The sequence below is a fragment of the Lactuca serriola genome, chromosome 3 (assembly GCF_051521515.1).
Source record: "Lactuca serriola cultivar US96UC23 chromosome 3, Lser_US96UC23_V15, whole genome shotgun sequence".
In the NCBI taxonomy this organism is placed as follows: Eukaryota; Viridiplantae; Streptophyta; class Magnoliopsida; order Asterales; family Asteraceae; genus Lactuca; species Lactuca serriola.
Window position 1 is genome coordinate 137,820,072 of NC_136410.1, and position 72,089 is coordinate 137,892,160.

General features: G+C 39.1%; 1 protein-coding gene and 1 non-coding gene across 2 annotated transcripts; one reads left to right on the forward strand and one right to left on the reverse strand.

Moving 5' to 3' along the window:
* Positions 1 to 25,127: 25,127 nt before the first annotated feature.
* Positions 25,128 to 25,234, reverse strand: LOC145096457 (small nucleolar RNA R71). Its single transcript, XR_013703865.1, has one exon. It is a non-coding gene; the product is annotated as a small nucleolar RNA R71 (small nucleolar RNA).
* A 29,958-nt stretch (positions 25,235 to 55,192) lies between these two features.
* On the forward strand, positions 55,193 to 55,683 carry LOC145094679 (uncharacterized). The gene has a single exon (XM_079032776.1). It carries the CDS (start codon positions 55,198 to 55,200, stop codon positions 55,489 to 55,491), a length of 294 nt encoding a protein of 97 aa, XP_078888902.1. The 5' UTR covers positions 55,193 to 55,197; the 3' UTR covers positions 55,492 to 55,683.
* Positions 55,684 to 72,089: the final 16,406 nt, after the last annotated feature.

Below are 72,089 nucleotides of genomic sequence, written 5' to 3' on the forward strand. Positions count from 1 at the left end.
CATCTCATCGCAACAATCGGATCCTGCATCCCATCAAACTCAAGCGACTTCGTGTTACCGAACTCTCGATACATCAACGTGTCACCATCCTGAGGTCTAGCAGTAGCCACAGCCGCAGTAGTTGCAGCAGCCGCAACCTCAGTAACTGTAAGTCCCTAATCTGCTTGAGTATCAATCAGATCCGTTTGATGGTGCAGAATCCCAATCAAACAGATGATGTTAGATCAAATAGAAGAGAAGGAGAAGAAGAAGATGATGAATCTTGTATGTATTGATGTGAATGAAGATCCGGATACAAGATTCACACACACACACACACACACTCTTTTCTCTCTCTCTCTAGAACACCTTCAAATGCACACACTTAAGCTCCTCTATCACTCTTTACAATGGTGCACTCCTCACCTTATATATAGTAGACATGGGCCGTGAATGATTTTACGGCTGTAAACACAACCGTAAACACATATACGGCCATAAACACCAAGCTGTTTACGGTCCAAGACACAAAAATACATTTTCCTAGAAAAGTAAAGTATAAACCATATTTTGACCCAACAATCTCCCCCTTGGTTTATAGCTTTCTTTTCTTTATTGACCCAACAAGCTCCGCCTACAAAGTAGCTAGCTTTTCTTGTCAATCTTCATCGAGATCTTGGCTTTAGCATTTATCTTCAATGAATGACTTCATCTTGAGCACTTGGGCTTTTCTTCAAAAATTTGACTTTGAACGCACATTGGGTGAGGAGGCTTGATGTACTGATTCTTGAAAGATAGCGCTTTCAGCTTGAGAATCTTCAGAGAGAACATTACAGAGAACAAATCTTCTAGATCACTTCAGCAGGTGTAAGATAGCAGCAGACTGATTGAGGAGGCTTCAATGCAATCCGTCATATAATCTTCAATTTCAGCTTCACCTTGCTTCTAGGGTCGAAAGATTGAATGTTGAAAGAATAATCTTCATTTCTTGCTCCTTTGAATGTGAATTCTTTGATGATCACGGATGAAACCTTGGCTTAGAAATCTTTGACACAAACTCCATGAGTTTCATCTTCACCTGAATTCACTTTTCAAGACAAAACAAAACTAAAAGAAAATTTAGCACACAATATTTTTGGGTTTTTCATATTTTCTGAAAAAATAAATAAAATAGAAACAAAAATATTTTTGGATTTTTGATTTTCTTCAACAAGAAATAAAACAGAATATAACACTACTTTTTTTTTTTGAATTTTCTGATTTTTGTTTGTTTTTTGAATTTTTCTGATTTTCGAATTTTTTAATTCTCCCCCTAAATTTGTGCATTGAGGAAACTATGAACAAATTTAACAAAAACAAAAATATTTGGGATCAAAGTTGCGAGACAGCCTTAATCCACTTGTCGGTACCTCTACCTTCATGTCTATGTCTAGTTGATCGCCGGTATTGTGATCCACTTAAACACGGAAAATTTGTGATAAATTTTGGACAAGCTAAGAAAGACAAGACATTTTTGATCCTATATTCTTAGATAAATTTCCTAGGGACCATTTAGCTGACGACGACCAGGGATATTATTGTCCACCTAAATTGAGCAGCGAGATCTACAAAGAATCTGTAAGTGTTCAATTTAAATTGTACTAGAACATGTTTCCCGCTTCCTGATATGCTCCAGTAATCAAGGACTTCTAGAATACTCCTTACATCGGGTGAGCAGACAATTATTAAGAGAGAAGATAGATTTAGAATGCATATGCTATACACCCAGTTCGGATCTCTTCCAATCACACAGAGGGTGAAACATATGACTAACTAAAGTTTTAGAGGGATTGAGAAAAAGAATAATGCATATACTATGTACCAGGTCGGATTGTAAGTTACGCAAAGGAGACAGTATATGGCTAACAGATAGAAAGAATTGCATAGATAGAAGATGCAGAGAGATAGAGTTGCATATGTTACAGTCCAGGTTGGATGTCACGATCACACAGAGGAGGAAACATATGACTAACGGACAGAAAGAAAGAAAATAACCTTCTATAGACCTAATTTATTGGAATTCCCCAGTCACCCCATCAATACCGGAATTAAGGACAAACTCCGCACATTGAAGAAAAGTTAATCCACAGTTCCAGATACAGGTTCTTTTTAATGTGACCAGTAGATTCCCATGTATATCTTGTTGCTCAACCTATCTAAGCGTCGTATTGTCAGGCTAAACGTAGTTAACTAGTTCAAGATTTGTCAAGTCCTTGAATTCCTTAAGTTCAAATCTTCCTAGTTAAGTCCATTTAGGATATTTCATGCCTACCAGCGCATCGAACACAGAGCGTAGACAATTTAATTTTGGTACGTTACGTAGATTCTGATTGCCTGTTATCAATTGATAATATCACTTCCCAAACAATACTAACAAAAAACTATAAGAAAATAAAAAAATTATCTTCAAAATGAATCAGATTAAGATAAACTCCATAGAAAAGAAAACTCAAACCGTAAGTCACCGATCCAAAAATTCTTCATGTCGTTAAGCATAAACCCCATGAGTGACCCCTTCTTTTCTTCTTTTCCCGCAAAGGACACATACTCTCAAACAATGTTATGAGTGTTGTACAGTTGAGAGATGTCCCCTATCATGTGCCTGGAACAGCTACTACCAACAAACTGAAGTCTGATGATATGCCTCCATAGCTGCTGCAACACAGAGCGGGATTAGTTGGTCTTTGGAACCCAGTCCATTTTGAAACTGCGTCGACCTTTGTCATTAACGTACGATACTTTCTCCCATGACATGTCCTATTTATCACAAACAGAAGATGTAGAAATATTAGAATCATTAGGAGATTTAGGAGAGCGAGCCTTTGGTACCCATTGGTAGTTGGGTTTAACCCATTTCTTTTTCGATCCGATGGGTGCCTCGACACTTGATTTGGAACTTGAAGTCGGCTTTCGAGATGATTTTGACCTAACCGGTCTTGGCTTCACATGAGCATCTCTTGGATTGGACTTCTTGGCTAGAATTCCCTTCTTGCCTTTGGGCTTTGGATTCTTGACCTTGGAAGTTTGATTCTTGGCCTTGTGAAATTGATTCTTGGCCTTTTAGGCGTTCTATTCGCCATTGTCTGAACGTGACCTTGAGGGAATTCTGTTGGAGTATCTCCCTCTTTGCGCGTTCTGCCACTCGTGTGCATAGTATGGAACATATGCACGATTAGGACAATTTCTGGCAATGTGTCCAGGTGTTCCACAGTGAAAACATGTCTTTTTCTTCACCGTGAAGTTGTTTCTTCCTGCCCCTGGTGGCGTATCCATGCCTTGTCTCTTGTTTTTCCCACAAGCACAATTACAACAGGCACTCTGTTTCACTGTAATTGGTGGCCTGTATTTCTAAACAACAGGTTGATCAGAAGCAGCTGAATTCGAAGCAATAGATTCAGAGCTCAAGGAGATGTTGGTTTGTTCAATGGTTTTCTCCTTGTTCTCATCCTCTGCTATTTTACCTCCTGACAAAAGTCCAGCTGGTTTGCCATATTGAAGATGTGCCTCCCTGTCAATTTCTTCCTGTGTCATAGGGATGGATGTGTAGTTATGATTGAAAGGTGGAGGAACACTATCATACCCTAGACCTTTTTGTTGGTTATTTTTAAATTGCAGACAATGGTCTATCATGTTTGCAACTACTTCGCTTGACACATCAAATTTTCTTAAATCAAAATCTGCAGTTTCAAATTTGCCTTTTAATGTGTCAAGCTCAGCAGTTAATTCAGCAAGTTGTTTTTTTAACATAGTCATAATTTTCATATTTATTACTATAATCTTCTTGAAGCCTCCTAAAGTCTTTGGTTTTTGCTTCTAATTCAACCTTTAGGGGTTTCTGTCCTTTCCTAAGTTGATATCCTTTGTATCTTAAGTCCTCAACTTCCCTTTTTAGCAAATCATTATGTTCACGAAGAAGTTTAATCGTAGCTTCACATGATTGAGAGCATGCAACTTCATTGACCGGAATGTTTTGTGGAACTCATTGTTTTTCCACACTTCAAAGCATCAAGTTCTTCAATTACAGGAGCAAGACTAAGACGATTGAGATCTTTTGTCTTCTTGATGACGGCCACGTTCATATCCCTCAATTTCGGAAGTGAATTTAGCAACTTTTTGTTTATCTCACATTTAGTCAAGAAGATCCCAACTTTATTCATCTCAATAGTGAGAGTGGTGAATCGCTGCAGCTGAGCCTCCAGGGTTTCTTCGGGAATGTAGTTGAACATGTTGAAATTTTGTCTTAACATATCTTGACGATTCTCTTTCATGTCTTCATTTCCCTTGTTGACCTCAAAAGCCATTAAAAACACAACTAGAAGCCAAAGTCAAACTTAAATAAAAAAAATGCTCTTTGACTATAAACCTCAAAAGTCATCCTTAAAAGTCAAATTTAAAAAGTCAAACTCAAAAGTCAAACCGAAAAGCTAAATTTGAAATTTTAAAAGTTAAACGAGAAAGACAAAGTTTAAAGTCAAAGGTCAAGTTTTAATAGTCAAAGTCAAAATTTTAAATTAAAAGTCAAAAATAAAAGTCAAAAATTAAACACTAAAATTTTTGGTTGAAATTGGAATTTAAAATGAAAAGAAATTGAATTTTGGGGTTAAAAGTGACAAATTTGCGAAAATGGAACTGAGAATGAGTCCTTTAGAATTAAATTTGGAAGGACTGAAACGAGTTCCTTGGTAGCTTAGTTGGTAAGGCGCTGATGTTGAAGATGCAGGAGACCTGGGTTCGATCCCCGACACCCCCCAATTCCATTTCATATTTTTTAGATGTGAAGGCGAGGCTACTGCTTCCGAGGACGAGGCTTCTGCTTGCGAGGACGAGGCCGACGACGCGATGCGAGGACCTGGTGCGATGTGATGCAAGGTGCAAAGGTCGGCCGTAAACTCCGAGGCCTCAAACTCGGACCGTACACGTGCGAGGACCGTAAACCGAAGCGCCGTAATCTCGGAATGCAAGCTCCGAGGACCGCAAACTCAGGGTGTAAACTCCGGAAAACCTAGTTGCTGGCCGTAAACGCCGCCAACCCCTCGCTGGTTACGACAAAAAACAACGATTTTTGCTCGTTTTTGCTCCAAAACTCGATCAAAAACCCGTTTTTATGAAAAACGCGAAGAACAACCCCCCCTAATTTTCAAAGATCTATCCAAAATCGCAAAAATCTTTCGAAAATAAGATCAAATAAGCTCCAGATCTGACAAAATTGACTGATACAATCCAAGCTCTGATACCAATTGTAAGTGCCTAATCTGCTTGAGTATCAATCAGATCCGTTTGATGGTGCGAAATCCCAATAAAACGAATGATGTCATATCAAATAGAAGAGAAGGAGAAGAAGAAGATGATGAATCTTGTATATATGGATATGAATGAAGATCCGGATACAAGATTCACACACACACACACATACTGTCACACCCCCAAACCTGAACGGCGGAAACGTTCGGGGGCGGATGACTTCATGTGGTAGCGTAACAATAGAATACATAGTAAAGAAAGCAATACAACCATCATATATATAATTGAAAGTTTACATTTGTCAAAAAGTTACATGTTTAAAACCAATTACAATATGATGTCAAAATATGAGATTAAACTGGCGTCGCAACATCCCTTCATCAAAAGCATAATGATACCTGAAATTACTGATTTCCTGGGACATACAAGTAATTTTGAAAGAGTAGATCAGCATTTAAGCTGGTGAGTTTCATAAGTATTTAAATGACAATGTTTGTATGAAATGAAATGTTTTGTCCTTGTTTGTTTGTGTTTAGAAAATCCTATATTTTCTACTAGTATAAAAGTAGCCTTCTCTCAAGACAAAATGTTTGTTTCTAAAATGTATGTAAGTGTGAAATAACCAATGTGTTTGAAAACCTTGTAAATCAATGCATTTTTAATACCCCATGTGAGTTTTATAACCATACTATTGACTCGAATGTTATGACGTTTGTTACCCCAAACGGTGGACTGTAGCTAACAGTCAGGGCGCGGGTTGTCAAGCCCGTATAGATCTATACACAAACACCATGCTCCCCCTCCAAGGGATTCTGGTATATAATACAGGACTTGAAATGTGTACTCGAACGTACGTGAAGTTTATGTCTCACAAAACCGTGGTATAAAAACAGATTTACGTGTTAAAATGTTCGTTTGTTCTTGTATATGAAAGTGACTTCTTGAAAATCATGTTTCTAGTATGTAAAAGTTAGCAATATCCTCGTAAAACTCTACCTATTATAGTTTTCTAAAAGTGTGTCTCGTTTGTTTAGAAATACCTAGAAAAGGAATCACTTGTTATGAAAGTATAGATTTTTGTAGAGCCTAAGATAGACAAGTATACATAAAATCTAAGAAAAAGTTTAGTTTATACATGCATTACAACAATTTATATTTCAAAAGATAGAATTCTATTGTAACATATTTTATATACGAAAGTTTCCTATAAAGTTTATAAATCACATGTGATTTGGATATATAAAAGCATATAAAATAATTCTTTATGTAACACACGATAATACTCGTGTGTTTTACTTGTATTCCCCCCCCCCCCTTGAAAGCATATAAAAGCATTTAGAATATCTTAAAAAGGTTAATTAAGGGGTATGAACTCACTTGAAAGTTTGAAGATAGCGAGATGGAAAACCGGGCAGAGTTTCGTCTTGGGAAACGGATTTTTCTCGGGATTCTCGAGAATCTCGGGAGTAAAATCAACCCTCGGGACTTGAGCAAAAAGACCAAAGCTTCAGGTTTGAATGGGCACGAAAATCGAGGCAAGATCGTGAGAGAAAGGAGAGAAATGGGGTGAATTTCCGGGAACCCTCGCATTTCTATTTATAGGGGGTCTGAGAAGGCTCAGTACGCGGGGCGTACGCTCGTACGCAGCGCGTACGCGTACGTCATGCATGAGCGAGTCCTCGAATGGCTCGGCTTCGGATGGGACGGATCGGATGGGACGGGTCGGATGGGGCGGGTCGGATGGGGCGGGTCGGTAGCTTCGCATAGGGGCGACGTGGATGGACCGAGACCAAGGCCCTCAGGTACGCGGGGCATACGGGGTTACGCAGCGCGTACCTCGGATGAGGATGCTGAATCCTTCTTCGGATATTACCGGATTTTTGATTTAAATTTATATATAATTTATTTAATAAAATTCAAAAAATCATATCTTCTTCATACGAACTCCGTTTTCGATGGTCTTTATATCCACGCGTAGGTGAGACTACGCTCTACAACTTTCGTTTAGACTCCGTTGGCAAATTCCGAAATTATTATTATTATTTAATTATAAAATGACGTGATTAAGGAATTTCTTTAAAAATTCATAACTTCTTTATCTGACGTCGGTTTTTGCCAGACTTTTCACCGCTGAAATACCATTGTCGAGACCTTCGATTCTCGTTTAGGTCATTCCGGCCAAAAGTCGCTCGATCTCCGATTCGAGTTTTTAGCTGTCTGCTGCTAAGCCGAACTTGGAAAAATCTTAACTTCAATATACGAAGTCGGATTTGGGCGTTCTTTTTACGTACGATCATGGTTTAATGACATTTAAACATAGAAGGAATTTAAATAGAACTTTTTGGACATTTTATTATCAAAGTTAATTTTATTAACTCAAAAGTGGTTACAATACTTGACTTTTTAGGTCATTACAAAGATTTGAAATATCGGGTTGTCACATCATCCCCCCATTAGAGGGAATTTCGTCCCGAAATTTAAAGTAGTAAAGATACTAATGAACATGAAAGAGATGAGGGTACTTTTGTTTCATCTGATCTTCGCGTTCCCATGTGAATTTAGGTCCCCGTTGGCGTTCCAGCGAACCTTCACGATGGGTATGCGACTTTGTTTTGTTTGTTTGACCTCTCGGTCCATGATTTCTACTGGTTCTTCCACAAAGTTGAGGCTCTCGTTGATCTCGATCTCATCGAGTGGAATAACAAGAGTCTCATCGGACATACACTTTTTCAAGTTTGAGACGTGGAAGGTTGGATGTATGTTACTAAGTTCACGCGGTAGGTTAAGCTTGTAAGCCACAGGGCCGATTCTGGAAAGAATCTCGAAAGGCCCTATGTATCTTGGATATAGTTTCCCACGCTTTCCAAAGCGTATTAAACCCTTCCACGGTGAGACCTTTAATAAAACGTGGTCTCCTACCTGGAATTCCAAAGGTTTCCTCCTTTGGTCAGCGTAGCTTTTCTGTCGGTCTCTAGAGGCTTTCAATCGCTCACGAATCTGAACGGTCTTCTCTGTCGTTTCTCGTATGATTTCCGGACCGGTGAGAGTGCTTTCAGGAACTCTTCCTTTAGCTAACTGGGTATCGCCAACTTCAGTCCAGCACAGAGGGGATCTGCACTTTCGACCATAGAGGGCTTCAAACGGAGCAGCCTTTATGCTTGTATGATAACTATTGTTGTATGAAAATTCGACAAGGGGTAAATGGATATCCCATGGCTTTCCAAAGTCAATCACACAGGCTCTTAGCATATCTTCTAAAGTTTGTATCGTTCTCTCACTTTGCCCGTCTGTTTGTGGGTGGTAGGCTGTACTCATGTCTAGCCTAGTCCCCAGGGAACTTTGTAGTGACTGCCAAAATCTTGAAGTGAATCTACTATCTCTATCGGAGATAATGGATATCGGAACACCATGCAGTCGCACTACTTCCCTTAAGTAATTTCTTGTAAGCTTTTCCATTTTGTCAGTCTCCTTGATGGGCAGGAAATGTGCGGATTTGGTTAATCTGTCGACGATGACCCATATGGTATCGAGTCCACTCGTCGTCTTGGGTAACTTGGTTATGAAGTCCATAGTAATCCGCTCCCATTTCCATTCTGGTATCTCCAGTTGTTGTAGTAATCCTGACGGTTTCTGATACTCGACCTACTTCAATATACGAAGTCGGATTTGGGCGTTCTTTTTACGTACGATCATGGTTTAATGACATTTAAACATAGAAGGAATTTAAATAGAACTTTTTGGACATTTTATTATCAAAGTTAATTTTATTAACTCAAAAGTGGTTACAATACTTGACTTTTTAGGTCATTACAAAGATTTGAAATATCGAGTTGTCACACATACACACACACACACACACTCTTTTCTCTCTCTCTCTCTCTCTCTCTCTCTCTAACACCTTCAAATGCACACAGTTAAGCTCCTTTATCACTCTATACAATTATGCACTCCTCACCCTATATATAGTAGACATGGGCCGTGAATGGGTTTACGTCCATAAACCTGTTCATGGTCGTAAACACAACCATAAACATGTATACGGTCGTAAACACCAAGCTATTTACGGTCCAAGACACAAAAATACATTTTCCTAGAAAAGTAAAGTATAAACCATATTTTGACCCAACAGTAACCGCTGCGTATCTCTCGTCAAACATCTCAATCAAGGTGGTCTTGATAGACCCAAACATCTTCAGTATTTCTACGCGAATAGCCGCAACCACCTCATCGTGGATCATCTGACAAAGCTCCTCGTCACTCATGCCGCTCGTCTCCGGTCTGTGGCGTGTCCCAACCATGATGTCTATGAAATACAACATAAAAATATCAGAGACTCGCTCGAGTATACTTGCACCCGATAACTCAACCTTACTTGTTCCTTAGTACCCTAAGGATTCTTACTTGGACTGTGCACTGATCTAGTGTCTTCAGTAGTACGGGCCCTATACTACCGTCCACACCGCATCAATATTCACCCCATGTCCTCCTCCTAGGATTCCAGATCACAAGTACTCTAATCTCGCTATGCATAGGCTACTCTCCACCAGACCTCTTGTAAGCTCCTCGCTACAACCTACTCACTCTCAAGCATCTCATAGCAGCAGTAATTTCCTAGGCTAAGGCATCACAAATCAGGCCACTCTAGTCCTAATATGAATACCTAGCCTACTCTAGCATGCATAACATATCATATCATATCTCATAACACATAATGTAAGGGTATTTTGGGAAATCACTGTTCGGGCGCTGGCTGATCGTACACACCGCTCTGTTTTACTCATTTCAAAACCTTTTACTCTTTTTAGAAATATTGTTTTATTGTGAAAAAATTCTCAAATCCTCAGTTTGAGTCCAAGTACGCCCGAACGTGCATCTGAATCCCTCAAACCAAGGCTCTAATACCAACTTGTAACAACGTACATTTTTCAAAATGATTTTTCACTTTTAAAAATATAATTTCATTAACAAATCATCAAAATCCATTGTATCACATGTCAATAGAACAAATCCCAGGATCACAATACATAAAACTCCATAAGTGTGTATAGATCATGCCAACGCCTTCCCATGATCCTCACTGGTACCTGAAACACATCACACACAACACGGTAAGCATAAATGCTTAGTGAGTTCCCCAAAATACCACATACAATACATACGCCACTCGAGGCTACAGTAAGACCCTCCGGTTGATGTGTCTCAGCGTGACCCTCTAGTCCCATAGCTCGTTAGACCCTCTGGTCCGGTCATAGCTCGTTCGACCCTTCGGTCCGGTCTGTATCGTTAGACCCTCCGATCCGGCCTAGACAATACATAGCGTACATATATCATAATGCACATAATATCATACATACACATAGCACACAAGACCCTCCGGTCTACACATAGATACCACTCTAGGTAATGTATAGTGAGAAGACTCACCTCAGGTAACTCGGATAATCTCCCACACGAATATACTGATCTAGCCCCTGCCTAATCACATACACAATATCCTCAAATAAACAATGGCTATCAAAGGCTAGATTAAATCCCTTTCTACAATCCTATAGAAGGGTAAAAGACCATTTTACCCCTCCTTGACCCAAAAGTCCAAATGTTGACTAAAACCCTAAAAGTCAATGAAAGTCAACAGCGGCAGTACGCGGCGCGTACCAACTCTTATACACGGGGCGTACTCCGGCGATCCAGAATCGGGGTCTCAGACCCTTACGCTGCGCATACTGAGATTTACGCCCAATGTAAGTCTCAGTTTCATGCATTCATGGATTTTTGGTCTTAAACAGTTAAGACGTAAACTCAAACCCTAGATCTGACTTTTCTATGGTCACTTAATCCATAAAGTTGAAACCTTTAAGCCTTTGCATGGCTATAAAGGTCACCAAACACTACAGACACCTTTCCTCTTTCCTCATTAAGCCAAATCTCATGCATGACTTAATATTCACGTCGAAGATTGGATTTTTTGAACCTACAACTCATATTACTCTGAAATTTGGCAGATCTAGGCTTATGTAGACCATTTGCTCATAAAGTCTCCACCTTGGGACCAAAAACCCTAAAAATTGGTCCAAGAAGCACAAATCAAAAATGACAAGGAAAGCTTTGAGCTTTTTACCTCAGAAAGAAGCTCCAACCTCTGTAGAACTCGGATCTACTCTTGTCCACCAACTTCTAGCTCCTATAATGGCATCCTCTTCTCCTTCACCACCTTGAAATGACACTTTCAAGCTTAAGAACACACACACAAGCTAAGAACGAAGGCTAGCTCTTTCTTAGGGTTTCACTCTCTAAAATGGTTGCTGAGGATAAGGCCATAACATTCCTTTTATAGTGCACAAGCCACAATTAGGGTTTGCATCTGGGCCCGCTACACCCAGCGTAACCATGGGTACGCCCAATGTAACTGGGCGATTCCGCGTCCAAACTAAGCACATGAGTACGCGCAGCGTACTCCTTAGTACGCCCATCGTACTCAATGGCCATAGTTTTTCCTTTAGGGACTAAACTTGACAACTTGGAAAGGAAGAAGGGTTAAATAGATATACCTAAATTTCGGGATGTTACAGTGTGTGGGTAAGGAGGGGTCCATTAGCGATGTGAGGGAGAAAGGATGTTTTTACCGATGGTATACAATGTAAAACCCCAAATTTATCATACTTTCAAATGATATGGTTTTGAAATCTTTTCGGGTAATAACCCACATTTAACAAAAAACGGCCCCACAAAATTTTTTACAAGCATTGAGTGTTACCATTAAACATCATACAAACCATAACAAACAAATGAGAGTTACATCAATATAATAAATAAGGAACTTAACAAGTTCTGCTCCATTCTCTATCTCCGGACTTCTAATTTTCATCTATCATCCTCTCTCCTTAACTATAACATGAGATACATGGCATTAAAAGAGATAAATAAGACAATAATGTCTCTTAAGCTACGTGGGTTTGATACCCAAAACATTTATCATATTTTCATAAAAAACATTTCATCTTTGCAAAACACAGTTTTAGACAATAAAGCATTTTCATGCATTTTCAAGGAAAACTCTTTTCATTCACATCATAAATATCATTTTATATCTTATCATTTTATTTCAAAATACATCTTTATATATTTTTTTCTCTTTTATCAAGGGCTAATTCCGGTATTATACCGTTGCCAATTTTTATACTTAGGGTACCCCCAAGTCTAGACCAAGGTGGAAAGAACAAATCAATCCACCAAGACATCATGCTAACCAGGACAACTACTTCGCGAAGGGGATGCGCCACCCCAGTATATTCCTCTACACCTTTTATGAGGCATCATGGCCCGGGTAACTTTCATTCTTTCTTTACTTTCTTTACTTTGAAAATACACATTTCACATATCAAACATTTGTTCTTCCAAAATATCCTTTGCCTTCAGAAAATTCTTACTTTCAAAGCATTCTTTCAAAACATTCCTTTAAAAAACATTTAACACTTTCATATATCAAAGCTTTGCATTTCATTATCATAAAAATCATTTTGCCATATATCCCAAAGTGGGAAGATGCCAACACGTACTCACCTCAATCATACGTAGTTTAGCTAGTCCTCTTCTAGTTCATTTCCTTAGATCATCACTCTCAAACATCACATATATAACATAGACATAAGTCATTAAAATGACCAAAATACCCTTCATAGTTTCCATTACTAAATTTTTGTAAAGTCTCAAAAATTTCAAAGTAAATTTTCATTTTTAAAACAATAATCCCTACAACGTGTTGTTCCCAAAACCGATAAAAGTGAATATATTATTTAAACATTAGAGTAGATATCATAAATTGTCAATGCGGAAAACTTTGGGGGATGCTATGTAGTCACCTTAGACCCTTCCCTATCGTGCTGGAAGTACCTGAAACCATAAACATAAAACTGTAAGCACAAAGCTTAGTGAGTTACCCAAAATACCACATACCATACATACAATAGAGATTGCTATGTGCCATATATAGTCTTATAATTTCCATTATTCCATGATTCATATCAAGGTCTTTAGTTGCCAGGCCGGGAGCCAAAACCATGGGTCTCACAAGCAAGTGCCAAGAGCCACCTCCTGGTATTCCTTGCAAGTATCACAAAGAAAAATATCATACTACATGTAACTACTAGGGTCAAAACCCTGGTCTTGCATATAATTTGTCGGGGGCCATATCCAGGTCTTTCATGTAGTTGCTAGTGCTCTTTTTTGGGAAGGCCGATGAACTAATCAAGATGTGGTTAGATCGCTCGTATAGAGCATCGTTTGTTGAAGGATTTTTTAGCTCGATGTTTAAATTGCTATCTATAGTCTGAGATAAGCAGTGGTTAATCTGTCAATCAACGTTATGGTTGGGTATATGTAGTTACGGAAGGGTTTAGTTTAGTGGACAAACATTGGATTATTGGGTAGTTTTCAGTGCATTACCAATCGTTACTTTTTCTCGTTTATTGTCAATAGTTGGGATGCTTTGAAGGAGTCGAGCCACATAAGTTGGAGGTCAGTGAACGTGACAACCTATCGACAAGTTTTGTTTTTGGTATATCATGGCTTCTGGGTACATTTTCCCTAAATTGATGGATCCTGGAATTATTGTCTATAACAGACTGGGGTTTGAATCAGTAGTAAGTAGAGTAATGAAGTGAGTATCCATCTGTTTCAAATTGTGGGTCTTTTGGGTTCCTTGTCATTAGCTGGGATTGCAAAAGGATGTGGAATTGTATCAAGGGTAGGTTCTTTGTATACGACAATCTTTCTCGAGAGTAGTAAAGTGATTCATCTGGTTTGGGGTGTGGGCACCAAATATCGTTTGTTTATGGGATCTTAGTGTGGTAAGCTCATTGTGGTGGTGGTTGGGTAAGGAGATTTTGGGATGGCTCGGTAATCCAATGATTATGAGTTTATCAGAATGTAGATGAACTCAAGTGAGGGATGGTCACTTAGGACCTTCGGGGATAGTTCCAAGTGCGATCCATTTTAGAATTTATACCCATATCAGGGAATTTAGATCAATATATCTACAGGGAGCGCCAGGGTTCCTTGAGGTTGGGAAGAATCCAAAATGGTTCAGGATTATGAGTGTGGAGAAGATTACCGTTTGGTCGGCGAGGCCTTGAGCGGCTAATCGGGTGGTGCAGATAAGATATTGTTTGATTAAGGACTAACTGGGAAGGCTAGTCAACATGGTATCGTCCTAAGACAAATAGAGTCAATTTTGTTTCTGATGGGGTACAGGGTTAAGCGAGAAATAGTGTTCTTTGGTCAGTGGTGAGCATCAGAGCAAATGATATGGATTCATGGCTAGGATCAGGTTGAGGGTTGTGTTAGGACCTCTCTGCCTGTTCTTGTACGATAAAGGCTTTGGCATCTGAATCACGACCCAAACACCTGATAGTGTCTGGTAGGACAGGGTTTTGACTTGCAGTGTTTTCGGTTAGTATGCGGTTGTGGGAGTGATGTAAGGCTGCAGAGCAGCCATAGCATTCCACAAGTTAGTGTATAGTTATGGGAGTGATGTAATACTGTAGAGCAGCCGTAACATTCACTAGGTTAGTATGCAGTTGTGGAGGTGATGTAAGACTGCGAAGCAGTCACAACATTCATCAGGTTAGTGTGCAGTTATAGGAGTGATGTAAGACTGCTAAGCAGCCATAACATTCACTAGGTTAGTATTGATTTGTGGAAGTATTGTAAGACTACAGAGCAGTCGTAGAATTCATTAGGTGGGTAGGCGGTAGTAACAGTGATGGAAGTCTATGACTTGGTTTGTGGCATTCTTTAGGATGATCTAGATCATCATAGGTTTGGGTGAAGGGTTGTGAGTGGGCCTCATCATTTGTAATGTTTAGCAATATCATAGGCTGGGTTGGGGCTGAATGTGATGTGAGAACTCAGTTTGGTTTGTATCCATCACTTGGGTAAAGCGGGGCTTGGTGATCGTTCCTGTGTTGGTTGGTCGATTTGTCCTTCATTGGGAGTGAATGAATGATGGAGTTGTGTTTGCGGATAGACCAGGAGTGCCCGTACTTATTCGGTTTTTGAGTTCGGAGCTGATAATGTTTTTAATTAGGATCTTTTGGGATCAGTAAGTGGTCGGGGTGTATATGTTTTCGGGCATCCATAAATTTTTTCTGGACCGATAGGATTGTTCGATTCGGGTTGTCAAGTTGAGTCTTTGTGGGAACGGTTTGGATTGGTTCTATCTGTTTGGCAGTTAGAACTCGTTCAGTTTTTCAGTTACAGGCATAGCGATTTGACACTCATTGGCTTACGGCAAAAGTTAAGGTTCATTCTTTGTTAGGGGTTGTGATTTCTTCTCATTTGGTTTCGAAAAAAGTAAGGGTGGGAGGTCATCGGAGTGAGGTGACTTGCCCAATCATTTTTTATATTCAGGGAGTTCAGTCATGATCGTTTGGTTCGACAGAGGAGATAGTAAGGAATGATTTCGAGGACAAAATCTAATTTAAGTGAGGGAGAGTTGTAACACCCTGTTTGGATCATTCTTAGATTCAGGGCTTGTGGGCTGTAAAATTGATTATGTGAAAACTTTGGGCTTTGATAAAGTAAAGTTTAGGCCTTATTGAAGGTTTGACAAGTTTGGTTGTGAGATCTAAGCCTTTGAATCATGAGTGGAAACCAAGGGTGAACTGGGGAAAGATAGGTGCCAGACTGCTTACAAGGATTATAGTTTTGATTTCTATTCATCTTAAGCTAAATTTAATTATATAAGGTTGTAGATCTTTTCAAGACCTTTCCGTGGGTATAAAGAACACTGGAATCGGAGTTGGAATGAAGAAGTTATGGTCGTTTAAAGTTTAAATGAAAAACAGGACTTTATCTAGTACGTTAAGCGTACCTAATTACACGAGGTGTAATTACATAGGGTGAAAAACCTAATTTTTTGGGTTTGAGCCCTATTTAAGCAACTTAGCTTATGGAAATGCTCTCCATATTCAGCCTCCAACCTCTCCAAAGCTTCCTCTCGAAACCCTAGCCCCATTTATGAAGATTTTGAGCCTCTTGAGTGTTTATGAGTGTTTTTGTGTACATTTTGAAGAAGAAAAAGCTACCATTGAAGCTTTGTGAAGCTCAAGCTCTTGGATCTTGAACTCATTTTTCATTCCTCAACCTCAGTAGGTGTCAAGGTTGAATCTTTATCACTCATTTCATTAGATCTAGAATTGTCTCATGTTTTGGCTATGTCTTGGTTCCTTGGCTTGGATCTTGTGAGTAGAAGTTACTCCAGAACCTTTGAGCATTACTACTGGTCATTTTGAAGCTATTAAGTCATTAAAATCAGATCGTGGGGGTTGTAGTTCACCTGTGCATGAGTTGTTAACCTTTTCATGTAGTTATTGGACGAGTTATCTTAAAGGATTAAGGACTCAAAGTGGAGATTTAGACATCAACAAGTTATGATGAGCATACCATCTTGGTACACTACGAGTAACGTGTTTTGACCAAATTCCATTTCTTCAATCGAGCAGTACATCGGGCATACTGACTCGGTACACGGGCGTACTCAGCAGAAAGCCATTCGGGCCATTTTTGGGCCTTGGGTCATTTTGGGTTTGGGCTATGGTTAGATGGGTCAATTAAGGGAAGGGTAAGATGTTCTTTTACCCTTGGCATGATAGAATATAATATGACCCTTGTTTATGGATAATTACGTTAATTGTATTTGCATCGGTAGTTCGTGTGTGTGTGTGATTGATTAGCATCAGATTGAGGTGAGTCTTTTACTATACTCGTGGGTCGAAGGCACCAATTTCTTACCACTAGATTGTGCTTGCTTGTGTGGTAGTATATATGTGCTGACTAGCTGGGTCTTATTTGTTGTTACTATGATATGTGTTACTGTGTGTACTGAGACTTCGGGTAGTCTCCAAGGCTGCTGATAACCCACTGGGCGTGCTGTTTGTCTACTGAGACTTTGGGTATTCTCCAGGGTTGCTGATAACCCACAGGACATGATGTTCGCCCACTGAGACTTCCGGTAGTCTCCAGGGTCGCTGATAACCCATAACTATTATTTGTGTTGTGATTGTATGTGGTACTTTGGGGGAACTCACTAAGTTTGTGCTTACGATTTCTGGTTTAAATTGTTTTAGGTTTTCTTATATTAAAGGAGGAGTACAGCTCGATTGCATTCATTAGTGGGAGATTTGTGCACGTGATAACTTTTGATGATGCTCTGATAAATGTTTTGACATTAAATGGTCCTATCTAAATTTTTTTTGTAGTTGTGATTTGAATAAACACTTAAATTTTTAAAATTTTGTGTTGAAATTTGGGGCGTTACACTAAAACCTCCAGATTGGCTTACCCTGGCCCACAACCTCCTGATTAGATTACCCTGGCCAACAACCTCTTGGTTAGATCGCCCTACATATAACATATAGGGTCCATAACCACCCGGTTGGATTACCCTGGCCCACAACCTCCTGGTTGGATTACCTTGGCCCACAACCTCCTAGTTATATTTTCCCAGGTTTGTTGGCTTATAGCACAAAGGAGTACAACCTCAACCCAACCATCCCATGTCGACATATACAACAGATAAACACATAACCAAAAAATAGAGAAACATAAAATTCTACTGATCATTATCACATAGTAACATCCTATATACCAAGACCCACATGTATAGTAAGGAAACTCACCTCGCAATCTAAAAAAATAGCTGAACAATATGTTGCTCTGATTACCAATTGTACCGGTCATCATTATAACAAACAATGACCAAATATTAGATTATAGCTCAAAATACCCGAAATACCCCTAGGTCAAACTTTGTCAAAATCCTGGTTAAATTCAAAGGTCAAAAAGTCAACTAAGTCAACTTTGGCTGAGTACGCCCGACATACTCAACTGTTCTGCTGGCCAAAAATGCTATCCATCCAATACCACGGGCCTCTAAGGCAGTATGCATGACGTACCCTTTAATACGTCCGACATACAACGTATGAATCGATTTTTCATAATAAGAGCTCATTTCTTGATCCCTTTCAATCCAAACTCAGATCTAGACTCACAACATCGACTTAAGTCATAAAGTTTCCACCTTTATGACTTTCCATGGCTAGACAAAGCCTAAAATCTTAACCCTAACTCAAAGACCCATTAAGACCTCACAACTCTTGCATGGAAGGAATAAAAGGGCTAATATCACATTTTTATGGTTCTTAAGACCTAAAAATGTTTGAAAAGATAAATCTTCTGGTTAGAGTAATCCTTACTCATGAACACCAAGCTTATGGGAGGAAACTGAACATAAAATCATGGCTAACAAGATCTAGACAAACAGCATATCAAGATCCAAACTTTATACCTTCAAATGATGCTTGATGGCAAGAAACTTTTGGATCTAAGAGGTCTTGAGATTCCAAGGTGTTTTCCTTTCTTTTTCCTTCGTTCAAGATAACCACAAATACACTCTTAGGTTCACAAAGGGTCACACGAGGAATTATGGTTTGCTAAGGATGAAATGAGAGGTCGAGGCTGATGAGGGAAGAAATCTTTGGGAGTTAATGATGCTTAAATAGGGTCCAAACCCTAAAAATTAGGGTTGAGCACCAACCACATACGTCCGGGGTATACAAGTGTACGCCCAGCGAACACAAGTGTACGCCCAACATACACAAGTGTACACCAAGCATACACAAGTGTACGTCCAACATACGCAACAAAAGGCGCGTCCTTCATTAATCAACCATGGGAAAAAATTTGCAACAAAAACTCATATTAAGGTTAAAAATTATAAATTACCTATATGAAAAATGTTACAATTCTCCCCCACTTGAATCAGATTTCGTCCTCGAAGTCCGTTTCCACAAATAACTCAGGGTAGTGCACTTGTATATCTGCCTCGGGTTCCCGACTCCACTAGGAACCCTTCCGATGCTGCCAGTGAAACTTGACCAAAGATACCATCGTGTTGCGTAATGCCTTCGCCTCCCTATCCAAAATCGCCATTGGTCTCTCAACATATGTTTAGGAGATTTATTGACCTAAAGTTGAGAAACATGGAAGGTTTTGTGAATCTGATCGAGCTCGCCAGGCAGATCTAGTCGATAGGCAACCCTACCAATCCTGTCAAACACTTGAAACGGTTCTATATATCGGGGGTCCCAACATGCCCCTCTTACTGAAGTGTATTACACCTTTCCAGGGTGATACATTCAGTAAACCATATCCCCGACCTAGAATTCAACTTAGATCGACGTCTGTCGGCGTAACTCTTCTGTTGACTCTGGGTTGTCTGTAACCTCTGTTTGATCTGCTGAAGCTTTATCGTCTGAAGGACCACCTCAGTCCTTCCCATAACCCTATGAAAGAACTCTCCCCAGCAGACTGATATTGGAGTTATAGTTGTTATTGTAAGAAAACTCAGCCAGAGGAATGTAGGAGTCCCAACTCCCACCGAAATCTATGACACAAGCTCTCAACATATCCTTAAGTTTTTGAATGGTCCACTTGCTCTAGCCATCAGTCTATGGATAATGAGTAATCCTAAATTGCAACCTCATACCTAGTTCCTCGTGGAACTTCTGCCAAAATCGAGAAGTGAACCGAACATCTCAATCGGATACAATGGAAACTGAACACCATGTCGAGCGACAATCTCGCATACATAAACATCAGCCAATTTCTCGGCCAAGGAGCTCTCACGAATAGCTAAAAAGTGGGCACTTTTGGTCAGCCGATCCACTATAACCCAAATCGCACCAAATCCCCTAGTCGTCCGAGGTAGCTTGGTGATGAAATCCATTGTGATCTGTTCCCATTTCCACATGGGAACCACCAAAGGATGAAGCTTGCCATGCAGGCTCAGGTGCTCGGTCTTGACCATCTGGCAGGTCAAATACCTCTCAACATAATAGACTATCTCCCTATTCATGCATGGCCACCAGTAACTAACTCTCAAATCCCGATACATCTTGGTGGCTCCAAGATGTATCGAAAATCTAGACTTATGTGCCTCCTTAAATACAGTCTGCCTGATCCCACAAAAATCTGGTACCCAAACCCGGCCGCACTGGGTCAAGAATCTATGGCTGTCGGTAGAAAACCTATCAATCTTGCTTCTGATCCTCTTGTGTTTCTAATTTTCCTTCTTAACTCCCAGAGTCTGAGCCTCCTTGATCAAGTACAGAAGTGGCGAATCAATCAAAATCTGCATACATAGGCCCCCAATAGAAGAACCAACCCACTTAAGGCTTAAGGCATCAAATACAACATTTTCTTTCCCCCAGTGATACAGAATCTCATAGTCATAATCCTTGACTACGTCAAGCCACCTACGCTGTCTCATGTTTAGATTCAGCTTATCCATGAGATATCTTAAACTCTTGTGATCCGTGTAGATGGTACACCAGAACCTGTATAGATAATGCCACCAAATCTTGAGGGAAAATACCAATACCCCAACTCTAGATCATGCGTCAAATACTGGTGCTAATGATGTTGCAACTGCTTGGAAGAATACAAAATCACTCTCCCTTTCTACATTAGTACGACCTGTAAACTAGTGATGGATGCATCATAATACATGACAAAATCGTCAATACCCTCAAGGAGATTCGACACTGCGGCTTCACATAACTTCTGTCTCTGTATCTCGAATACAAACTGCTACTCAGGCCCCCAGCTTCCTCGTTAAACGAGTGAGGGTACATCAATCTTGGAGAAATCCTGAATGAACCTTCGATAATACCCTTCTGATCCTAGAAAACTCCTGATCTTTGAGGGAAACTTCGGAACCTCCCACTGCAAGACAGCCTCAATCTTGGCCGGGTCTACCGAAATTATATTCAGGTTAACGAGGTGTCCTAAGAACTAGACCTCTCGTAACCTAAACTCACACTTCTAGAAGTTGTCATACAATTGTTCACGCCTCAAAACTCCTAACAACTCTCGAAGGTGCTCCTCATGTTTCTCCCTGGTCATGGAATAAACCAAGATATCATTGATGAAAACAATAACTGATCAATCGATCATCAGCATGTACACTCAATTCATCAAATCGATGAAGTCCATAGACACATTGGTGAGCCCAAATGACATCACCATGAACTCGTAATGACCATCACGAGTCTAAAACACTGTGTTATCTACGTCCTCCTATCTGACTCTCATCTGGTGATACCTTGACCTCAAATCGCTCTTAAAGAACAAAGATGAACCCTCCATTTGATCAAGGAGATCATCAATCCGTGGAAATGGGTAACGGTTCTTCACTGCCAAATTGTTTAACTCCCGATAATCAATACACATGCGATGAGACCCATCTTTCTTATTCACAAACAAGATCGATCCCCAAGGTGAACTGATCAGTCTGATAAAATGCTTGTCCAACAGCTCCTGAAGCTGAGAGGACAACCCCTGCATCTCTGGTGGTGTCAATCAGTACGACGCCTTAGCGATCGGGGCTGCACCAGGGACCAAATAGATCATGAACTCAACTTGCCTCTCAGGAGGTACACCATGAAATTCCTTCAGAAACACATTTGGGAACTCTCTGATCACAGGAACATCCAAAACTAAAAACTCCTTCCCATCCTGGGTGTCAACCACATACGCAAGGTAACCTATACACACATGCTGAAGATACTGCCGAGCCCTAAAAAAAGAACAAAAAGGCTGATCCAATGCCGTTACCCTCTCCATAGATAATCAGTTCTCCCATACATGAGGTTCGAACTATCACTCCCTAAGCCTCATAGTCAATCATCGCACCAAACCTGCTCAGTCCATCCCTACTATCACACATACATCCCTCATGGTAATAGGGATCAGATCAATCGGGTAACACACCATGAAGATCTCCAAAATGCAACCCTAAAAAAACTCGATGTAGAAACCCTGTGCTCGTTGGCTATGGAAACTCACAACAGGTAATCCAACTCTCCAAGAGTCATATCAAAATTCCTACTAAAAGAGTGAGACACAAAATACCGACTTGCACCCGAGTCAAATAGCACATGAGCAGGTAAAGAGTTCAATAAGAAGGTACCTAACAAGAATACATTCAGAAGGATACATATAAATATCTTAATATATCAATAAACAGAAACATACCAGTAACGACGTCTAACGCCGCTCTTGCCACGTCCTCAAGCCCTCGGGGGATCCGCCTTGCCCTGACGTCCATCCGTGATCCTCAAAGTAGTCGGGGCTGGTGCCTGTGCTGGTCTGGCATCAAGCAAAGGACACCAGGCCTTCACATGGCCCACCTTCTCACAATAATAACAAATCTGGGTACTTGGTGGCGGGGCCTGCTGGCGACAGTCGCTCGCAAAGTGTACATCTCTACCACAATTATGGCATGTTGTCGATGATCGACCCATACCCTCATGAGCTCTTTAGTACTTGCCATAATTGTGGGCCCTCTGACCCCAAATCCTACATCGGTGCGCTTGAACTGCTTGGCTATAGGCTATGACTGAACGGGAGCTTGTCGTTGCTTCCTCGTCTGGGTCTCTGATATTGCCATATTTATACACATTTTGGGCAATATTTCAATGCATTTTGATTAGTATTTTGGTTATTTGCAAAGATATATGATACTTATGAGATTAAATTATAATTTTAAGCCGAAAGGAACATTCTTGAAGATAAAGGACCAAAAGCGACAAGAAGTGGAGCTTTGGAGGATGGAAGCTTTAAAGAAGAAAAATACTTGCAAAAAGCCCAAATCACGACGTGGCGAAGACTTACACGATGTGGAGTGAGGGTTCTAGAAGATAAGTGCATGGGAAGTCAGAGTCCTTGCCCGATAAGGATTCATCTCAAATCACGACGTGAAATCCTTGCTCACGTCGTGGAGTGCGAACTTTCCCAAAACTATATAAACTCATTTACTTTCACGATTTTGGGAGTTTTTGGGGAGACTTGGAGGTTTTAGAAAATGATTTCTGGAGGAAATTTAGTTAGAAAAAACCAATTCCAAGCATTGGAGGAAGGAGAATTTATTGAAGGTTTAGAGATTGAAGACTATAATCCTCACTTTAGTTTGGTTCATTCAACTATGTTCTTATTTATTGAATTTATGTGTTTGATTTCAGCCATGAGTAGCTGAATCTAGTTGCTTCTGTTTAGCTAGATGAGGCTTCAACTTCATGGATTAGTTTATTATTTATGGATTTTTACTAGTTGGTTATGTGCTTGTGTTTGATTGTTAATATCTAGCATGTTAATATTTAATATTTTAATTGCTTGAATTCATGTTCCGTGTAGATTAGTGACAATTATATTACATGAACTTGACACCTAGTGATTTAGTGACCATTAAACTGCTAGAGCTAGGATCAACCAAATCTTAGATAAGTAATTGAAGTAATTAAATTTATCTGTGCTAGAGAACATAAATTATGACCATAATTGTGTTTGTTTAATAAATCTTACATTGCTCCATTCATAATTCATAACTGATTATGTGTGATCATGCATAGTTTTACATGAATTAGCGAAATATTAGTACATTTGGACTCAAATTACTAATAATATAATATTTGGTAACCAACGTTAATAATCCATAATTAGTAGCTAACCATAGATGATAAGTTGATTCGAACTAAACAGAAGTGTTATTATTAATTAATTGAATTTGGTAGTAAAGTGTTTAAGTTTGTCTGAACTTGCAAAATCAGATAAAAACCTAATTAACTTTTACTTGTCTTAGATTAATCTTTACTAGTTAGATTAGTTAATTAAAACTGTTCCCTGTGATCGATACCCGACTGTTTGTGCCATGTTATTTGTGAAAAGGTACATTGCCTTTTGTCAAGTAGCTAGCTAGATAGTAGGTAAAATTAGATGTAGTAATATTTCGACATCAAGTTTTTGGCGACGTTGCCGGGGAACGAATATTTTTGTTTTTAATTTAATTGTTTTAGATTCATCGATCCTTTTTGCAGGGATAAACGTGCAAAAAATTAATTTTTAGCTTTAGTTTTTCTTTCTGAATTACTGAACCCATGACGTGAACATTAAGTTCACGACGTGAATTGGGCTGTTTTACGTTTTATTTTTCGTTTTTTATTTTTGTTTGCTTTTGTTGCGAAAACATGAGGTGGTATTACCTACGACGTCTTGGTGAACAGTCAGTAGGCGTTTTATAAAGTTTTTTTTTTCAATTTTACGTTTTTATTTTTTGTTTATGTTGCAGTAGTACATGACCCATGGATCCAACACACCTTTGATAGCACCAGTTGAAGATCCAGAGTCAGCCATTCGTAAAAAGACGGATAAGAACGTAGGAGAAACTTAACCACCAAAGAAATCACCTTTCAAGGATCTAAAATCAGTTTTTGGAAATAAAAAGGCAAGGACATAGGCGAATCGAGCAATTCCTCAAAAGACGAAAGCAAGGTTGAAAGTTTTGAGAAAAATCCTAATCCTCAAGAATCCAATTCCGAATCAGAATGCGAAGAAAGTAGTAGCAAACCCGAAGACGAGCCAAAAGAAGAGATGGTGAACATTGCCAAAATGTCCATGGAGGCATACAAGAAAAGAATCCAAGAGGACACTGGTCCTGGTTTAGTGCAACCTGCAATTTTTGCTACCGTAACATTTGAGCTGAAGATACATATTCTTTCCACGCTTAAGGAAGTCCCATTTTCTGGGAAAGATCATGAGGATGCTTATAAACACTTTGATGAAGTGAATAACATAGCTAATTACTTCAACATCCCGAATATCCCAAGAGAGATGGTGTTATGGAGAATGCTTCCAGTCACTTTTAAAGGAGTTGCTAAGGGTTAGTTAAAGGCGCTTCCACCTGGTGCAATTACTACTTGGGCACAAATGCGTGAACAATTCTTAGAACATTTTGCCCACCTTCTAAAGTTGCTAAACAAAACAAGGCCATAACAAATTTCGAGCAACAACCGGGTGAGTCACTCTACGAGGCATGGGAGAGATACAAGGGATTAATAAGAAATTGTCCCCAAAATGATTTAAATGAGCAAAAAGAAGTATCAATCTTCTATAATGGGGTAAAAGTGATGACAAGTCAAATCCTTGATTCTCAAGGACCTTTAACGAAACAAAATCCTGGTGAGATCAAGGAATTGATTGAAGTGGTTTCTAAGCATTTGCGTGAATACCACAATCTTATACATGATGGTGTGAAAGGCATTGGGAGTGGCACTTCTGAAGATATGGCAGATGTTTTAGCTATGCTGAATATTATGGACCAAGAATGACCAAGATGGACCAATCCATACATGCTTTTCGTATGTGTTCCCCAATTCACGACATACCCTAGCAATCAAGGAATTCCAAAGAACTATTTACTTTAGGTGAGTGTTCAATTATTTGAGAGAGAAGATAGATATAGAAATATGTTGTATCCCAGGTTTGATCTCTTCTAATCGTGCAGAGGGAATGGCATATGACTAACATAGAAAGAGGGATAGAGAGATAGAAGGTGCATATGCTGTGCCCCAGGTCGGATCTTCCGATCATGCAGAGGGGGGAAAAATATGACTAACATAGATAGATAGAGATGTGCATAGAAATAGAGGTGCATATGTTGTGTCCTAGGTCGGATCTTCCGATCACGTAAAGGGGACAACATATGACTAACATAGAGGATAATAAAGAAAAATAATTTCACAAAGACCTACTTTATCAAAACCCCCCAATCACCCTATTAACACAAAATTAAGGACATAAGTCCGTACGCTGAAGAAATGTTGAGCCACAATTCTAGATGATAAGTAACTTTAATGTATCTTGTAGGCTCCCTAGTTTATCTCACTGCTCAATCTATCCAAGTGTCGTATGGCCAGTCCAAATGTAACTATCTAAGTCCAGATGAATTAACATTGTCAAGTCCTTTCATCGTCAACAGTGTCTAGTCCTTTCATTTTGAATCCTTCGTGCCTACCAGCACATTGAACACAGAGACTAGACAATTTAGCTTTAGTGCAATACATGCATTTCATATTTCCCTTTAACACTAGTGTAACATCCCATAGTCTAGGTATATCCTATAAAACCCTGATCTTGAGCTCTTGTTCATTTTTGGCCCTTAATTAAGAAAAGAGTGGTGAGTGAGTACGCAGGGCGTACTTGGGTGTACGCTTAGCGTACTCGAATGCATGTTTGTAACACGGAGGCCACCTAGTATGCTGGGCATACTAGGCACATAATGAAACCCTAATTGTGGGCAAGCACCCTATTTAAAGGACATGATGGCCTCATTTCTGGCCACCATTCCCAGACACCAAATCCTCTAAACCCTAAATCTTTGTCCTTGTAGCTGGAGAGTGCATTTAGGAGCTTGTGAGTAAATCTTTGTGATCTTGAGGTGGAGAAAGAGCTTAGAGGAGAAGGAGTGAGAGCCTAGGAGTTTGGATCTGAGCTTAGTTATGTGAAAGGCTTCTTAATGAGGTATAAAGCTTCAAGCTTTCTTATCCTTTGCTTTGGTTCATTTATTTGGTGTATTTAGGGTTTTAGTCCCAAAAGGTGGAGACTTTACGAGTAAATGAGCTCCACAGACCTTGATCTACCCCGTTTCAGTGTATATTGTGACATAGAGTCATAAAAATCCAATCATGGATGTTAGGAGTGAGCCATACATGAGTTGTGAGCTTCGTAAGGAAAGGGGTTGTGTGTTTTGAGTGTTGGTGACCTTTTTAGGCAAAGGCATAAAGTCACTGACTTTATGGATTAAGAGACATTAGAGTGATCAGATCTGAAATATGAGCCCATTTCTTAACTGATTCAGACCAAAATCATGTAAAGTGTGAAACTGGAGCGTACGTTGTGCGTAACCCCAGTATGCGCAGCGTAGGAGTCGAGCATCCCCGATTTTTGTATAGCAGCCGAGTATGCTAAGCGTAGGGTGGTGGAACGTGCAGCTTACTCCCTGCCGTTGACTTTTGTTGACTTTTAGGGTTTGGTCAAAATTGAGGACTATTAAGCCTCTGGAGGGGTAAAATGGTCTTTTACCCTTCTGTGACTTGTAGAAGGGTTACTCTAGCTTCTTGAGGGCCAATGTTAATTAGGATAATTATTATGTGTTAGGCGGAGGCTAGACCGGTGGGTAGAGTTCGAGATCCCGAGTACGAGATTTTCATTCGCTAGCTTATGAGGTGAGTCTTCTCACTATACTTACCTTGAGTGGTAACTTATGTGTGACCAGAGGGTCTTATGTGCATGTGATATGTATTGAGATATCCTGCTATTTCTTTTGTGATATGTTTACTGTGTACTATATTGAATTGCTTAGTTGAGGGACCAGAGGGTCCACCTAAGTTGTGGGACCGGAGGGTCCCACTGAGACGCATTGACCGGAGGGTCCTACAAAGTTATATCCTCGAGTGGCTAATGTGTGATATGTGGTATTTTGGGTGCCTCACTAAGATTTATGCTTACCGTGTTATGTGTTATGTGTTTCAGGTAGTTCCGAGGATCGCGGCAAGGCACCGACATGATTGTACACACTGGCGAGAGATTATTTTTATGATTATGGGATTTGTGTTTTATTTGTTGAAATTTGAGACATATGTGATTTTGAGAATTATGAAATGAGTTAAATTATGTTTTAAAATGAGAAAAGTTGTTTGAAAATTTACGTCGTTACAAGTTGGTATTAGAGCCTACGTTTGAGGGATTCAGATGCACCCTCGGGTGTGTTCGGACTCAAACTGAGGATTTGAGAAAGATTTTCAAAAAGAGACAAAATATTTCTAAAATGAGATAAAGTCTAAGAGAAAACGAGCCGGAGGAGTGTGTACAATCAGCCAGAGCCCAAGCAGTGATTTCCCAAAATACCCTCATTTTGTGCTGCAAGATATTTTATGAGATATAATGCATGCTAGAGAATAGGGTAGGTAATCCATATATTAGGAATAGGGTGGTCTGATTTATGCCTTAGCCTAGGGATTTCTGCTATCTGTAATTTTCGTTGAGTATGAGTATTTAGCAGGAGCGAGCCAGTGAGAAGGTCTTCTGCGAGAGTAGCTTGTGAGACATAGATTACTTGTGATTGGGATCTGAGGAGGAGGACTTGGGGTGGACACTGATGGGGTGTGGAAAGTAGTATTGGGCCCGTACTACTGGAAGCATCAGATCGGTGAGCAGTCCAAGTAAGAATCCTTAGGATGCTAAGGAAAAATAGGGACAATTGATCGAGTGCGAGTATGCTCAGGCGAGTCTCTGATAATTTTGTGTTGTATTTCAGATACATCATGGTGGGAACTCGCCACAATCTTGGGGGCAGTGGGCATACCGATAAGGAGATACGAAGGATGATCCACGAGGAGGTGGCTGCAGATATCCGAGTAGAGATTCCAGAGATGTTTGGGTCTATCAACACCACCTTGATACAGACGTTTGATGAGCGATATACTGCTATCACTGAGGCTGCTGCTGCCGCGGCCACTGCAGCTGTCACCGCTGCTAGGCCTCAGGGAGGTGACTTGTTGTTGTTACGGGAGTTTAGCAACACGAAGCCACCAGAGTTTGATGGGACGCATGATCCGATCGCTGCGATGAGGTGGATCTCTGATATCGAGGAATGTTTTTACACGTGTTCATGTCCCGACCACTTGAGAGTTCGGTTTACGTTGAACCAGCTTCGCTTAGGAGCGAAGGACTGCTGGAAAATTGCGACAGCTGGTTTTACCACTGCAGATCATGCTGTAGTGACATGGGAGAGGTTTGTTCAGATGTTCCGAGACGAGTATGTTCCCCCCAGTCGAGAGGTAACGTTTTGCGCAGGAGTTTCTGTCTCTCAAACTGAAGACAAAGTCAGTGACTGAGATTTCGAGGATGTTCCATGAGAGGGCGATGTTTTTCCCTGAACACGTGTCCATGAAGCAGGCACGTGTGAGCTAATATTTGAGCATATCGAGGAGGGATATACGAGAGTTCGTGGCGAACTCTTCATACATGACATTGGCCGAGCTTCAGGCCAACGCCAGGAGGAAGGAGATTGAGCTTGAGTTGCAGACTAGGGAGGAGGAGGAGGAGTCCCGGGGTAGCGACCGGAGGCTAGTTCAGTCAGCCGGCGACGAAGCGGGCCAAGCCCGCTGATACCAGAGTTGGGGGCCATAAGGGCCGCACATGTAGCAAATGCGGCAAGTGTCACGAGGGTTATATCCGTTTGGTGATTTGCTATAAATGTGGCAAGGAGGGGCACATGGCGAAGGATTGCACCAAGGGATTCTCGGTTTGCTTCCATTGCGACCAGACCGGCCACCGGAAGGCCGAGTGCCCCCAGCTCATGCAGGGATCAGCTCAGGGATCTGCACCTACTTCTGTGCATGCTACTGAGAGCCGACCAGTGAAGGCCGAGACTCCGAGGGTTCGTGGGAGAGCTTTTCAGCTGACAGCGGAGGAGGTCCGTGTAGCACCTGACGTTGTTGGTGGTACGTATTCTTATTTTATTCTTTTGAGATATTTGGTATTTATATTGTGATTGTGTATAGGTAATTTTCTTGTGAGTTCTGTTCCTGCCTTGGTGTTATTTGACTCGGGTGCAAGTCAGTCTTTCGTATCATTAGCTTTTAGTTGTCACCTTAGTATCCGTCGAGAGGCGTTGAGTCGACCTATAAGAGTTTCCATAGCCGATGAGTATGCGGTGTTTGCGACTGATGTGATCCGAGGATGTGTGCTTGAGATTTTCGAAGTTGAGTTTTCGATAGATGTAACGCCCGTAGATAAGGGCTAGTCAATTTAGAGATGATAGGCGTCAAAAATGACTTTTTTATAGAAGATTATCTAGAAGGATTAATCTTAACCAAGTTCTAGTATATGTCACAAGGTTTCCGTGCATATACAGAACGCCAAAATCTGACTTCGTATGAGGAAGTTATGATTTTTTTAAGTTTCGACTTAGCGGTATGCAGCCCGAATACTCGATTTGAGATCGAGCGGTTTATAGCCGAAACAATCTAAACGAGGATCGAAGATCTCGTTAATTGTAGTGAAACGATGAAAAGATAGGTGAAAACGGACGTCAGATAAAGAAGTTATGATTTTATCACGAAGTTTTCCTGTCCCGGCCTACTAAAAATAAATAATAAAAATAAATTCAAAATTAGCCGACGGAGTCTAAACAAAAGTTGTAGAGCATAGTCTCACCTTCGCGTGGATATAAAGAACGTCGAAAACGAAGTTCGTATGAAGAAGATATGAATTTCCGAAGTTTATTAAATAATTAAGATTTAAATTTAATCTTTAAATCGGATGTATATCCGAAGGAGTCAGCAATCTGATCCGAGGTACGCCCCGCGTACTGGCGTACGCCCCGCGTACAGCAAAGCATGACACGCCTCGCACTCGAGTTCTTCGGATGACACATGCAGTGACGATTTCGGAGCCTTACGCCCCGCGTAACGTAGTACGCCCCGCGTACTCCGAGGCTCCAGCCTCCTATAAATTGGATGCGAGGGTTCCAGGCTTATTTGCTCATTTCTCCTCGTTTTTGTGCCGAAGCTCTGCGTGTAAACCCCCGAAGCCATCCCGACACCCCGGATCTCATATCCAAGTTAAGAAGAAGGAAGTTTTACGCTCCCGAGATCCTGAGAAGTGCGATTTCCGAGCCGAAGCTCTGCCCGCGAGGAGTCCAGTTTTTGTGAAGATCTTCCAGATATACCGGAGAATACTACTTCTGCAAGTCGTAGTGCTGTCCAAGCATCTTCTAATCAAGTGAGTGTATACTACCTTTCATAAACACGATAATAATACAAGTATGGTTTGAGTGTATTAAGTATATTGTTGTTTATATGTGTGAGTGTGTGGTTACTTTCTTCTAACACATAAGTATGAAGTATTTGCTACGAAATACGTGCGATGTGTTTGTATATTGTTGTTTATTTGAGGTATTGGTGGAATGGATGAACTATATAGATTTTTAATGAGTTAAACTATATATGTATTTTATATCTACAAATATGTTGGGTAGGACATGGGTAGATGAGATCCGTGAGTATGGATCAGATCAAGAGGTTAGTTTTTAGATCCGTGAGTAGGGATCAGATAAAGAGGTTAGTTTTAGATCCGTGAGTAGGGATCAGATCAAGAGGTTAGTTTTAGATTCGTGAGTATGGATCAGGTAAAGAGATAAACTTGCTATTAGTCCGGGAGTATGGATTAAGACTAAGTTAATTGTCCTTAGTCCGGGAGTATGGATTGGGCACAGTTATAGATCCGGGAGTATGGATCAGATATGGATTAAGATTAAGTTAATTGTCCCTAGTCCGGGAGTATGGATTGGGCACAGTTATAGATCCGGGAGTATGGATCAGATCAGGATTAAGGTATAGTTAATTGTCCCTATTCCGAGAGTATGGATTGGGTACAATTATTGATCCGGGAGTATGGATCAGATCAGGAGGTTAGTTTTAGATCCGTAAGTATGGATCAGGTAGTTTTAGATCCCTGAGTATGGATCAGGTGAAAAGGTTAGTTTTAGATCCGTGAGTATGGATCGGGTGAAGAGGATAGTTTTAGATCGGTGAGTAAGGATCAGGTAAAGAGGTAAATTTTAGATACGAGAGTTTAGATCGTGTCGTTGTGAGGATCGATGGGGTGGGATAAGAGTTGCCTTTATATGGTGAAATTGTACTATATTTATAAATATATGATATAACATTATGGGATGAAAACCCTATATGCTCACCAGGCTCCCAAGCCTGACCCACTCAGTTTTCTTTGTATCACAGGTATCGATATGAAGACATATTTTACAGAGAGATTTAAAGGAGATATAAATCATTAGTGTACTTGAATGTAAGTTCTGTTTATGCTTATATGTCTGTATCGGAACATGACATCCCGAGGTTTTATTATTAAATGAAAATACATTCTCTTTGAGAAATGTTTTGATAAGTTATTATCATATATTGTTTTGGGAACAAATTCCGCAACCGTTTTCTTTAAAAGATTACTCTGATTTTATAAAACAAAGCATAAACAAATCGGTCTTTTCTGGCCGTGAAAATGGGGATGTCACAGTTGGTATCAGAGCATTAGTTTAAGCGAACTAGGAATTTGTAGGAAATTTCTAGACTTAAACATAGAATGCTAAGTAATGATTCTAAGGAGTGTGTCTAAAATATGTTAGGTAGTACACCTAAATTGACACAAGCACTAGTTTATTTTAGGAATGATGCCTAAAATGCTTTTATGTGCAAAATGTTTTGTGTGATAGCTATATTGATTCTATTATTTGTTCGGATCTATGGTCTGTTGCCGACCGGATTTGTAAACCTTATGTGTGTAGGATTCTAAGCGTACGGCTACGATATTAGAACTAGCATGTAAACGTTTCGGAGTAATAAGGATGATTTAACTATCTATCGTGATTGAGGATGTGAATTCACCTTATTTGGTGTGTAGATCGAAAATGGTAAGAACCAGAAGTGGAATTGGAAATGTGAACGAAGACAGGAATCAACCACCTGTGGTTGAGCAAGCACCTGTTGTAGCAGCAGCACCAGAGCCAATGTCAATGGCTGGGGTGCAAGCGATGATACAGATGATGTTGGATCGCAAAATGGAGGAGACAAGGCGATTACTCCAACAGAATCGTGAGGAAGTGTCACTTCAAGTAGAAGAGCCTGAAGTGAATGGAGGGCATTCAGAGGGAGGTAACTACAGTGGTACGGTTGGACGAGCAGAACCCCCAGTGGTAGAAAGGAATGACCCAGAAAGGGAAAGAAACAGGGATGGGCGTATGTATAAAAATTTCTTGGGCGCCAAGCCGCCAAGTCTTTCTGGAAGCCCAAAGCCTGTTGAGATTATGGACTGGATCTCCGAAATGGAGATGGTGTTTGAGAGTTGCGACTGTAGCAACAAACAGAAGACTGTCTTTGCAGTTAGACAACTGAAGGCCGGAGTCTTGAGCTAGTGGAAGTTACTGGCAGATATGATTCCTCGAGGGGAAGCCCTGAAGATGTCTTAGGAATCATTCCTGGAGCAGTTAAAGATGTACTGGTCAAAGATAGATCTGATTGATCTGAACAATGAATTCCAGAACATGAAGAAAGGTAAATTGAGCATTGATGATTATGTTACTACATTTACCGAAAAGATGAAGTTATTTCCATACTTAGTGCCAACTGAACTCTCAAAAATTGAGAGGTTCGCAAATGGACTGCCTGCCAACTTTGGCCCAACGGTCAAGATGGCAACTACTTTGAAGACAACAGTCCGAGCAGCTAAAAATGTGGAGACCCAGTTAAAGGAAAGGGGTCTGGAGAGAAACGAGGCGGGCGAGAAAAGAAAGATGGAAGGATCTTCAAGGTCCGATGAGAAGAGAAAATTTTCGAAGTATGATTCGAAGAAGCTCGAAGAAGGAGCACAATGGTGTGACAAGTGCAAAAGGAAGCACATTGGGGAATGCTCTAAAGAAATGACCTTCTTTAAATGCGGGAAGACTGGTCATTACGCCCGCAAATGCCCAACCAAAAGAGAAGTCTGCTTTAAGTGTGGCGAAGAAGGGCACTTCAAGCAAAACTGCCCAAGAAGAGAAGAGGCTATAAGGCCAAATGCACCACCAAAGCCAAAAGCATTCCGCATGATCCTTGATGAAGCAGATGGCAATGCAAGGAATCAGGAATGAGGATTTTATATCCAAAGATCAAGTTATAAAGTAACGATATGAAAAGTAACATGTGGTGTAGCCTACTAGAGGCGTAGTATAGGGTGAACTTGAACCTTTGTGTAATCGTTTCAAGAAATAATATAAACCCTAGTTTTGCTATCTGATGTGTTAATTGATTATGTGATTTTCTTGTGTGGTGACTTGGTCGACTGCGGGATAATACTTGGGACGAGTATGAGTAGGTGTGAAAGGTAGTAGATGCATATACTACCGGAAGCACAGGACTCGCACTTGGATCAGGGAAAGTCACAAGGTTACCAAGAAGCTAGTGATTGATTCCATTTTATTCTAGTATGTCATTACCATTGTTTCGGTAATGACTAGTAATATGGTTCTTGTTCCGACCCTAGTGGTCATATTTAAATTTCAGTTCGACTACGAGGAGTATGTTACGTGGTCTAGAGGACCAAGTTAGATGTAACATCTGACTTAAGTCAGAAGGTTGGAGTTAATGCGATTGATAGTGTCGCGCTCGTTGTTAAAAGAAGTTTGCAGGTAGAAATGCTACATGCTGAAATGTGATTATATCACATTAGAATATGAAGAAAGGTATATTCCATTCCGGAATTTAACTTCATTAAAGACCGAGTCTAAGCGTCGCATCGTGCGATGAGAGGTCGATAGACCACGACCCATCGGTTTGTTACAATAGATAAATGAAAGTAATTATCCTGAGAAGAAGAAGGAGTCCACAATAAGGACTTATTTGGTAACTCGATGGTTACGATTGAAAGTACAACATAGTACGATAAGCAGATGCAAGATTGTGCATCTTCTGCGATCAAGAAATCCATAGAGTTAAATACTCTTTCGAGGAAACATAGAATTTACGGTTATTACCTAGGATGAAGAGATAGCGTATGGAATCATTATACAAGTTCTATTTATGTTGATGATTCCGGGACGTAATCATCCTAAGGGGGAGATAATTGTAACGCCCGTAGATCAGGGCTAGTCAATTTAGAGATGATAGGCGTCAAAAATGACTTTTTGAAGGAAGATTATCTAGACAGATTAATCTAACCAAGTTGTAGTATATGTCACAAGGTTTCCGTGCATATAAAGAACGCCAAATCTGACTTCGTATGAGGAAGTTATGATTTTTCTAAGTTTCGACTTAGCGGTATGCAGCCCGAATACTCGATTTGAGATCGAGCGGTTTATAGCCGAAACAATCTAAACGAGGATCGAAGAACTCGTTAATTGTAGTGAAACGATGAAAAGATAAGCGAAAACGGACGTCAGATAAAGAAGTTATGATTTTATAACGGAGTTTTCCTGTCCCGGCCTACTAAAAATAAATAATAAAAATAAATTCAAAATTAGCCGACGGAGTCTAAACAAAAGTTGTAGAGCATAGTCTCACCTTCGCGTGGATATAAAGAACGTCGAAAACGAAGTTCGTATGAAGAAGATATGAATTTCCGAAGTTTATTAAATAATTAAGATTTAAATTTAATCTTTAAATCGGATGTATATCCGAAGGAGTCAGCAATCTGATCCGAGGTACGCCCCGCGTACTGGTGTACGCCTCGCGTACAGCAAAGCATGACACGCCTCGCACTCGAGTTCTTCGGATGACACATGCAGTGACGATTTCGGAGCCTTACGCCCCGCGTAACGTAGTACGCCCCGCGTACTCCGAGGCTCCAGCCTCCTATAAATTGGATGTGAGGGTTCCAGGCTTATTTGCTCATTTCTCCTCGTTTTTGTGCCGAAGCTCTGCGTGTAAACCCCCGAAGCCATCCCGACACCCCGGATCTCATATCCAAGTTAAGAAGAAGGAAGTTTTACACTCCCGAGATCCTGAGAAGTGCGATTTCCGAGCCGAAGCTCTGCCCGCGAGGAGTCCAGTTTTTGTGAAGATCTTCCAGATATACCGGAGAATACTACTTCTGCAAGTCGTAGTGTTGTCCAAGCATCTTCTAATCAAGTGAGTGTATACTACCTTTCATAAATAATACAAGTATGGTTTGAGTGTATTAAGTATATTGTTGTTTATATGTGTGAGTGTGTGGTTACTTTCTTCTAACACATAAGTATGAAGTATTTGCTACGAAATACGTGCGATGTGTTTGTATATTGTTGTTTATTTGAGGTATTGGTGGAATGGATGAACTATATAGATTTTTAATGAGTTAAACTATATATGTATTTTATATCTACAAATATGTTGGGTAGGACATGGGTAGATGAGATCCGTGAGTATGGATCAGATCAAGAGGTTAGTTTTTAGATCCGTGAGTAGGGATCAGATCAAGAGGTTAGTTTTAGATCCGTGAGTAGGGATCAGATCAAGAGGTTAGTTTTAGATCCGTGAGTATGGATCAGGTAAAGAGATAAACTTGCTATTAGTCCGGGAGTATGGATTAAGACTAAGTTAATTGTCCCTAGTCCGGGAGTATGGATTGGGCACAGTTATAGATCCGGGAGTATGGATCAGATATGGATTAAGATTAAGTTAATTGTCCCTAGTTCGGGAGTATGGATTGGGCACAGTTATAGATCCGGGAGTATGGATCAGATCAGGATTAAGGTATAGTTAATTGTCCCTATTCCGGGAGTATGGATTGGGTACAATTATTGATCCGGGAGTATGGATCAGATCAGGAGGTTAGTTTTAGATCTGTGAGTATGGATCAGGTAGTTTTAGATCCGTGAGTATGGATCAGGTGAAAAGGTTAGTTTTAGATCCATGAGTATGGATCGGGTGAAGAGGATAGTTTTAGATCGGTGAGTAAGGATCAGGTAAAGAGGTAAATTTTAGATACGAGAGTTTAGATCGTGTCGTTGTGAGGATCGATGGGGTGGGATAAGAGTTGCCTTTATACGGTGAAATTGTACAAGTTTGAATGTTCTATATTTATAAATATATGATATAACATTGTGGGATGAAAACCCTATATGCTCACCAGGCTCCCAAGCCTGACCCACTCAGTTTTCTTTGTATCACAGGTATCGATATGAAGACATATTTTACAGAGAGATTTAAAGGAGATATAAATCATTAGTGTACTTGAATGTAAGTTCTGTTTATGCTTATATGTCTGTATCGGAACATGACATCCCGAGGTTTTATTATTAAATGAAAATACATTCTCTTTGAGAAATGTTTTGATAAGTTATTATCATATCTTGTTTTGGGAACAAATTCCACAACCGTTTTCTTTAAAATATTACTCTGATTTTATAAAACAAAGCATAAACAAATCGGTCTTTTCTGGCCGTGAAAATGGGGATGTCACAATAGATCTGGTGCCGATCGCGATGAGGAATGTCTGTGTCATCGTGGGCATGGATTCGTTGAGTCAATTTGGAGTTGTGATCGACTGTGAGTGTAAGTCCCTAATCTGCCAGTTTATCAGTCAGATCCGTTTGATGGTGCGAAATCCCAATCAAACGGATGATGTCAGATCAAATAGAAGAGAAGGAGAAGAAGAATAATATGAATCTTCATATGAATTGATTAGAATTAAAGTTTCGGATACAAAAGATTCACACAAGATGCTCTCTAGTTTCTCTCTTCTCTCTAGACCGTAAACTCCTTCGTGTTCATTAATTTCTACTCCTCACCCTAACACCTCTATTTATACATGATGGATATGGACCAGAAACAAATGGGCCGTAAATGAGTTTACGGCCGTAAGGTGTTTACGGCCGTAAACTCAGCCGTAAACTAGGCCATAAAATCATAAAATATTACACAAAAATACAATTGCCCAGAAAAGTAAAGTATAAACCATATTTTGACCTAACAATCTCCCCCTTGGTTTATAGCTTTCTTTTCTTAATGACCCAACTAGCTCCCCCTAAAAAGTAGCTGGCTTTCTTGATAATCTTCATTGGGAGCTTGGCTTCAGCATTAATCTTCAAATTCTTCACAACTTCAAGATGAACTTGATGAATCTTCAACGAAAGACTTCATCTTGAGCAGTTGGGCATTTCTTCAAAGTTTGGCTTTGAGCGCACGTCGGGTGAGGAGGCTTGACATACTGATTCTTGAACGATAACGCTTTCAACTTGAGAATCTTCAGAGAGAACATCAGAGAGAACAAATCTTCTGGATCACTTCAGCAGGTACAATGATAGCAGCAGACTGATTGAGGAGGCTTCAATGCAATCCGTCACATAAACTTCAATTGCAGCTTCACCTTGCTTCTGGGGTTGAAAGATTGAATTTGAAAGAATAATCTTCATTTCTTGCTCCTTCGAATGAGAATTCTTTGATGCTCACGGACGAGGCTTTGGCTTAGAAATCTTCAACACAAACTCCATGAGTCTTATCTATACCTGGAATCACTTTTCAAGACAAAAAACAAAACTAAAAGAAAACTTAGCACACAAATTAAAATAGGAACAAAAATATTTTTGGATGTTTGATTTTTCTGAACAAGAAATAAAACATAAATAACACTATTTTGGATTTTTAATTTTTTTTTATTGTTTTTAATTTTTTTAATTCTCCCCTAATATTTAAATTAGAAGAAACTATGACAAATTTAACAAAATTAAAAATGATATCTAACTTTAAGAGAGATTTGGGATCAAAGTTTTTAGACAGCCTTTATCCACTTGTCGGTACCTTCCATATTCACATCTTTGTCTGGTCGATCGTCGGTATTGTGGTCCACATAAACACGAAAAATTTGTGACAGATTTAAGATATACTATTTGTTACAAGACAAGGTGAACTTAAAAACCTAAAATTTATATCTGATCCTAATTTCTTAGATACTATATCTTAAGGTCCATTCATCTGACGACGACCAAGGATATTGTTGTCCACCTAAATTGAGCAGTGAGATCTACAGACAATCTGTATGAGTTCAATTTTAGGTGTACTGGAATGTGTTTCCCGCTTCCTGATATGCCCCAGCCATCAAGAACTTCCAGAGTACTCCTTACACCGGGTGAGCAGACAACCATTTAGAGAGAGAAGAGATTCAGAATTCTATTGCTAACTACTTCAGAGGGGTTGAGAAGAAGAAGGTTGCATATGCTGTGTACCAGGTCGGATTAGAAGTCGCGCAAAGGAGACAGCATATGGCTAACAGATGAGAAGTATTTCACACATATATTTCACACACACACACACACACATATATATATATATATATATATATATATATATATATATATATATATATATATATATATAGCCTGTGTAGAGAAATAGAGTTGCATATGTTGTGTACCAGGTCGGATTGGAAGTCACGCAAAGGAGACAACATATGACTAACAGACGGAAAGAAAGAAAATGATATTCTACAGACCTAATTTATCGGAATTTACCAGTCGCCCCATCCAACCGGAATTAAGGACAGAATCCGCACATCGAGGAAAAGTTAAACCACGGTTCCAAGTACGGGTTCAATTAATGTGAGGAGTAGATTCCCATATATATCTCCCTGCTCAACCTATCCGAGCATCGTATTGTCAGGCTGAACGTATCTAACTAGGTCAAGATTTGTCAAGTCTATAAACTTCCTAAGTTCAACTCTCCCTAGTCAAGTCCATTTAAAATTTTTCGTGCCTACCGACGCATCAAGTCAGAGCATAGACCCTTCAACTTTGGGTACGTTATGCAGACTCAGGTTGCCTGTTATCAGTTGATAATATCACTTCCCAAAACATCTCCCTCAATCACATATCATAACCAACATAATTATTTTGATTTTTTGATTTTCTAATGTTTTTGGTTTTTTTTTAATTTTTTAATTTTCTAATTTTTGTTTTGTTTTTATTTCTCCCCCTAAATTTGTGCATGGGAGAGAAACGAAAGTAAATGCACAAATTTAAACTATCATAAAACAAAAATTTGTCTTTGAAACGAATCAGAGTAAGAAAAACTCAGGAGTATAGAGAAGAAAACGCAAACCGTAATTCACCGATTGAATCCGCATCCAGAAGGTCTGAGAACAGCACGCATAATCTCAGAACAGATCCGAAAATTCTTCATATCATTAAGCACTAACCCCATTTGTGATCTCTACCTTTCTTCCTTTCCTGCAAAAGGACACATACTCTCAACAAAGGTCTGAATGTTGTACAGTTTGAGAGATGTCTCCTATCATGTGCCTGGAACAGCCACTACCAACAAACCGAAGTCTGATGATATGCCTCCATAGCTGCTCCGACATAGAGCGGGATTAGTTGGTCTTTGGAACCCAATCCATTTTGAAACTGGGTCGACCTTTGTCATCCTTTCACAGTACTCTCTCCCATGACATGTCCTGCTTGTCACAAACAGAAGATGTAGAAACATTAGAGTCGTTAGTTGATTTGGGAGATTGAGCCTTTGGAACCCATTTGTAGTTGGGTTTAACCCATTTCTTTTTCGATCCGATGGGTGCCTCGGCACTTGATTTGGAACTTGAAGCCGTCTGCCTAGATGACTTTGACTTAACCGGTTTTGGTTTCATAGGATCATCTCTTGAACTAGACTTCTGGGCCTGCATTCCCTTCTTGCCCTTGGGATTCAGATTGTTTTCCTTGTGGGTTTGATTCTTGGCCTTGTGCGCGTTCCAGTCACCATTGTCTGAACGTGACCTGGAAGGGTTTCTTTTGGAGTATCTCCCTCTTGGCACGTTCTGCCAGCCTTGCGCATAGTAAGGAACGTATGCGCGATTAGGACAATTTCTGGCAATGTGTCCAAGTGTTCCACAGTGAAAACATGTCTTTTTCTTCACTGGGGAGTTGTCTCTTCCTGCCCCTGGTGGCGTATCCTTGCCTCGTTTCTTGTTGTTCCCACACTTTGTTGTGCTGGAATTGGAGGCCTATATTTCTCAACAGCAAGTTTGTTAGGAGCAACAGAATTCGAAGCAATAGATTATGAGTTCAAAGATTCGTTTGTTTGTTCAGAAAAACTCTCCTTGTTCTCATCCTCTGCTACTTTACCTGCACAAGAAGTAGCAACATTAGAATCTTCAATATTAATAACTCCTCCTGACACAAATCCAGCTCGTTTTCCATATTGAAGATGTGCCTCCCTGGCAATTTCTTCCTGTGTCATAGGGATGGATGTGTAGTTATGATTGAAAGGTGGAGGAACACTATCATACCCTAAACCCTTGTTTTGATTATCTTTGAATCTTAACTGGGTTTCATATAATGACTCGACTGTCTGACTTGACGCAGTATGATTTTTGAAACTGACATCAGTTTTTCCACACTTGATTTTTAAAGCGTCAAGTTCTTCAGTTACAGCAACAAGTTGTCTCTTAACATAATCATAATTTTCACACTTGTTGCTATACTCTTCCTGAAGTTTCCTAAAGTCCTTGGTTTTTGCTTCTAACTCAGCCTTCAGGGGTTTCTGTCCTTTCCTGATTTGATATCCTTTATATCTCAGGTCCTTAACTTCCCCTTTTAATAAATCAATTTGTTCCCGAAGAAATTTAATCGTATCTTCACTAGATAGCGTACATGAAACTTCACATGATTGAGAACATGAAACTTCATTGAACGGGAGGTTTGTGGAACTTATTGTTTTTCGACAATTCAAAGCGTTAAGTTCTTCAATTATATCAGCCAGACTAAGACGATTGAGATCTTTTGTCTTCATGATGTCAGCCACGTCCATGTCCCACGATTTTGGAAGTGAATTCAACAGCTTTTTGTTGATCTCGGACTTAGTCAAGAAGATCCCAGCTATATTCATCTCAGTAGTAAGTGTAGTAAATCGCTGCAACTGAGCTTCGAGGGTTTCTCTAGGGATATAATCGAAAATGTTGAAATTTTGTCTTAACATATTCTGACGACTCTCTTTCATGTTTTCAAGTCCCTCGTAGACCTTAAAATAATAAAAAAAACACAACTAAAAGCTAAGATAAAAATTAAACGTCAAACTTAAAATGCCTTTTTTTTTAAGTCAACCTTAAAAGTCAAATTTTAAAAATTAAACTCAAAAGTCAAACTTAAAAGTCAAACCGAAAAGTTAAATTTGAAATTTTAAAGGTTAAACGAAAAAGTCAAGGTTTAAAATCAAAGGTCAAACTTGAAAGACAAAATTAAAATTTTAAATAAAAAAAATCAAAAATCAAAAATAAAAGTTTAAAAAATAATTTTTTTTAATTATATTATTATTATTATTATTATTATTATTATTAATTTTAATTTTGGATGAAAAAAGAGTTTTGAATTAAAAAAATTGAGTTTTGGGGTAAAAGGTGTCAAAATTCGAAATTAGGAAGCGCAGTGAGTGTTTAAGTTCAAATTTTCGAAGGGAAATCATAAGGATTCGGTTGGTTGGGTTGGATAAGGCGCTGAGGATATGAACTTGAGGTTCCGGGTTTGATTCTTGGCACCCTCACTTTCGTCTCTCCTTTTTAAATAAGGCACTGATGCTTGCTGTAGCTTAGCCGGCTTCTCTAGCCGCGAACCGAGCCAAGCCGAAATCCGAGCCAATCTGCCGTGCCGAGCCGCAGCCTCCGGAAACGCTAGCCGTAAACGCAAATGCCGCCGCCGGCCGTGAACAGTTTCCGGCCGTAAACTCCGGCCGTGAACTGATTCCGACAGTAAGCTCCGGCCGAAAACCCTTCAAGATTACGTGAAAAACAGCGATTTTTCGACTTTGAAGCTCCAAAACTCGATCAAAAACCCTTTTTTTATGAAAAACACGAAGAACAAACCCCACTTAATTTTGCGAGATCTATCCAAAAACGCAAAAATATTTCGAAAATAAGATCAAATAATGCTCCAAATAGAGTTTACGGCCAAAGAACTCGGTGTTTACGGCCGTAAGCTTGGACCGTAAACACAGATATTCGATTTTTGGATGAAACAATAAATCCTTTTGACTGATACAACTTGGCTTTGATACCAATTGTAAGTGCTTAATCTGCCCGTGTATCGGTCAGATCCGTTTGATGGTGCGGAATCCCAATCAAACGGATGATGTCAGATCAAATAGAAGAGAAGGAGAAGAAGAATAATATGAATCTTCGTATGAATTGATTAGAATTAAAGTTTCGGATACAAAAGATTCACACAAAATGCTCTCTAGTTTCTCTCTTCTCTCTAGACCGTAAACTCCTTCTTGTTCATTAATTTCTACTCCTCACCCTAACACCTCTATTTATACATGTTGGATATGGGCCGGAAACAAATGGGTCGTAAATGAGTTTACGGTCGTAAGGTGTTTACGGCCGTAAACTCAGCCGTAAACTAGGCCATAAAATCATAAAATATTACACAAAAATACAATTGCCCAAAAAAGTAAAGTATAAACCATATTTTGACCCAACAGTGAGCGTCAGTTGGTGACTATACGAGACCCTACTGGGGGAGTACTTACAGTATATAGCGAGGGTACTAGATCTGGATTAGCGTTCTGCTCTGCTGCCAGGGTGAGGCAGAGTTTGCAGCAGGGATGTATGGGGTTTCTAGCATATGCGATAGATGCATGGGCTACTGCGGAGAGATCGAGCTCCATCTCTGAGGTTTCGATAGTGTGCGAGTTTCCAGATGTTTTTCCCGAGGAGTTGTCGGGTGTGCCTCCCGAGAGGCAAGTAGAGTTTCGGATTGATTTGATGCCGGGTGCGACTCCTATTGCCAAGGTACCCTATCGCCTTGCTCCCCCAGAGATGCAGGAGTTATCCTCACAACTCCAGGAGCTGCTGGGGAAAGGGTGTATCAGGCCGAGTAGCTTGTCGTGAGGAGCTCCGATTCGTTTTGTTAAGAAAAAGGATGGTTCACACCGGATGTGCATTGATTACTGGGAATTGAACAAGCTGACGGTCAAGAACCGTTATCCACTTCCGTGGATCGATGATCTGTTCGATCAGTTGTAGGGTGCATCTTGGTTTTCCAAGATCGATTTGAGGTCTGGGTATCATCAGATGAGAGTTCGCGAGAAGGATGTCCCGAAGATGGACTTCAGGACACGTTATAGGCACTATGAGTTCGTGGTGATGCCCTTCAGGCTCACCAACACACCGACGACGTTCATGGATCTAATGAACCTGGTGTTTAGGCCCATGTTGGATCGTTCGGTGATTGTGTTCATCGATTCATCGACGATATCTTGGTGTATTCGAGGTCCAGAGAGCAGGATGGGGAGAATTTGAGACAAATTCTGGGGGTACTGAGATCGGAGAGGCTCTATGCCAAGTTCTCCAATTGTGATTTCTGGTTACGAGAGGTCCAGTTCCTGGGACACCTCATTAATCAAAATGGTATTCTGGTCGATCCGGCCAAGGTTGAGGCAGTTATGAAATGGGAGGTACCGAGATACCCTTCTGAGATCAGGAGTTTTCTAGGGCTGGCCGGGTACTATTGGAGATTTATCAGAGATTTCTCCAAGATTTTCGTCCCTCTCACTAGTTTGACCCGGAAGGGCGTCGCATTTAATTGGGGTCCCGAGCAGCAGACCTCATTTGAGACCCTTTCGCCAGAGATTGTGCTAGGCTCTCGTATTAGCCCTTCCGGAGGGAATGGAGGATTTTGTAGTTTATTGCAATGCATCTATTTCTGGCATGGGTGCGGCACTGATGCAGAAAGGGCACGTGATAGTGTACGCATCGAGGTAGTTGAAGAATCATGAGACAAGATATCCCACCCACGATCTAGAGCTGGGGGCGGTGGTATTTGCCCTCAAGATCTGGCGACACTATCTGTACGGGGTTCGGTGTACTATATACATGGACCACAAGAGTTTGAAGTATCTTATGGATCAGGCCAACCTTAACATGAGACAGGGGAGATGGTGTGATGTAGTGAAAGATTATGACTACGAGATCCTATATCATCTGGGCAAGGCTAATGTGGTAGCCGACACCCTGAGCCGTAGAGCAGAGAGTACCCTGATCCGAGACGTGTGCATGAGGATGAAAGTGATGAATCCAGTCTTGGATATCATTCGAGAGGCCCAGGAAGAGGATGTGAGACCGGAGAACCACAAGAGGGAGCGGGTGATTGGGAAAGTGTCCGAGTCTGTGACGGACAACCAGGGGCTTATGACCTTTCGAGGGAGGATTTCGTGCCCTTTTCGGGCAGAGCACGATGTGTACTGATGAAGGAGGCGCACAGATCGAGATTCTCGATCCACCCTGGGGCCACTAAGATGTATTTGGACCTGAAAAGAGACTATTGGTGGCCCTGTATGAAGAGGGATGTTGCTTCGGTGGTCGAGAGGTGCTTGACCTATCGTCGGGTTAAAGCCGAGCAACAGCGTCCGCATGGAAAGTTGCGGCCACTAGAGGTTCCCCAGTGGAAATGGGAACAAATTTCCATGGATTTTATCAACAAGTTGCCGAGGACCGTGCGGGGTGTCGATGCGATTTGGGTGATTGTGGATCAGTTAACAAAGAGCGCTCACTTTCTTGCTATTAGTGAGAGCTCTTCTGCTGAGAGGCTGGCAGAGATATATTTGAGAGAGGTGGTATCTAGGCATGGAGTGCCGACATCTATAGTGTTCGATCTGTATGTGCATTTTACTTCCATATTCTGGAAGAAGTTCCATGAGGAGTTGGGAACGTGATTGCATTTTAGTACAGCCTACCACCCACATACAGATGGACAGAGTGAGCAGACGATTCAGAAGCTCGAGGACATGCTTCGAGCATGTGTTTTGGACTTCAATGGAAGTTGGGACACATACTTACCTTGGCTGAGTTTTCTTACAACAACAACCACCATTCCAGTATCGGTATGCCTCCTTTTGAGATTCTGTATGGGTGGAGGTGTCGGACCCCCATTTGTTGGGGAGAAGTGGGGTAACGAGTGATGGGTAGCATTGAGATAGTGATCAAGATGACTGAGCAGATTCAGCAGGTCAAACAGAGTTTACTGACGGCCCAGAGTCGCCAGAAAAGTTATGCAGACAGGTGACGATCCGAGATTGAGTTCCAGGCTGGGGATTTCGTTCTTCTAAAGGTATCCCCGTGGAAGGGGGTGATTCGGTTCAGGAAGAGGGGCAAATTGGGGCCCCGATACATCAGTCCTTTCAGGGTGACCGCTAGAGTGGGTAAGGTAGCATATCATTTAGAGCTACCTGCGGAGTTGAGCCAGATCCATGAAACCTTCCACATGTCCTAGTTGAGGAAGTGTGACCGATGAGACGACAGTGGTACAACTAGAAGATATTCAGGTGGATGTGAGCCTGAATAACATTGAGAGGCCGATCGCGATTTTGGATCGGAAGATTAAGGCTCCGAGTAACAAGGAAGTGCCTCTGGTTCAGGTCGAGTGGCAACATCGGAGAGGGTCCGAACTGACTTGGGAGCCAGAGTCAGAGATGCGAGAGCAGTATCCAGAGTTATTTGCAGAGCACGACTTCGAGGGCGAAGTCTGATTCTAGTGGGGGAGAATTGTAACATCCCAAGTCTAGGTATATCCTATAAAACCCTGATCTTGATCTCTTGTTCATTTTTGGCACTTAATTGTGAAAAAGGGTATTGAATGAGAATGCGGGGCATACTTGGGTGTACGCTTAGCGTACTCGAATGCGTGTTTGTAATGCGGAGGCCACCTAGTACGTTGGGCGTACCAGTGGTTACGCTGGGCATACTAGGCATAGAATGAAACCCTAATTATGGGCAAGTTCCCTAGTTAAAGGACATGATGGCCTCATTTTTGGCGACTATTCCCAGACACCAAATCCTCTAAACCCTAAATCTTCATCCATGTAGCTATAGAGTGGATTTGGGAGCTTGTGAGTATATCTTTTTGATCTTGTGGTAGAGAAAGAGCTTAGAGAAGAAGGAGTGAGAGCCCAGGAGTTTAGATCTGAGCTTAGCTGTGTGAAAGGCTTCCTAAAAAGGTATAAAGCTTCAATCTTTCTTATCCTTTGCTTTGGTTCATTTATTTGGCGTATTTAGGGTTTTAGTCCCAAAAGGTGGAGACTTTATGAGTAAATGAGCTCCAAAGACCTTGATCTACCCCTTTTCAGTGTATATTGTGACATAGAGTCATAAAAATCCAATCTTGGACGTTAGGAGTGAGCCATGCATGAGTTGTGAGCTTCTTAAGGAAAGGGGTTGTGTGTTTTGAGTGTTGGTGACCTTTTCAGCCATGAAAAGGCTTAAAGTCACTGACTTTATGGATTAAGAGACATTAGAGTGACCAGATCCGAAATATGAGCCCATGTCTTAACTGATTAAGACCAAAATCGTGAGGAGTGTGAGCCTGGGGTGTACGTTGGGCGTAACCCCAGTACGCGCAACGTAGTGGTCGAGAATCCCCGATTTTTGTATAGCGGACGAGTACGCCCAGCGTAGGGAGGTGGAATGCGCACCGTATTCCCTACCGTTGACTTTTGTTGACTTTTAGGGTTTGGTTAAAATTAAGGACTATTAGGCCTATGCACGGGTAAAATGGTCTTTTACCCTTCTGTGAGTTGTAGAAGGGTTAGTCTAGCTTCTTGAGGGCCAATGTTAATTAGGGATAATTATTATGTGTTAGGCGGAGGCTAGACCGGTGGGTAGAGTTCGAGATCCCGAGTACGAGAGTTTCATTCGCTAGCTTACGAGGTGAGTCTTCTCACTATACTTACCTTAAGTGGTAACTTATTTGTGACCAGAGGGTCTTATGTGCATGTGATATGTATTGAGATATCCTGCTATTTCTTTTGTGATATGTTTACTGTGTACTATATTGAGTTGCTGAGTTGAGGGACCAAAGGGTCCACCTGAGTTGTGGGACGGGAGGGTCCCACTAAGACACATTGACCGGAGGGTCCTACAGAGTTATAGCCTCGAGTGGCTAATGTGTGATATGTGGTATTTTGGAGAACTCGCTAAGTTTTATGCTTACCGTGTTATGTGTTATCTGTTTCAGGTAGTTCCGAGGATCGCGATAAAGCACTGACATGATTGTACACATTGGCGAGAGATTGTTTTTATGATTATAGAATTTGTGTTTTATTTGTTGACATTTGAGACATATGTGATTTTGAGAATTATGAAATGAGTTAAATTATGTTTTAAAATGAGAACACTTGTTTGAAAATTTACGTCGTTACAACTAAACTTCATATCACTTCCCAAAGGTACTTACGAAAGAAAACATGTCTTTGGGATTTTTCTAATTTTATGATGCTTTTTTTATGCTTGATTTCTCCCCCTTAAATTTATGCATGGGGAAGAAAGAAAATAAATGCGCAAATTTAAACAAAAAAATAAAAACTTGTGTTTGAAACAAATCATTTCTAAGAAAAAGTCAGTAATATCGAAAGAATTCAAACCATAATTTAGCAATTGAAGACGCATTCAGATGAATTGATAAGAGCAAGCAGATGCAACAACGAATTCAACCTTAGATGTGTTTCAATTCTGGAACGACGTTAACAAACTCAAAATTCAACATGCTGTCAAGGACGATCCCCATTTGTGATCCTTTCTTTCTTCTTTTCCTGCAAAGGACACATGCCCTCACTTAAAGTTCTGAATGTTGTGCACTTGAGAGATGTCTCCTATCATGTGCATGTAACAGCCACTATCAACCTACCGAAGTCTGATGATATTCCTCCATAGCTGCTCCTGCACAGAGTGCGGGATTAGTTGGTCTTTGGAACCCAGTCGATATTGAAACTAGGTTGACCTTTATCATCTACACAAGGTACTCTTTCCCATGACATATCCTGTTTATCAGACACAGAAGATGTCGAAACTTTAGAATCAATAGATGATTTGGGAGTGTGAACCTTTGGTACCCATCTGTAGTCTGGTTTAACCCATTTCCGATTTGATCGGATGGATGCCTTATCACTTGCTTTAGAACTTGAAACTGATCGCCGAGATGACTTCGAACTAACTGATCTTCGTTTAACTGAACCATCTCTTGAATTTGGCTTCTTGTCCGACATTCCCTTCTTATCCTCGGGAGTTTGATTCTTGGCTTTTTTCGCAATCCAGTGACCATTATGCGATTGTGACCTTAAAGGATTTATTTTGGAGGATCTCCCTCTTGGCACGTTATGCCAGCCTTGTTTGTAGTAAGGAACATATGCATGATGTGGGCAATTTCTGGCAATGTGACATGGAGTCCCACAGTTAAAGCAAGTCTGTCTTTTCATATAAATCAGATTGTGACTTGGTCCTTGTCCAACTAAAGTTCGTTTCGAAGAACTTCCATAAGCACAAGCACAAGAACATTTGTTAGACTGCTTCACAGACTTTGGTGGCTTGGATTTTTCAACAGCGGGAGTGTCATTATCACAAGCTTTTGAAACTTTGTCAGCAGAACTAGAATTCATTTTGTTCTGCTCACTCCCATCTTGCATTGCTTCTTTCTCTACATGTGATGTAGAAGCATTAGAATCGTTCGCCTCATCACATGTTTTGGAATCCTTTTCAGCAGAACAAGAATTATTTGTGTTCTGCTCATGCCCATCTTGCACTATGACTTGCTTTGCACTTGAGGTAGAAGTATCAGAATCATTCACCTCAACACTTCTAGTGGGATCGGATTATTCACCCTCAACTGAAATTGATATAGAGGGCTGACCATATTGAGCAAGTGTCTCTATCTCATTTGTTTCAAGGGGTGGAGTATATTTATCATTGAAAGAAGGTGGAACACTGTGATACCCTAGACCGTTATTCTGACTATCTTTGAATTTTAACTGTTTTTCTATCATTGTCTCAACCTTTTTACTTGACACATCAAACTTTTAAAATTAAAGCCTACATTTTCAAACTTATTTTTTAATATGTTAAGCTCGGCAGTTAGCATGCCAATCTTTTGTTGAGCATAATCATAATGTTCACACTTTGTGATGTAATATTTTTGAAGTTTTCTAAAGTCCTTGGTTTTGGCCTTTAATTGCTCTTTTAAGGGTTTTTGGGCTTTTATGATAGTGTATCGTTCATATTTGAGGTCCTCTATTTCCCTAATTAATAACTCATGTTGATCACGATAATGTTTAATTTTAACTTCACAGGACTGAGAGCATGAAGTTTTACTTACCTCTTTTGTGGTAGACTTCATTTGAGTAATACCGAATAAAAAAAATTGATCGAGAACACAAAATGTCAACTAAATTTGTTGATCGATAACTCCAAGAATCAACAAAAACTCGTTGACATAAAACTCAAAAGTTTGACCAAAAAGTTGACCGAGATTTGAATTGAAATCAATAAAAATGGGCCGAAAACAACAAAATCAAATTCCGAGCCAAAATCAAAATTTTAAAATGGGCCGAAATCTCAATTGTCGACCCATGTGTTGATTGTTTACGATTAAAACCTAAATCACAAAACAAAAATTGGATAAATTAAAATTGATAAATTAAAAAAATAAAATAAAGAAGAAAAAATAAATAAATAAATAAATCACAAATGAACAAAAATTTGGCCGAAAACAAATCAATAAAATAATACTTATATATTGATTTTCAAAAAGTTAGGACCGAGATCAATAACTTTTTTTATTATTTTTATTTTTTTTTTATTTTGATTGTAACCAAATTTGGCTGAAATCTAAATTGACTGAAATCAAATTTTAAAACAATTTAAGGAAAATTTTGTGATTCAAGAAATCAAATTTAAGTTATAGGATCAAAATCAAAAAATTGGATTTTAAAGAAAATTTGTGATTTCAGAAATCATGACCAAAATTTCTTCGAATTCCTTAAAATCAATTTTTAAGGTTGACCGAAAAAAAAAACATGTGATTTCGTTTATAGGACCAAAATCAATTAAAAAATATGACCGAATTCAAGGATGGATGAATCAAAATTTGGATTAGGTATTTGACTGAAAACAGAAAACAAAAAATTGCATCAAGTGGACCGAAAACAATGGAGATATTTGAAATATAAAGAAATCAAATTCCTTAAAATACGCGATTCACTTGATAAGGTTCCAAATTTAATCCCGACAAATCAGAAGAATATGCCCAAGATTCATGATGAGCGTGAAGAACACCAAAGAACAGTTTCACAAGAACAAAAAAATTTATCAATTTAACCAAAAATTTCAATTAAATCAATAATCCAAAACAGAAAAATAACGAGCCCAAGGTCCTTGAATCGATTGATATCCTTTAAAGTTCTGATACCAATTGTAAGTCCAAAACTATGGATCTTATGCGATATCAATCTTAATTGCTTAAAGAATGCAAAGTGTTAATCAAGCAACGATTCAAGAACACACAAAACAACTTCAAATGCACACGATATATTGATTAATCGTCCGGTACATATGAATGCTCTCTTGACAGCTGAATACAGTATGATCAACAACTGGAAAATATAAACGACCATCACCTATATATATGACCTAAATACAAAGCTTAATAAAAGCCCCAACCCAACCAACAAAACGTACTCAGACCGAAATCAAGAAGGATTTCGGTCCACTTAACCGAAAACACTACAAACCAATTTAAATAATATAAAACTAGCATAAACCACATAAATATGTTCCAACATTTTTAGACTTCACACCTAGGTGCTAATTCTCTAATAGCATTCTTTATTCTATTTTTATAAAATTTATTATTTATTTATATTTATCTTATTCTATTTATAAACATTTTTTCCACTATAAATGGCAAAAACTTATAGGCCCATTTTGAGGATGATACAAATAGCCTTTGATGATCACATAAAAATCATCAAAACTTAGTTTTAACAAGTTCAATCTAAATTATCTATGTAAGAGAGAAATGAGGTCACTTCGAAAAAATTATTAAGGCATAATTCCTATAAGTTCTTAAAGAACCAGACAAGTTTCCATGGATAAAATAAATACACCAATGAGAACTTAATGTGTTAGGAAGAAACCTATGTGATATATGTTGAACATTTAAACAAACAATACAACAGTTCAAAGACAACGAGTCTACTGGTCATGTAGTAAAAGAAACGTATCTCATAAGGAAATGTTCAAAGGATAACACCTACGTATCGTATGCAAGGTTCAACCGTTGAGACTAATCTATGTATATTGTGATGTCTAGATCAATATTCATTCATGTGGGTGATTGTTGGAAAAGTGGGTTGTCTCACTTTAGACCCGGAAATGAAGTTGCGTTATAGCTCTAATTAAAATAAATGGCTTATGAGCAAGGTTGTAAAAAACATTCGACGTTAGCTACTCGGTGGGCTGGGGTTAAATGATTAATCGGTTAGGCTTGGATTAATTGGGGACCATTAATTGCTAATTTGTTTAATTAAAAAATTAAATATGAATAATATCATGACAAAATAGGTTCATATGGTTAATACAACACTAATTTTGTTTGAACAATATCCGAGGTCATTAAATATTGGTAATATTTTTAATAATAACACGGTCATTTTGGGTTGTCCTCAAGATGCAAATTGAATAGAATAAATAAAGGAGAAATTGGTTTATTAATTATTATGGTTAATAATTAATTAGAAACTATTAGAAATATATTTTGAGAATTATTTAACAATTTAACTAATTAAAGGGTTTATGAAATTGACCATTCTACTAGTTATTTTTATTCTACTCTTTGGGGTCATTGGGTGTGATACCATTACATGGATTCTGGTTTGGGTCCTCTCATCCAATAACTTCATGGAGGATCAAGATCTGAAGCATGGATATCAACATAAGAGGTATGTTTTCTTCTTTATGTTTTTGTTTTCTAGGGTTGATGTAATTAGCATGAAGCCATAGATATATAGGTTGCATGTACACTTAGGTATATCATGGTTTCGATTTTTCTGCTACCTAGTTTAGACTGTATTTGATGCGTAGAAAACCAAAAAAATCATTTTTCAAATAGTTTCTACTTGGGTAAAAAATTTCAAAGTGTTAAAATTTCATTGTTTTCTACTGCTTTACTCATTGTGTATGTAGAGATTAATCAGTAGGCGCCCTTTAGTTGGTCGAGTAACACCTAGAGATTAATCGAGACCTAATCGGAATTTTTACAACACTGCTTATGGGTTTGTGTACTCCTACATGATAGCTTCATTTTGATATGTCATACGCTCTACATGAATTTGGTGCTAATGAGATGTTGATCATTAAAATGTTGTGCTTGACATAGATGTTGGAAAAGTTGAAGACTTTGTCCTATATAAGAATATTTTGGATGGTTGACCTATTTTATATGTGGTAGGATTAGTTTAATGTTTGAATGAAATAAATTAGCCTATTAGTACTCATGAGCGGCTCAACCATTTTGGGGCTCTAAGCGAACAAAATTTTTAGGCCCTTTGGCGTTTACTATACTCCTCAATTGTATTGATCACATACTAGTTCACTCTTTATGTTTTCTTTATGGAAAATTTTAGGATGGTATAAAGTACCTTTGGTGTTGTAATAACCTAAATCAACAAGCATTTGAAAAAAAATATACAATTCTTATAATACCTAATATAACAACAGTACATAACAAACTTGTTAATAAACCCTATCATTCACCGTCAAGAATTTATGGTATTTAGGACAAGACAACTCAATCATATAGCTATATTCTAATAGAATAAAGTAATTGAAAGTGATCAGACTAAAGAATCAAAGAACCCCTACATTGTGGTTTCTATAGCATTGAGTATGCTCAAGGGTTCCTGGCTATTCTAGGTGAACAACTTGAAATCCTTAATTGATTCTGAAACTATTTCCCAAATTGTACGTTCTGAAGTTGGTATGCATCAAATTCTAATATAGTTTCATAATTCCATCACTATGGATGCCATAAATAACAAAAAAGCAATGCAGAGACCCGCATTGAGTCATAAGATCTATAAATAAATTGTTATAAGATGTGATTTTAGTCATATCCATTTCAAGAAATGATAATACATGTAGAAGTCTTCTAATAGAGAATCGAGAAAGAATACTAGAATAAATTAAGGAAAGGAAAACAGCCTAATAGTAATATAATATGCAAGTGAAACACATACCAATGAGGATTTGAATTGAGAATCAAGATAGAAGTCAGAATAATAGAAGATGAAAGTGTATTGCGTCGGACTCGTTCACTCGTAGATCAAAACGGATGACATGAATATCTCGCAGAAATTAGAATTGGTAGAAGAATGCAATGTCGTTTCTGTTTCATGAGTGTAGCGGTCATTGATTTATTCTTCCGCTTGATTTATTTTATGGTTACCGGGTTAGATTTTTTAATGGACTAAAGTCTTGAATTTTGGAGAATATGGAGCCCCTTAAAAATTGGAGCCCTAGACCCTAGCTTAAAAAACTTCTACATAGAGCTGTTCATGTTAGTACTATCTAGTAGTGTATAGAAATGTCACACATGAATGGGAAAAAAAGTTTTACTGGTTTTTTTTTATCTACATGCTGACATCTAGAGTTTATATTATTTGAATTTATATCCGGTTTTTGTAACCATTATGATTAGATTTATTGTAGTGTGACGTATTAGAGTTTATACACTAGTTGGAAAAGAAGAAAAAAAGAAAAACAATAGAACACATATACTCTCTAGACAACAAACAATGACATTATGATCATGAGTTGAAAGCTCTTTAATATATTAACAGAGACACGATAAATTTACGGTGTTGGATGACCCAATGTAAGTTTAGTAGGTTTCCTTTAAGTTCGATGGTCTTTAAGAATTTTTGGATTCTAGGATAAATACATTCGGTATTAATTATGAATGAAATATGTTTTATGGAAAACTGTTTACACGTGCCTTGTCAAACTTGTTCTTGACAATACGACTCGAATTCGGGTCATATCTTTCATCCATATTTTAGGTTGTATGATCCGGGTTCGTTTTATATCAACCGATGATATATTTTCTAATATGATATTAATCACAATATTGATTTGTGGACAATGTATCGATTAGTAGTAATCAATAGTAATTTCCGTTCTTCTCTAACCCTCTAAGGAGATTGGTTCAAAACTGTAACATAAAGAAAGAAAAAATTCTCGTTAATCTGAATTTATGAAAAAAATTAGGTCTATATATTTTCAAAACACAAATGTTGGTGTTGTTTTACATAGTTGTGCTTGACATACATGTTCGAAAATTTAAAGAGGTGTCCTATATAGGATATTTCAAAGCCGGGACATAACAAAAAGACCTAAATCATATAGGAATTATTAAGACCTGAACTAAATCAAGAAAATTATATTTTCACTAAAGATTAAAAAAATTTATATTCATGTAGTTATTAATATTATCAGTTACTTATAAAATTAAATTAACTCCTATCGCAATCCAAAATTCCATCCAACTTCAAAACAGCAGCCCACAAACACTCTGCAGCCTACACCTCTTATTGAACTATGCCACGTATACGACTCGTGTCACATCCACATAAACACCCAGACAACGTCTCTCACTTTCTATATATGGAACCCTTCGTAGATTTCGACGTCAAGAAATCTAGATAGAGAAAGATGGACGCCAAAAAGCAGCAGCAGTCCGAAGGGCAGAAAACAGAAGGTTTGCCTTTGCAAGACAGTCCGTACACGCAATACAAAGATTTGGAAGACTACAAAATGCAAGGATACGGTGCTCATGGCCACCAACAACCGGAGCCTGGCCGTGGAGCAGCCGCCTCCACTGACGCCCCCACGTCCGGCAGTGGCAAGCTTCCGTCTCAATCTAACAAGGGTAATGATCCTGCCACCACCACCACCACCACCACCACTACAGCAACTGATACAGTCAACAAATACGGCGTACCTTGAAATGTTTTCTGGGGTGGAAATCTTGTGTTGCCTTGGTAATAACTAATATATAATAATTAAAGCTTTGAGTTTTTTTGTAGGTAGTGTTAGCTTCCATTCCATGTATGTAATATGCAAGGCCCGAGTCATATCATATATTGATTCAAACTTCTTTTGTTTTTGCGACATATTTGATAAGGTTGTTGTTTCTGAGCTTAGCAACGAAATAATTAGTTCTGAAAATCAAATCTGATTATAAGATGAAAAAAAGAACAAAAATTATGGACATCTTTGTTAAAGTGAATAAGGATACAATTAGGTTTTTGAACATGTTGAAGCTAAAGCCAGATAGGGTCCGTTAATATAGATAAGTGAAAGGACAAAAGGAGTGCAAGAGACTTTAGGGATATAACGTACGTTGAGTAAGATTTCATTCGCACTGCTTCTTGTTAGTGTCTATGTATACTAAAAGTCATGTAATTCTATTATAAAACTAAACCTAGGTAATATATAGACATAAGACGTAAACAAATAAAATATGATATATTTATAACATCTACATGTATATCTGTTGATTAAGTGTTTGGAAAAATCGAGTTTACTTATTTACAAAAAATTTATTTTTCTGAATTTTGTACGTAAGTTCATTACATGATACATTACTACAGTAGATGAGCAGTTATCTATAACTAGTACAAGACGTATTTAATAGATAGTACGATGTTTTTTTTTTTTTTGGTTAAATAGCCACATTAAATCACCTAAAGTTATTTTGGTGTTAATAAACCAAAGAACTGCACATTTGTTGGTGCGGTTAACCCAAAAAAGCAATAAAAGTCAATAAAACCTTTTTATTGGTGTCGTTTCCTTATAACCGCACCATTAAATATTAAATATGATTATTTGGTGATGAAGTTAAATATTCTGCTCTTTGACTTTTCTAAGTTTTAGAACTTCTTTTTCAATTTCCCTATGTTGCTTTTCCTTATTTGTGACATTTCCCGTTCTTATATTTCTCCTTCACTCTCTTGTGCCATCACCATTGTCGATTCAAAATTCACCATCGGTCCTCGCCGACATCACGCGACCAGAGCTCGCTCGGCCTTACTGGAACGTTTCACCCCTGTTGTCCCCATTGATTCTGGAAGACGATGCTCACCAAACACTCATCGCTCCGCTTCCTCCTCTCTCTCTCTCTCTTATAATATTATTATGATATTACATGCCTCCACTGCCCCACCACCATTTTTTAGGTTACAACTGTTTATTGTGGTATTTTGGTATCTTAAGAAGAGAAATCTTGGACTAAAAGGTATGACATATTATATTAATGTTAATCTCATATGTGTGTGTTGTTTACAGTCACGCTCCTTTCTAAACCATGTTTCATTGAAGCCTAGGAAAGACAAAGAAGAGACGACAAATATATTCTTAGGTTGATGGCTTCAGATAGCTTCCACGACACAAGTAATCTTGATAGTGTTGGAAAGTATAGGGGAAATATTGTAAGTTGACAAGTTTTCTCTATCTCACATTGGTGGGGGAAGAAACTCTTTGTGAGCTTATAAACCATTTCTCTTAATAGGCCCTCAAAGGTTTTAGTGGATAAAGAGATGGGCTAAGCCTATACGCGCACCTAGCCTAGCCTAGCTGATGTCGCAAGTGCGCGATTTAAGCGCACTTGGCACTGTTGATCGGTGCGATTTAGACACATTGGTCACTAGGAGTTGATGAGCTTTTATTTTTGGTGGGATTTGGTCGAATTTGGCTTGACTGACTTGGTCAAACTGTTAACCGACGTTGACTTTTTCAATGAGAAGGCGACATTGGTCGCCATGAATTGAGGTGATTTTATTTTCGATGAGGTTCGGTCGAATCGGGTTTGTCCAACCCGGTCAAATTGTTAACCGACGTTGACTTTGTCAATGAGAAGATGGAATCTTCCAAAATCCTCTAGAATGATCGGAGAGGTCTCAGTTTTGAATTCGGATAAGAGCAGATAACGATATTTGATTCGAATTCTAACTTCCACATCCGTTTTTAGGGGCTTCTAGGTTTGTCCACTATAAATAGGATCTCCTAGTTACCATTTAAACCACCAAAATTCACATCTCTCTCCTTTCTCTCTCAAGCAGTTGCAACTTTCTTTCGTTTCCGAGTATTCGGTTTCCATTTAATGTTTTCCATTGTTGTTGGAACACTGACAAATCTACATTAAATCCTTATGTTTTACTTTGTTGCCTACAGCCTGTGACATCCCTATTTTCAAGGCCAGAAAAGACCGGTTTTGTTTATGCTTTGTTTGAAAATCAGAGTAACATTTTAAATAAAAGTGTTGCGGAATTTGTCCCAAAACAAATATGATAAAGATTTATCAAAAGCATTTCCAAGGAAATGTATTTCATTAAAAGACTTGGGATGTCATGTTCGATACAGATCAAAAGCATAAACAGTACAATATAAGCCTTACTACATTATTTCGTATCTACAGGCCTATATCCATAATCCCTCATCCAAAACATCACATCTATGCTCATGCGCCACTACCTGTAATACAAGAAACTGAGTGGGTCAGGCTGGGGAGCCTGGTGAGCTCATAGGGTTTTCAACCCACAATAAATAAGTTTATTAATTTCATCAATCAACAATAACCCGATTACCCATTCCCGTTATCCTCATACGTCCCTAAACACCTATCATAAGGGACCTAGCCTAAGGATCATCATCGGGATGGACACTACTGCTAAGGGGATTCCTCAGCAATAAATGTCCAAAAGGCAACCATGTGGGGGATGGAGTACACCGGTGAACACATCGTTCACAAGCACCTACAGGTTGCGAGCCTGCTAATGTTCCACTGAACTGTCTAGAAGAGTCCGTGGTCATCATCCATACTCCGCTAGATGACATAATCAACAACATCAACATCGAGGCCTCTCATCATTTTATCACACATCACCTATTACATCTACCCATGTTTTACCCCAACATTTTCGTAGATATAAAATACATATACAATTTAAATCATTGAAAACATGTATAACAATGTTCATCCAGCATAGATAGCAAGTATTCAGATAATATGCACACATAGCACGTAATTTATATAAAATACTTATATCTATGTGTAAGCTGAAAGTGACTATGCACTCACTTGGTAAAGTGGTGACTCGGCACTCGGACAGTACTTCGTTACTTCTTAAAACAATTTTTCCTTGACCAAAATCTAGTATTAATACCACTAGAGTTTAGTTTTAACGTTAATCGCGGCTAATTAATAGTCTAGCTATTATTACTATTATATAAGCGTTAAATGACACTCAATATAACTCATAATAATAGCCCAAATAATTATTTTAAGGTCCTAATAATGTTACTATAATTAAATAAAAGCTATATTAAATATAGTATAGGCGTAACTCACTTACAGCGGGTTTTTATTAAAAACCGGGCTTCGCTGGAGCAGCGTTTCCGAGCCGAATGCGTTTCTTCTCGGAGCCGTCGGGCGCTCCGGGGCTTTCTTCTCGTGATAGGGAGGTTCCCTAGACTTGGGAGGGGTTTAGGGAGGTTAGAGAGAAGTTAGAGAGAGAAAGAAAGGTTTGAAGGTGTGAGGAAATTATGAAGAGTTCATCTCTTATTTATAGGAAGTGTATAGTAAAGTAGTCTCCAAGCTTCGTCCGTAACTTTTGCATACGAGCTCCGTTTTTGTCTGTCTTTTTACCGTTGAGTTCCTATTAATGAGATCTTCAACTTTCATTTAGACCTCGTTGGTTAATTCTCATTCTATCTCGGATTTACAAAACTGTATCGAATCCACCGCGCTCGAAAAGTAGCGACTAAGCTTCGTCCATAACTTTCGCATATGAGCTTCGTTTTTGTTTGTCTTTTTACCGTTGAGTTCCTATTAATGAAATCTTCAACTCTCATTTAGACCTCGTTGGCTAATTCTCATTCTATCTCGGATTTACAAAACTGTATCGAATTCGCCGCGCTCGAAAAGTAGGGACTAAGCTTCGTCCATATCTTTCGCATACGAGCTCTATTATCGACGTTCTTTATATCCACGCATTGGTATTTACGAGTACTACAACTTTTATTTAGGTCGCGTAAGCCAAAAACCGCTCGAACTAAAATTCGAGTTTCGGGTTGTACATTGCTAAGCCGAAACTTCGAAAAATCATAACTTTCTCATACGAAGTCAGATTTGGGCGTCCTTTTTACGGATTTTCTCGGTTTAACATACTATACAACTTTGGTTTATATCACTAAGGCTAAAGAGTCTTCTATCATAAATTCACTTTTTATGTCTCCTGGTGCCGTGCCGGTTTTACCATAAAACTTCGACGGGCCATAACTTCTTCGTTATAACTCGGATTTCGGCGTTCATTATATCTCCGGAATCCTTGTTTCGACCACTACAACTTTATATAAAGGTATCGGGTTTATCTCACACTTTAATTTTGACGCTTATTTTTATTCTTTATTAATTATACATTTATAGTTAAATAATAAGCACATAAATACACATAATTCACATAATACTCAAATATTGCATATTTATTACTTCAAAAAGAGTTACAATAGTTGACCTAGACTATTACATTGTCAAAAATGCTTAGCCCTGAAACCCGGGCGTTACAATTCTCTCCCCTTAGGATGATTCCGTCTCGAAATCATGCATCAGCAAACAGATGTGGATAGCGACTCATCATGTCATTCTCTGTTTCCCAAGTGTGATTCGGCCCATTTGAATGTTTGCATCGGAATAGCACTAAGTCGACCATCTTGGTTCGTAACTTCTTAGTCTTACGGTCAACAATTGCCTCAGGCTCTTCGATCAGCCTTTTGTTCTCATCCATCCTTAACTCTGAGATTGGAATTATGTCGGGAACATCTCACGTGAATTTCCTCAAATAACACACATGGAAGGTGTTATGAATACCATCTAGTTCTTTGGGTAATTGGAGCTTGTAAGCTTGGTTCCCAATCTTTTGAAGAACTTTGAACGGTCCAATAAACCTTAGACTTAACTTTCCTCGTTTTCCAAATCGTATAAGTCCCTTCCATGGTGAGAGTTTTAGCATAACCGAATCCCCAACTTCGAAGGTTATCAGTCGTCTTTTCTTGTCAGCGTAGCTCTTCTGACGATCCTGGGCTGCTAACATTCTTTCCCTAATCACCTTCAACTTCTCAGTAGTCACATGGACTATCTCGGGGCCCATAAATTGCTTCTCTCTGGCTTCAAGCCAACAAGAAGGCGTACAACACTTCTGTCCATACAAGGCTTGATAAGGTGCCATCTTGATGCTCGAGTGAAAACTGTAGTTGTAGGAGAATTCTACTAGAGGTAAGTACTCGTCCCAGTTCCCTTGGAACTCGAGGGTACATGCTCTCAGCATATCTTCTAGTGTCTGAATCGTTCTTTCGCTCTAACCATCAGTCTGCGGATGGTAAGCAGTACTCAAACACAACTTTGTACCCAACTCCTCTTGTAGACTCCTCCAAAACCTCGACGTGAAACGACTATCACGATCTGATACAATCGTAAGAGGAACACCGTGAAGTCTTACAATTTCCTTCACGTAAGCATTTGCAAGCTTATCCATAGACCACTTCTCGTTGGCTGCTATGAAGTGTGCACTCTTGGTGAAACGATCCACGACTACCCAAATCATGTCGTGTTCGTTCTTCGTCCTGGGCAGTTTAGTCACAAAATCCATGGTGATGTCTTCCCATTTACCCATGGGTACAGGTAAAGGTTCTAAAATCCCATATGGTTTCTGATGTTGTGCCTTAACCCTTGCAAACGTTACACACTCGGCCACATATTTCGCAACATCGAGCATCATCGTCGGCCACTAGTAGTAGGATTTTAGGTCCCTATATATTTTAGTGCTACCGGGATGAATCGAGTACATGGTCTTGTGTGCTTCTTCCATCAGAAGGTCTCTTATTCCTCCTGTTTTAGGTACCCAAACTCGATCTTGGAATACCTTAAGTCCTTGACTGTTTGTACCGAACACTAATGTCTTGCTCAAACGTTCTTCCTTTCGGTCATTCTTCTCTAAAGCTTCTTCTTGAGCTTTCCTGATGCTTTCCACAATTGTCGAGACGACTTCAATTCTCAACACTCTTGGCCTTTTCCTTTCAAGGTTGACTTTCCGACTGAGAGCATCAGCGACAACATTTGCTTTACCGAGGTGGTAAAGTATCTCACAGTCGTAGTCCTTGAGTAACTCTAGCCAGCGTCGTTGCCTCATGTTTAATTCTTTCTGATTAAAGAGATACTGGAGACTCTTATGATCAGTTAAAAGCTTGCACTTCGTGCCGTAGAGGTAATGCCTCCATATCTTTAGAGCGAAAAATACCGCTGCCAACTCCAAATCGTGAGTGGGGTAGTTCTTTTCGTGCTCTTTCAATTGTCGAGATGCGTATGCTATCACCTTTTCTCTTTGGATCAGAACACAACCCAACCCGACTCCAGATGCATCACTGTAAACCGCAAAATCTTCAACTCCATCGGGCAGAGAAAGTATCGGTGCTTCACATAACTTCTTCTTTAGCTTCTCGAATGCCTCATCGTGTTTCTCACTCCACGTATACGTAGCTCATTTATGGGTCAAAGCTGTTAATGGAGCGGCTATCGAAGAAAAGCCTTGGATTAATCGTCGGTAATACTCAGCTAATCCTAGAAAGCTCCGAATCTCCGTGGGACTTTTCGGACGTTCCCACTTCATCACAGCCTTGATCTTTGCGGGGTCAACCATTATCCCTTCTTGGTTAACCACGTGACCCAAGAAATGGACTTCTCGTATCCAAAAGTCGCATTTGGAGAACTTAGCGTAAAGCTTTTCTTTCTTCAATACTTCCAACACTACTTGTAGATGCTTGCCATGCTCCTCCTGGCTTTTCGAGTAGATGAGAATGTCGTCGATGAACACTATCACGGATTTATCGAGGAATGGTTTACAAACCCTGTTCATCAAATCCATGAATGATGCAGGAGCATTGGTTAGTCCAAATGACATAACCAAGAACTCGTAGTGTCCATATCGAGTTCTGAATGCAGTCTTCTCAATATCCTGCTCTCTCACCTTCAGCTGATGATATCTTGACCTAAGATCGATCTTTGAGAAGTAGCTCGAACCTTGCAGCTGATCGAATAGGTCATTGATCCTCGACAATGGATACTTGTTCTTCACAGTTGCCTTATTCAGCTCTAGGTAGTCTATACACATTCTCATACTTCCGTCCTTCTTCTTTACGAATAACACCAGAGCTCCCTAGGGTGATGAACTAGGTCGAATGAAACCATTGTCCAACAGCTCCTGAAGTTGCGTCATGAGCTCCTTCATCTTCGTCGGTGCTAATCGGTATGGTGCTTTCACTATCGGTGTTGTTCCTGGTAACAAGCCTATACGAAACTCCACTTGTCTATCAGGTGGTAATCCGGGAAGATCTTCGGGAAAGACTTCCGGATAATCACACACAACCGGTATATTCTGCACCCCTTTCTTCTCCTTCTTAGCATCGATTACGAATGCCAAGTATGATGCACATCCTTTAGACAAACATTTCCTGGCTTTCATCAAGGAGATGATTCCAGAATTCACTCTGCGTTTGTCCCCGTACACTATAAATGATTCCTTTCCGGGTGGGTTCACCCTTACTATCTTCTTTCGGCATTGGATCTCAGCATCGTTGGCGCTAAGCCAATCCATACCCAAAACGATGTCGAAACCGTTTAGCTCTATGGGTAATAGCTCCTCGTGGAATTCGTTTCCGTTTAGGCCGATGACGATGTTCCTAATACGATTACAACAGGTACGAATTTGCCACTGGCAACTTCTACAGTCAGGGCATTATCAAGATTTTTACAGGAAATGCTAATTTCCCTCCAAATTTATGCGACACAAAGGAGTAGTTGGCTCCGGAATCAAATAGTATATTTGCAGGCAAACCATTTACAAGAAAGGTACCTGAAGCGACGTCTGCTGCCTCCTTTGGAACCTCGAGCGTCATCTGGAAGGCTCTCGCCTTCGACTTCGGTGGTATGTTGGGTCTTCTTGCCTCCTTCTTCTTCGGGAAATCCTTTGAAATGTGCCCCTCCTCGTTGCACTCATAACATACCTTCTTAGTGAACGTGCATTCGTTAGCATAGTGCCCAGGCTTTCCACACTTGAAACAAGTGACTCCTCCATCACATTTCCCCTGGTGCTTCTTCTTGCATTTGTCGCACCATTTTGCTTCAGTTCCTCCTCCTTTCGAACCAGACTTCGAGAATTTATCCTTCTTACCGGAACTCAAGGATCCGTCAAATTTCCTTTTCTCTCCCACCTCCGCTCTCTCCAAACCCTTCTCTCGTATCTGGGTCTCCACATTCTTAGCAGCCCAGATGGCGGCTTTCAGAGTGGTAGTTTGCTTGACCATTGGACCGAAGTCCGCTGGTAATCCAAGTGCAAACTTGTTAACCTTGGAGAGTTCAGTTGGGACGAGGTGAGGAACAAGCTTCATTTTCTCAGTAAAGCTTGCAGCGTATTCAGTAACGCTCATTCTTCCCTTCAATAGATTCTGGAATTCGTTTTTGATCTCCAGAAGATCCTGCTCAGAGCAGTATTGCATCTTCAACTGTACCAGAAAATCCTCCCACGACATCTTGCTTGCTTCACCTTTGGGCATTGAATCAGATAGTAGCTTCCACCAGCTTAGTACCCCAGATTTCAATAGAGGAACCGCGAGAACGGTCTTCTGCCTGTTGCTACACTTGCAACTCTCAAACATTGTCTCTATTTCAGAGATCCAGTTCATGACTTCCACCGGTGTCGGGCTTCCAGATAGACTCGGTGGCTTGGATGCCATGAAATCCTTGTATTTGCATCCACGTCCATCATTTCCTCCATCCTAGTGGTTTCACCTAACTATCGGTGGGTTAGCTTGACCAACAGTCCCACTGTAGTTTCCTTCCTCAGTCTGCCCTTCGTTCAACTCAGGCTGTTCGATCTGAATAGTCACTTCCTCTCGATTTTGCTGGAGCAAACGTCTAGTTTCCTCCATTTGACGATCCAACATTGCCTGGATCATCGCTTGTACTCCGGCCATCGTTATTGGCTCAGCAGCGGCTTCCACAACCGGTATTTGCTCCATCACTGGGGGTTGGTTTCTGTTCCCATTTGCATTCACGTTTCCGCTACGGGTTCTTGCCATCTTGATCTATACACCGAATAAGGTGACTTTAGATCTTTATTTAGGATAGACGTTTAAATCGTCCTTATCACTCCGAAACATTTACATGCTAGTTCTAATATTGTAGTCGTACGTTTAGAATCCTAAACACATAAGGTTTCCAGATCCGGTCGGCAACAGACCATAGATCCGAACAATTAACAGCATATCAGGCACAAAGCATTTAGCACATAAAAGCATTTTAGGCATAATTCATAAAATAAGCTAGTGCTCACACCTCACAATCATCGCTTAGCATTCTAAGTTTAAGTCTAGAAATCCTACAAATTCCTAGTTCGCTTAGACTAATGCTATGATACCAACTGTGACATCCCCATTTTCACGGCCAGAAAAAACCGATTTTGTTTATGCTTTATTTGAAAATCAGAGTAACATTTTAAATAAAAGTGTTGCGGAATTTGTCCCAAAACAAATATGATAAAGATTTATCAAAAGCATTTCCAAGGAAATGTATTTCATTAAAAGACTTGGGATGTCATGTTCGATACAGATCAAAAGCATAAACAATACAATATAAGCCTTACTACATTATTTCGTATCTACAGGCCTATATCCATAATCCTTCATCCAAAACATCACATCTATGCTCATGCGCCACTACCTGTAATACAAGAAACTGAGTGGGTCAGGCTGGGGAGCCTGGTGAGCTCATAGGGTTTTCAACCCACAATAAATAAGTTTATTAATTTCATCAATCAACAATAACCCGATTACCCATTCCCGTTATCCTCACACGTCCCTAAACACCTATCATAAGGGACCTAGCCTAAGGATCATCATCGGGATGGACACTACTGCTAAGGGGATTCCTCAGCAATAAATGTCCTAAAGGCAACCATGTGGGGGATGGAGTACACCGGTGAACACATCGTTCACAAGCACCTACAGGTTGCGAGCCTGCTAGTGTTCCACTGGACTGTCTATAAGAGTCCGTGGTCGTCATCCATACTCCGCTAGATGACATAACCAACAACATCAACATCGAGGCCTCTCATCATTTTATCACACATCACCTATTACATCTACCCATGTTTTACCCCAACATTTTCGTAGATATAAAATACATATACAGTTTAAATCATTGAAAACATATATAAAAATGTTCATCCAGTATAGATAGCAAGTATTCAGATAATATGCACACATAGCACGTAATTTATATAAAATATTTCATATCTATGTGTAAGCTGAAAGTAACTATGCACTCACTTGGTAAGGTGGTGACTCGGCACTCAGAAAACACTTCGTTACTTCTTAAAACAATTTTTCCTTGACCAAAACCTAGTATTAATACCACTAGAGTTTAGTTTTAACGTTAATCGCGACTAATTAATAGTCTAGCTATTATTACTATTAGGGAAAACTGCAATAAAGTCCCTACATATTGGCCTCATAATCGATTTAGTCCCTATATATTTTTTTTATTCAATTAAATCCCAAACACCGGTAATCGTATTCAATTTAACCCCTTGACCCGGTCAACAGGTCATCCAACTTTCGAAAATTACATTTTTGGCCCAGATTTCAAAATTTATTACAAAATTGGTCCAAAATTTACACTTTTGGCCCAAATTTTTAATTTTTTTTACAAATTTGGTCCAAAATATATCTTTTTGGCCCAAATTTTAGATTTTTGTTATGAATTCATCCTAATTTTAGTTATTTTTACAACTTTTTTCTTCAAAAAAAATCGAATGTTTTTTCTTTATAAAATCATATTTATACAAAAAAATGTATACAAACACTTGTTTTATTACCTTAATATTATGTTTTATACTATCAAATAAACCTTAATTATTTTTTGAAATCCAAAAATAATAGAAGATAAAGATGAGTACAACACATAATATATGAGTAATAATATATGAAGTCTTTTTGTCACTTATGAGAGGAGAATAACACATAATATATGAGTAAAATAATGAGTAGTTACAAAAACCGAGTAGGTAAAAATAAAATGTTTGGTCAATCTTTTAAAATGTATTCTTAATGTCGTTCTTGTAATGATGCATTTCATAATTTATTTGACATTTTCAAAAGATACTATTCTAACCCATCAAAGATCAAACATTATTAATGCAATATTTACCAATGAAATCCCCATCAATAATCTTCATTTATCCACATCCAATATTCAATTAAATCGTCAAAGATCGATCTACATGACAACAAACATCCAATTTCTACGAATCGCACTTCCAGTCGTTCATAGAAGAAGACTTAATCATGACAATAAATAAAGTCAAACAGATGTTTGAAAAAAATCAGTTTCATAACAACGATCCGGAGATCAATCAAATAAATAAGATTGTAAAAATCAAATGAGAAATAGATTCAGAATAAGAAATCAATTGATTAGAAGAGATAAAATGATATGCGATTCAAATTCAAAAATCACACTAGCTTTCTTGATCTTCAAAATACAACCTACTGGACTTATGAAAAATCAAATCGATGAATACAATCTTTTGGACCAAAATTTTTTTGTATAAAACAAATGTTTGTATAGATTTTCTTTTGTATAAATATGATTTTGTAAAGAAAAAATATTAGAATTTTTTTGAAGAAAAAAAGTTGTAAAAATAACTAAAACTAGGATGAATCCATAACAAAATTCTAAAATTTGGGCCAAAAGTGTAAATTTTGGACCAAATTTGTAATAAATTTTGAAATTTGGGCCAAAAATGTAATTTTCAAAAGTTGGATGACCTGTTGACCGGGTCAAGGGGTTAAATTGAATACGATTACCGGTTTTTGGGACTTAATTGGATAAAAAATATATACAGGGACTAAATCGATTACGAGGCCAATATGTAGGGACTTTATTGCAGTTTTCCCTTACTATTATATAAGAGTTAAATAACACTCAGTATAACTCATAATAATAGTCCAAATAATTATTTTAAGGTCCTAATAATGTTACTATAATTAAATAAAAACTATATTAAATATAGTATAGGCGTAACTCACTTACAACGAGTTTTTATTAAAAACTGGGCTTCGCTGGAGTAGCGTTTCCGAGCCGAATGCTTTTCTTCTCGGAGTTTTCGGGCGCTCCGGGGCTTTCTTCTCGTGATAGGGAGGTTCCCTAGACTTGGGAGGGGTTTAGGGAAGTTAGAGAGAAGTTAGAGAGAGAAAGAAAGGTTTGAAGGTGTGAGGAAATTATGAAGAGTTCATCTCTTATTTATAGGAAGTGTATAGTAAAGTAGTCTCTAAGCTTCGTCCGTAACTTTTGCATACGAGCTCCGTTTTTGTCTGTCTTTTTACCATTGAGTTCCTATTAATGAGATCTTTAACTTTCATTTAGACCGAGTTGGATAATTCTCATTCTATCTCGGATTTACAAAACTGTATCGAATTCGCGTGCTCGAAAAGTAGAGACTAAGCTTCGTCCATAACTTTCGCATACGAGCTTCGTTTTTTTCTGTCTTTTTACCATTGAGTTCCTATTAATGAGATCTTCAACTCTCATTTAGACCTCGTTGGCTAATTCTCATTCTATCTCGGATTTACAAAACTGTATCGAATTCGCCGCGCTCGAAAAGTAGGGACTAAGCTTCGTCCATATCTTTCGCATATGAGCTCTATTATCGACGTTCTTTATATCCACGCATTGGTATTTACAAGTACTACAACTTTCATTTAGGTCGCGTAAGCCAAAAACCGCTCGAACTAAAATTCGAGTTTCGGGTTGTACACTGCTAAGCCGAAACTTCGAAAAATCATAACTTTCTCATACGAAGTCAGATTTAGGCGTCCTTTTTACGGATTTTCTCGGTTTAACATACTATACATCTTTGGTTTATATCAATAAGGCTAAAATGTCTTCTATCATAAATTCACTTTTTATGTCTTCCGGTGCCGTGCTAGTTTTACCGTAAAACTTCGACGGGCCATAACTTCTTCGTTATAACTCGGATTTCGGCGTTCATTATATTCCCGGAATCCTTGTTTCGACCACTACAACTTTATATAAAGATATCGGGTTTATCTCACACTTTAATTTTGACGCTTATTTTTATTCTTTATTAATTATACATTTATAGTTAAATAATAAGCACATAAATACACATAATTCACATAATACTCAAATATTTCATATTTATTACTTCAAAAAGAGTTACAATAGTTGACCTAGACTATTCCATTGTCAAAAATGCTTAGCCCTGAAACCCGGACGTTACACAGCCTTAGAAGCGAAGTAAAAACTTTTAAGGATAGGAGTATGATTCTTGCAGTTTTTTTCGATCAAGATTAACTTCAAACATGTCGGTTTTAATTATTGTTTTGTCTTTAATTTTGTCCAACAATAGGACAATTTGTTTCTACTCCTTTTATATATTAGATCTGATCGTGAAGGATCAATCTGATTTCTATACGAAACCTGATAATAATAATAATAATAATAACATAATTTGATTTATTATGTTGGTACATATCAACGTTTAATCATCTATATTAATCATTGATTGATTGTGAAGTTGTATTGGGTATTTAATCATATATATTATATGTTCATTCGTTTATTTGTGTATTCTAAATAATTCATGATTAGTTTACAATACTAATTATTGGATTGTTTAAATATCAAGTCTAAATTTCAACAATCTTAAAGGTTTTATTTGTTTTAAATTTCAAACTAATGGACACCCAAATCCCATCTGATAGTCTCCATCTCGTGAACCAAGAGTTTTCCAAGCTTGACCGATTAGATGGTTAGAATTACACCCGCTAGGCCGACAAGGTCAAGTTCATGCTTCATGTGTTGAAGCTTTCTGTAATATCTTGTTTTGAGAAGTTTCTTATTTCAGGATTGTGGACAATAAATAGATCGAGTGAAGGACTTGGGCTTCAATATAATAGGGTTAAGACCTTATTGATGTTGACAATGTTGGTTAAGTGATTAAAGCCTTCAAATTGTGCTTTAAAGAAAAATGGTAAAATAGGAAAAGTAATATCTCAAGCTTCTTGCATGGATTATGGTTTTAGTTCGTCATGTATTAAGTTAAAAGTAATTAGATACGATTGTGGGCTCGTCAATACTTTTCCATTCATATAATGATCACCGAAAACGAAGTAGAAATGAAGAAGTTGTGATTGTTTGAAGTTGGAATGGAATTGGATGAAAACACGTTCTCACGAGGTGAGACGTACATTCCCACGACATAGGGAGCCTGTTCTCATGAGGTGAGAAGTATATTCTCATTGCGTGGGGAGCTTGTTCTCACGACGTGAGAAGTATATTCTCACAATGTAAGGAGCATGTTCTCACAAGGTGAGAAGCAGGCTGTTATGAGATAAGAACTGTCCAACCTGAGCCCACAATCTTTTAGGGTTTTCATGGTATTTAAAGTTAAGGATTCATGTTTTAGCGTATTTTTCATAGCTTCCATCACCTCTAGAGCCCTTTGGGAGAAACCCTAGCCTCCATCTTCAAGATTTAAGATCCTCCCCTCCATTCTTTCCTCTTTTGGACGCTTTTTACGATATTTTGAAGAAACTTAAAGATCAATAAGGTTCTTTTAATTGCAAGGAATGATGCTTCATGTTTGGATCCATCAAAGGCACTATATTTCTATACTATTGTGAGTATAAAGTTCTAATTTTGGTCTTTAATTGTTTAAATCTCTTCATTTGTGGTTTTTGCCACTTTTGGTACATTTTATGAGTGATCTTGAAGTTGATTGGACTCCAGATCGTTTGATCAGTTTGGAATTCGTCTTGGGCTTCATGGACTAGGAATGTTATGATCTTTTGCCTTCCCTTTTAACCATGCAAGTTATCTTGGTCCTGTAGGTCATTTTGGTGTATTAAAGTTTAGATCTTGAAAGTTTGAGACATTATTTTGGATAAAGATGGAAACTTTATCTATCTAAACATCATGTTGATTCAAATCTGAAGGTTGGAGACTTGGAGTTAATGTATTAAGTTGAGAAAGATGAATTCTTGGCCCTTTTTAGACCTAAAGACTAGATTTTGGTTGTTTAGACCATCTTAGTAGATAAAGTTAAAAACTTTATCCATTATGAAGATAGTTAGGATCTAGATCTGAGGTTTTAGCCCTTGGTTTGAAGAGATTAAGCACTTATTGAAGATTTGTCTTTCTAACTAGAAGCCACGAAATGACATAGGATGTGTCAAGACATGACGATGCCCAAAATAACGATTGTTTTGTCCTTGGATGTTAGACCATGGGGATAACCCATAGCATTCCAGGGAAAGACCATGGGGGTAGGCCATGACACTTAGTTGTGATACCTTGGGGGGAGCCCATGGCATTCCAGGGAAAAGACCATTAGGTTAACTCATGGCAATTGTATTGTATGTATGGTAGAAGTTCCTAACATCGCAAAGGCAAGTTAGTTGGAGGATGCCTTTTTATGTTTTGCAACCTAGAGAGTGTTACTGCTCGAATGTTGTTTGCTTTGTGTTTTGTGGGACCCATATTGATGTGAGATAAATATTAAATGAATATGTTAAGTTACATGTTGCAAAGGTTAAATAATTCAAGAATGATTGATTTGACCCTATTGTGCAGCTCTTGTTTGAGTCTAACTGTTGTAGGGTTGGGCCTTTTATTCAAAATATTATTTAAGTTTTGTTGCATGTAATTATATTAATGAAGTAGTTAGCTAATATTAGTAAGAGTTTTTCACCAGTTGATGGCATGGTGAGATGAGAATCCTAGGAGAACCTAGGAATTCCTTAGAGGAATTGGTGTGCTATCTAGAGGTGTGTATTCGTTTGAGAAAGGGTATTTGTGGTTGGATCGGAGGGTAGTAAACATGAGTAGTTACTTAGAGGATCCGAAACAATTCTTGAGGAAAGTACGGATAGGTGTGGAAGTGTTGGAAAATTAATTTAATTAATTTCCAAAAATTGATTTTCTCTATTTTTGAGCACAAATTGTGGACTCTAAATACAATCAAAACGTGTTATTGATTATATATTCGTGTTCTCCTCCGTGATATCTACGTTCCGATATATCACACGTCCAAAACGGATTAAAAATGAATGAGAAATTACTTGTCAAATTAGGAAAATTGTTGGGTAAAAATTATGGTTTATACTTTGCTTTTCTAGGCAATTGGATTTTCGTTTATGTATTATGTGTTTGCAGTTGTGTGTTCACGGCCCAAGTGGGTGTTTACGGCCGTGAACTTGTTCATGGCCCTGGTTCCATATAAATAAATGTAAGGGTGAGGAGTAAATATGAGAGTCTGTACTACTAGGAAGGGTGCTAAGTGTGTGAAAATCAAGGTGTCATAGAGAGAGAAACTAGAGAGAGAAATAGAGTGTGTGTGTGAATCTTGTAAGGAACTTCATTCTAATCATCAAATCATTCAATATTCATCTTATTCTTCTTCTCCTTCTTC

What these genes read in the sequence shown, in the direction of transcription:
- LOC145094679 (XM_079032776.1), top strand. Translation starts at nt 55,198, where the DNA reads ATGGACGCCAAAAAGCAGCAGCAGTCCGAAGGGCAGAAAACAGAAGGT.